The sequence below is a fragment of the Littorina saxatilis genome, linkage group LG17 (genome assembly GCF_037325665.1).
Source record: "Littorina saxatilis isolate snail1 linkage group LG17, US_GU_Lsax_2.0, whole genome shotgun sequence".
NCBI classification, from domain to species: Eukaryota; Metazoa; Mollusca; class Gastropoda; order Littorinimorpha; family Littorinidae; genus Littorina; species Littorina saxatilis.
Window position 1 is genome coordinate 60,871,355 of NC_090261.1, and position 72,089 is coordinate 60,943,443.

The window sequence follows — 72,089 nt, forward strand, 5'->3', positions numbered from 1 at the left end:
AAACAAACTTCAGATAAAAAGATGTACCGCAAGTAATAGAATATCAGTCACAAAGAAAAAGCCAAGATCCTCTTTTGACAGAACAGCTCAAGGGATGGGAAAAATTACCTCAACTGCATTTTGACACAAGCACTGAAATACACTATATGGCCCAAAGTCAGAATAGGTGTCCATTTTTGTGACATACAAAATCAATTTTAAAAATGAACATTTTCTTTGTTTTGAAAATAGAGATGTATTTTAGAGCATAAATACGCAAGGAACAGCTATGATTTAAGAAAACTCATGTTTGATCACTTCACAGATTCAGGTTTAAAAGTTTGCAGGAGTTCATAACTTCACACCGTCACAAAATTTAGACTTGTTAAATCATTGTTGCTACATGTATTGGGTCTGTTTTAGACATCTGAGCAAATTGCTACAGCAAATTACTTTGCATTTCAAGCAAGTTAAACTTGTTTTGGCCACGCATGATGCAGATGTGAACTCCATTAATGGGAAGTTCATAACTTCACATAATTTACTTTTATTGGTGTAATAAATTTAATTTATACAGGCAGGAAACAATTTGTTTTGTTTTTTAATCTGAAAAAGGTGAGCTGGAACATGAAGGTAATTTTTGAAGATGAAGTGTGGAGAAGATTTTTTGGTTATCTGTATTATTTATAGAAATTGATATTGTCACAATTTTTTCACAGCAAATATTGGCATAAGTTATCATTAAATCTACAATTTTGCTGTTTTTGTGCAAAATGTGCTTGAAAAGTACCATCAAAAGGATTTCAATACACCAAAATGTTTGTCTGACTCAAAGAGTTGGCAGAAACTGAAAGTTTTTTTAGAATGTCCTAGGAGTTCATAACTTCACACCGTGACATCACAAACTATGGCTAATTCAAACCAAAGTAAGAAAGTGCATATGTCATCTTATTTTCTCTCCAGCTACTCTTTGTAATCAACATACAACTAAGTAATAAAAGTAAAACATTTGTGAAAACAAACGATAACAAAAATCATAAAATGTGAGCGTGCGCATAACTTCACAAGAATTTTTGTTATGTTGGTCTCTAGTACAGTTACTGTATAATATATTTGCAAAACAATGACAAACTGAGAACACAGAGTTATAGTATAGGCTAAAGCTGCACTTATATTACAAAATCAGATTTTAATTGTCAAAATAAAACAAATTGTTTGAAACTTGTGAAAGTTCATAACTTCACATCAATCACACATTTATACTAAAATAACTAACTAAAGTCTCTTGCAAATAATTCTAAACAACTTAATGATTTACTTAACCAAACTCAGTCATGAAAACTGTTACCGAAATCATTATTTAGTTAGTGTTTATGTCAGCTGACTGTGTGTTCATAACTTCACATCATTTATTTAACTGAAAAGCTACGTACTAAAATCTGCTGGTAAATTAAAATAAAAATGACATCAAACTGTAACAGCCTACTCTGGAGAAGAGCAGCACATCATTTGAGGTAGTGATTTAGTGTAGTAAATTAATTATTGTGTATAAATCATACTCATGGCATGTGTTCATAACTTCACACCGTGGGGCTGAGGGTCAGTTGATGTGAAGTTATGTACACCGTGCAGTCAACCCAGATTCATGCTGGAATTATCAAAATGTAATTTTGAGGGTTGATATTCAGAAAACTTCTTACAAAATGTCCAGATAAAGTCAAATGTACTCTTTTGCTATTAACAAGGCATTATTTTAAACACGCCCTTGAAAAATGAGCTTGAGTTATGTGAAGTTATGAACTTCATGACAAAACGGCTAAGTACTTCAGAAAGAAACAGTCAGCAGCCAGTTGATTCTTTTTGTGATGAAAATCATGGTACAGTGTAATTTGGAAACTTAAAATAGTCATTTTACATATATTTTGGGTTTTGACATGAGTTAGTAACTCTCACATAAAAATAGTGCGCATAAAAATAGTGCGCAAGACACAGAGAAAATGGCTAACTAAAGCATACTGCTTGACTTTAGTGACAAAAATTGCTTAGTATCTAAATCTAATGTACTTTTATATGCAAAATTGCTGTTCCACTACAACCTTAACTTTCATGGCTAGCATTTAAGGACAAAAAACACTCTCAGTGGAGATAGTAGGAAAGTTCATAACTTTCTCACAAGAATTCTTTATTTCTCAATTACTCAAACACCAATGAATGAACTTGATGCAAACTTTCAGTGTGACTGCTGCTAGTGGATCCAAATGCATTACAAAGCTAGGTGTTCCCCAACCAGTCAATTTACTCATTTTATAAGGCAAAAGGTTGGAAAGTTCATAACTCTTTTTTCACAAGAAAATCTGCACGTAAACTTCAAACTACTTTTGAACATGCAAAAACAAGTCAAACAACCCTTTTTATGTTTTATACCTCTGCAAAACATACTGTAAAATACTTTTTTACAAAAATATATCAGGTTTCAATCTTTAATTATTATTTAGAGCTGATCAGTGAACATAAATGAAGTCTTACGGAAATAGTTATGAACTTTCTGTGAAATTTTGTCTCCCCATTTTCTGCAGGCTCACTGACAAAATTCAAAAACTTTGCTTTGTCAAAGGTACATTTGAGTTTTACTGGCTCAGTGAAAAGTCATTCATGACATTCTGTCCCATAAATATGACAGAGTAGACCATGTTTCAATATGCTGTAAGGTCATGTCACAAAAAATGGCCAAAATGTAGTGCTGCTGACTTCAGATAATGGCGACATTTTCATTAAAAACAACAACTGAGCACACAATGTTTCTCTAGGTGTGTACTTCATACTTTTTTTTACAAGTCTCATTAATCTTTACAAGGATTTTATTTTTCTTTGATGTACAAATCAGGTTAGAGCCAAGGTTGCACAGCTATTTCAGCTGTGGACACCATTTCAGACTTAAGGCCATATGTATCACTAAATAAACAGGCACCGAAATCGACTATCACTACATCAAAGAAAATGTCATTTCAAAGTGGCCCACTCCTTCCCAAGGGGAAAATACTACAATACATTCACTCCAAATGCATCTTGTATTATTAGAGATAAGTTAATGGCTCTAGCCAGAATTTTTTTGAGTTTACGTCAACCAATGGCTATATTGTTTTTCTTCTCTCTTTTTTTTTTTTGCATGCACAATCAACACTCATCAAGAAGTCAACAAAAATTCATTCTTTATCGATGTTAATAAGCCAATGGCTTACCCAAAACCCACCCTACCTTCCCCATTATTATTATTAATTTTGTTTAACAATGAAGATACTCAAGAACACCGAACTGTCAATTAAAACATTAAATTTACCAAGCAACAAGAAGACTTGTACGTCAATCAGTAAAAACCCTTAAACTTTTTAAACCAGTAATTAAATTAAAAATTGAAACGAAACAACATTTAAATGAACTCCACTACACATTCACACAATGAACACATTCAAATTAAACAATTGCAACATGTTAAAACGATAAGTAGGACCAACATTGCAGTGCCGCTTTCCTGCATAATGCTGATAAAGCTTCAAATGTATTTTGTTTGGTTGAGCGCTTTCTCTGCGTAAGTGTCGTCGGTGATTCGGTCCCAGTCGCTCTGAGTCTGGCCGACCACAAAGCCCAGCTCACGACGTCGACTCTGCTCCTTCTTCTCTTCCAGGTCGGCCCAGCGCACCTGTAGGTAAAACAAAGTTTATCAGTGAATATTGAGCATACCTGGATGTGTTTAGAGCAGATTAGTGCTCAATGCTTTGAGAAATGACTTTTTTTCTTCTTCTTCCTTCGTATAAGCATTGTTTGAGCAGAGCAACTTCCACGTTTTTGTTTGTTCCAGTCTTTTCCAAATATTGGCGCCTTTGAAATTGAGTTGAACGCCTGTCTGGCTTCAATTTTCAGTTCCCAAGCTAAAGGTATGGTATGGATGCTGTAGTTCCATTTTTCGCTTTTATGGAGAATATAAGAAGTGCTGTTATTCCTGACTTCATACACATCTCATGTGTGTACAGCACTTGGGTAGGTGTGTTTTTCTTCACATGTCCGATCCTTGCGTTTGGTACCAACAAACCATCTGGTCAATTCTTAAGCATAAGACTATTAAGAGGAAGAGCTCCAAGGCCCCCCCCCCCCCCCCCCCAGAAAAAAACTAAAAACAAACTAAGAGTGTAAAATAACAACAACACAAACAACAGAAATAAATACCAAGGTATGAATAATAACAAAACTTACTATTTTCTTGCCCGGGGTTTGTTTACGTTTTGAAGTGTCAGAAAGCTGAAAATATTCTTCCATGGAGAGGCTAATTTCTTTTTCTCGCTTGTGCATACCATGGGACAGTCCATCCAGTTTGTCTGCAATTAACAAAACAAAACGGTTAACATTTTCCCTTGAAGTTGTGAGGGAACAGCAGCTAGGACTTCACTTACCCAGAATCTGAACTACATGCATTGACTGTTTGATATGCAGAAAAAAACATTTTCCCCACAAGATCAATGTTGACATTTTCAGACCATTGAAATAAAGAGGAAAACCAAAGAACAGATGCCCACAAAAATGTCACAACATTAGTCTTAAAACCACTTTTATGCCGTAGAAACTACCAGCCATATGCCACTGACAATTATTTGATCTCATGCGAACCAAAACGTCAATTGCTTTTAACTTTTATACAGGGATCGCGCTAGGATTTTTCAAATTGCGTACGGCTTACGCAATGTCGGCCAAAAAAACGCGTAAAGCAGAACTGATTTTGCGTCACACTATAACACAGTGCGAAAAAACGAGGACAACTTTCCCTGCATGCCGTTTGGAACGAATCAAAGACAGGCTTGAACTGAAAGCGTCTCTCGGCCTAGATTTGGCGCCACATGCCCAGTGCATTTTGGGTGTATGTTCTGTTTCAGAAAACCGACCGGCGTTGCTTTGCGTTGCTTGCGACACTCTTATGCCGAGAGCACGTCACCTCATTTTGCTTTATTCAAAACAGACTTTAGATTTGAACTCGCGCGCTTGTGCTATGTTTGATTCAGAACAGACTAGAGATTCTAAACTCGCGCGCGTGTGCTATAGTCTGATTCAGTATTGGGATGTGCTGCTGAGCATGCCGTTTTGAATAAAAGTTGTTTTGTGTACGCGTTACGCATAAGCGCCGGGAAAATGCGTGGGCAGATTTTAAAACGCGTCAAATACGCAAAAAACATGTGTTAACGCGATCCCTGCTTATACCTTTGTTATGAGAATAATTGAACTCTAAATGCCAACGGTTACACCTTTGATGAGTCTTCAAATGGTTAATGAATAGATTAAAAATAAATTGATGATGAAACACTCATACTATTTTATGAGTTTACTTGATAACTTGCACTTCAGCACTCACTGTGAAAAACTAAAAACTGGTTTCTCCTCATCATATTTCCCTCAAGTATACAGATACAAAACTGTGAACCAATAGATACAAAATTTTGAGCCAATGGATAAAAAACCTGTGTGTCTTTACTCCGCTCTAATAAATCTCTACCCAATCAGTCCTTTTCTTACTGCAGCAGTAATTGTATTCCTCATTCGTATTCCTTTATAATGCTACAAAAGTAACTCACCGAGTTTGACCTCAGACGGGTCAAGCTCCCACTTGGACTTCTTGTAGACCTGTTCAACAGAGCAGCTTACATGTATGAGAGGCTGCAAGAGACGATCTGATTAGTTTCAGGTTAGGGGCAATGGGGTGGGGGGGGGGGGGGGGGGGACGCGGTACAATCAGTGGAATAAGTAAGACGATCAACAAAATATTAGCCACAAGGCTGCCGAAGACATGTACCCACAGAAAAGTGTAAAGCATAGGTACATGAAATGATTTATGACATACCACAGATAGACAAGTCAGGCAGACAGGCCAGCAGATAGACAGAGGAAGCACTTGCATGGTGTGTGTGTGTGTGTGTGTGTGTGTGTGTGTGTGTGTGTGTGTGTGTGTGTGTGTGTGTGTGTGTGTGTGTGTGTAGTGTTTGTGTGCATGCGCATGTGTGTGTGTGTGTGTGTGTGTGTGTGTGTGTGTGTGTGTGTGTTTGAGTCTGTGCATGAGTGAGAGAAAAAGAGTTGCATGATGTGGATGTGTTTCATTCCCGATTAACCATGGGAAACATAGGACAGCGATGATTGCAGCAACAAAACCTGGTAAGAAAAAATATAAGATCATCAGATATCAACAAAGCAAGCAAACAAACAATGACTTCCACATGATTTTTCTCTCTCTCTCAGTGTTTGGTTTTTAACAGTTTGAACGACTTTTAAATGATGAATTTGTTGCAACTTAAGCATCATAAAAATAAATTAACAGATAGCCAATGACATCCTTGTTGAGTTATTTTTATCTTGAAAAAAAAAAGTTATCAATGCATTTTATGCAGGGACTTCTAACCTCTGTGAACGCCAAGAAGAAGAAGAAGATGCAGGGACTTCAATGAATTGAGGAGAGACATGTGCTGTGGTAAACACCAGCTGCTTGTCAAAGGTGTATGCGGTTGGTTTTTTAATGACATGTTTACTGTTTTCAGTCATGAAATCTGCAGTAAATCATTGTGCAAGTTTAGGGAGGATTTTGAGTACGCAAAGACTTTATAGCTACTTCAAATAAACGACATAGTCTGTTGTTTGAAGATCTACGAAGTCTTGACAAAATGTGGTGGTCGACATAATAGTCAAATGAATTTCTCAGTAAAGAAAACCTGAAATCAAGTATGGACAGTACTCATTAGTTACAATTTCATGTGACAGAAAAGTCTCTCAATATACCCCACAAGACCCTTTCATACCAGGAATGGCGAAATGACCTGGAAAGTTTAAACCGGATCAGTCTATGGTGACATATTATTACAAACCCTGGAGTCTATGAAGACAAGTCACAAAAGCAAACAGAGTTCATCTGAATGCATGTAGCAAGGATACCCTGGTTATATCTTCTGTGGGGTTGTTCATTTAGTAAAGAAAACACCTCTTCTGTGGGGTTGTTTATTTAGTAAAGAAAACACCAAGTCACAGCTGTATATACAGAATGTGGGTTATTTATCTGGTACAGATTAATTTGTTACTTTACCCATATAAAACTGGTAAAGTGATACAGCTGGGATTTTTCCAAGTTGTGGATTGGGCTGCTCCCATAAATCATCAAGCGATGCACTTTATTATTAGCCAAGGACCGTACTACAGTTCATCAGCAGTAGGATTCACTGCAGTCTTTAAGGGCCCCTGATCGCCTCTGATAGTCTTGTAACAGAGGGGGGAGCAAGCATTTGGTATCAATTGCCAGTATACAGTGAAGTCCGGCTGTAGTGATAGACCCATATAGTGATAGTCCGGCTGTAGTAATAGAATTTCTGGGTCCCGGTCCCAGTTGTTCATGTTCTTTGTTAACTTAGTCCGGTTGTAGTGATATTTTTCAGTCCGGATATAGTGATAGTCCGCTTGTAGTGATACTATTTTCAAGTCCCGGGGAAGCTATAGTCCGGCTGTAGTGATAATGTTCGAGAGTAATCTCCCTTTACCAAAATGGCGAGCAAAAGCCAGCCACGCACTGTGCTTACCCTGAAGCGGAAAATTGATGTGACAATTCGAAAATTTTATTGTAAATTTTCATTTAATAAATATACCTACCCGAATCACATGTAGCATTGACACAATCGGAGATGCTAGGTTCTGAAAAGGCTAACCGTCTAAGGGAAGCAACCCCAACCACAAAAAGTGTAAACGTAGCCATGGTAATGACCATACACCCGGGGAGTTACCTCCCATCGTGCATGCCATGTCACTACTGCTACTGAACACGTGGTTCATATCATTCGACCTAAAGAATAAATTCTCCAAATCAAAAGCGGGGTTGGCGGGAGGGAATATACTATGTGATTCGGGTAGGTATATTTATTAAATGAAAATTTACAATAAAATTTTCGATTAAATTACATATTCCTACTCCGAATCACATGTAGCAGATTACAACAACAAGGCGGTGGGAAAGAAAAATCTAACTCACTCAAAAAACCTTGCCAAAAACCTGGACCGCTGCCAAAGAATCAGGGCGGTCCCAGTGGGAAAGAAAATCTAACCCACTCAAAAGCCCTTGCCAGGGCTGGCCCACTGCCAACAGGCAGTGAGGGAACCAAGGAAAGTCCTGATTGACAGCCGAGAAGTATCTCAGGCAAAGCGAAAGAGACAACCTCAGAGATCCAGAAAGCTGTGCTCAGCACTTCTTCCAATCTCCTAGCCGTAAAAAACAGCACAGGAATAGACCCAAGCCTTGGATTAATAACCCTGGCGAGCCAAGGGAAAGACAAGCTTCCCCCCCCCCCTTTTATTGGAAGGAAATGCTAATGTCCTGAGAAGATCCGTGCGTAAGGTTGTCCCCTCAACTGAGAAGGACAAACCCCCGCGGTGACCCTAAGACAACCATGCCAAAGTCTGCAAACCTTGGGATGTAGTAAAGCCCAAAAGGCTTGTGAGAAAGAAGTCAGCTCAAAATAAGAGTGACCAATCCCCACGAAAGAGCGAGAGAGAGACATCCAAGCACTAAGTACCAGAGTCCACCTCGAAGAGAAAACTCACAAATAGAAGGTCGCCAGTTATCCCCTACCAGTCCCTGCGAACGCAGGGAGAGAGGTAGCACCCGACAGCGGCCACTTACGACTGTGCGTAAGCTACCGGAAGTGAGGACCCACGGTGGTCAAAAACCGATGTGACTGGCAACCATAAACAAAATGGCTAAAAGCCAGAATGTTCCCAAAACAGTCTGCTTGAAGGTAATCGAGAGTGAATCAAAAACCGAAAGCAGAAAACCAAGACTGGTAAACGTAAACCGTGAAGCCAGCCAGCCATAAGACTCCCGAAACCAGAGTTCTCAGGGAAAAAACAGGCAGTTAACTTCCTAGCCAAATCAAGAGCCTACCTGAGTTTGGCCAGAAACCCAGAGCGCGTCTGTCCCTGTCTCAAGACAGAGTCCAACGCGGAGAAAAACGGACAACCGTCCTAGACAAAGTTGCCTTTTGTAGCCGGGCGACTGTAAGGAAACCCGACCCAACAGACGTCATCCGGACTCGCCTCATACTAAGATGAGGAAGAAGAGAGGAAAGGCCCAAGACTGAAGTCACAGGAACCGAACCTTAACTAAACCTCTGCCCGAAGGAGAAGAGTAGCCAAAACCTGAGAGAGAGGAGGAAAGCCACAAAGAACTACTCCTCAAACATCCATTGTCCAAGACAATGCCCCCTCAGGAAAACCTGAATGTAACTTCCGAGGCCAACTCAAGTGAACCTTAAGTTTGGACGAAACACCAGAACGCGTCTGATCACTAGAGAAAGACAGAGTCCGACTCGATGAAAGACAACAAGGACCAAAGTCCGAACGTTTGTGGCCAAACAGGGGTACCTGAAGCCAGAGAACCCCACAAGCCACAAGAAACGGGAAGGCAACAACCACCATCGCCGCAACGTGGAATGGCTGTTGCCCGGCCAAGGCTGCCTATTGGCTGCCAGCTTAGCTTAACCAGAGGAATGAGCATGCTTCTGCTAAGCATGGTTCTGAGTATGCTAGCCCTACCTTCCTTCAACCTTTGTAAAGCAGTCAGAGACCTGGTGATCTCTACTCGACTGAATCTCTACTGCAGGCAAAGTTTAAGCGACTCTCTTTGACTGTTCAGGGAACTGAGAATGCGAAAGAAACGAGTCCCTCCGACACCCGCCGTACGAGCGTAGAGAAGGAAGGGCAGCCTCATCTGCTCCATGCTCACCCTAGCAAGGGCTGGCCAACAGAGTAGAGAAAGGAGGCAAGTTCCAAAGGCTGAATAAGCAAGAAGGAACAAAAGGTGAAGCCCGTGTAGCCGAAGCCAGCCAAGGCTGAGCATGTTCCGGAACTGAACCATAGTAGAAACAGCGGCAGAACCAAAACACTAGAGATACCACCTTCGGGAGGAGATGGCCTAGCCAAAACCTGCAACCGTGGTACCTACAAAAGGTGACTAAGGAACCGGAAGTAGAAAAACATCCTATCTTCACGGAACGGAAGTCCGACATCGACAACAAGGAAGCCACCAATGTCGATGCACCCAAGGGAAATCCTGAGCCGAAGCTTGAGCTGCGACGGAAATCCAGAACGTGTTCGATTGCTGACTAAAGACTGAGAACCAGAATAGCTCAGCTACGAACGCAAACCGAAGTCACAGTTGCTGGTGGTAAACTGATGAATGAGATGACCGGAAACCGGAAAACCATCCAACCGGAAAAAGACCTGACTTATCCCCCTACTGACGGTCGTGAATAGGGGAAACGTCCAGGGCCACCCGAACTGACTAGGCAGTAAACGCAACACCCAACAGGTAAAGTGAAGACTGCCCCGGCTGAGGCTAAAAGCCTAAATGCCCGTAGGCCAGCCGCTGTTCCTCACCCACCGACCTCCGAAGGAGTGTCAGGAAGAGGAGAAGTGTATCCGAACAGAGCCGGAAATGCAGCAGACAAAACCGCAAAAAACGGAAGCGAAAGATGCATAGAGTAGACTGAGGCCGGAAGCCCAAACGCCCGTAGGCCAGTCCTCTGTCAACTCCAGTCAAAACCGCAACGTGTACTTGAAATGGAGGACTTATGCTTCCAGTAAAACCGGAAACACCACGCCGACAACGGCTGCCGCACTGGTGAAACACAAATGCCCACGACGGAACAAGAGTGAGACAGAACATAAGAGGACTGGGGCCGGAACCCGAACGCCCGTAGGCCAGTCCTCGATCAACCCCAGACAAGCCACTACGTGCGCTTGTGATGGAGAACCTATGCTTCCAGACAGGAAGTGTAGGAGGCCGAAGCCCCGCCCGGGAAAACCTTCGACGTGACCTCTGCCGCAGCTTAGAGGACAGCGTTAAGCCTTTTTCCCAATAACCAGCACGTGTGGAATCGCTGACAACAGACTGAATGTCCGCACAACCGGCGAAAAAACCGAAGTCCACGTACTGGTGGAAGGCCGGTGAAACGGCATAACCGGAAAACCGGAAATCCGTCCCCCCCGACGTCGTCCTAACTCATGCCTCGACCAGGCTAAGAGAGAGAAGACGGCAAGTCTGCAGCCGCAGGAACCGGAACGGCAGTCGACGCGACAACCGAAGGTTGAAACACTGACTACATCGGCCAGAGCTGAGACACCACCTGCCCGAAGGGCTGGCGTTGCTCCTCAGCTACCGACATCCGGGAGGAAGTGGAAGCGAAAGGAGCAGTAAATCCGGGCGGAGCCGGAAAGCACCAGACGAGACCGCGAAAAGCGGAAGCGCCGAATGCGAGGACGGAGGCCGGAAGCCCGAATGCCCTAAAGGCAACGTCCGGTCAACCCCGGAAACGACCACAGCGGGTGCGTACGTCAGAGGACCTATGCTTCCAGCGAGTGCCGGAAGCGCAGCGCCAGAAACGGCTACCGCCATTGCTCCGCCACACAATGGTCTTCGAGGAAGCCAGGGTGTGACTGAACAGAGGACGAATGCCCGGGGGGCAACGTCCGGTCAACCCCGGAAACGACCACAGCGGGTGCGTACGTCAGAGGACCTATGCTTCCAGCGAGTGCCGGAAGCGCAGCGCCGGAAACGGCTACCGCCACTGCTCCGCCACACAATGGTCTTCGAGGAAACCAGGGTGCGACTGAACAGAGGACGAATGCCCGGGGGGCAACGTCCGGTCAACCCCGGAAACGACCACAGCGGGTGCGCACATCGGGGGACCTGGTCAACCCCGGAAACGACCACAGCGGGTGCGTACATCGGGGGACCTATGCTTCCGGCGAGTGCCGGAAGCGCAGCAGTCGGAAACGGCTAGGCAACTCCGGAAACGACCCCAGCGGGTGCGTACGTCGGAGAAGTAGCCGGAACCAACTGCCGCCATTGCTCAGCCACACAATGGTCTTCAGTGAAGCCAGGGTGCGACTGAACAGGGGTTTGCGGGTCGTGAACCCGCCGAAAAGAGCTGTGTCCCAGCAGGGACTGTCCGACGGCCTCACGAGGGCCTGTGGACCAGCTCGACTTACTTGAATCGCCAACCACAGCGGTAGAAGACGAAGAAGCAAAACATCCGCCCTAGACAACGTCTCGGCCGGAAGCGTCAAAGAAGCCAACAAGGTGACGTCGCCCACAGACAGCGGGACCAACGGAAGACGCAGGCTTGGAACGCGAAAATTTCTTCACAAAGATAACGCAGACACCTGCAACACCTGATCTGCTAACGGCAGAGAAGGCGAGGAGAAGAAACAGGACGTACAACAGTATATGACTGCCCCACAAAGTGTTTGTTCGAGGCAGAAAGAGTAACGAACAAAACATAACAAACATGTTAAATCCGAAACCACGACCAGTCCTACGGACTGGTAGATACCTGCTAAAGCCTAGCCAAGTAAACCACTGTCAGCAACGCTGATACACAAAATGGCGGCCAAGCGATAAGTTACTGGACAAAATTTTGAAGTCCAAAACGGACGAAAATTAAGCAATAACAAAAATTCCTGTCAAAGTAATGACGAAATATGAAATGGCTTACCAACTAACAAAGCAGAAGGCAAAAACGCAGGTAAAGTAAGGAGAACCTCACCATAACATAGGCCTAGCCACATAAATAAGCTGTCAGGAAAGCTGAGCAACCGAAAGTGGCGGCCTCAAGATAAGTTACTGAAACGCATTTAGGAGTCCAAACGGACAAAAAGTCAGCAACTATAGATAAATTCCTGTCAAACTAAAGACAAGAAGGAACAAGCTTACCAACTAAACAAAGCAGCAAGCAAGTAAGAAGGTAAAATTACGTTTACCTCCAAAATACATCGGCCTAGCCACAAAAATCTGTCAACTCATGCTGACAACAAAAATGGCGGCCAACAGTAGTCACTGAAATATCACAGGTCCAAACACGGACGAAAATCAGCAACTACAACAAATTTCCTGTCAAAATAATGACCAAAATGGAAAGAGCTCACCAACTACGAAGCAGGAGGCAAGATAGACGGTAACGTGGCCGGTGGGTGTCAAAACAACACCAAACAGCGCAGCCACAGGGGAGCCCAAAAATCAACAACCTGCTCCCTCGAAAGCTGTAAGGTCGAATGATATGAACCACGTGTTCAGTAGCAGTAGTGACATGGCATGCACGATGGGAGGTAACTCCCCGGGTGTATGGTCATTACCATGGCTACGTTTACACTTTTTGTGGTTGGGGTTGCTTCCCTTAGACGGTTAGCCTTTTCAGAACCTAGCATCTCCGATTGTGTCAATGCTACATGTGATTCGGAGTAGGAATATGTAATTTAATTCTCATTTAACCCTTATTTCTAAGTGGCCCTTCTCTCTCTCTCTCTCTAAAACACACACACACACACACACACACACACACACACACACACACACACACACACACACACACACACACACACGCACACACACACACCGGCTGTTGAACTGCCAGGACGGGGGTAGGTTAACACAGGACATTTGCAAGCCTGACAAAGACGACAGAAGAAACGTCACAAAACGAAATCAATAGTGGTTCCAAAATCACTTTGTTACTGCCTTGAGGCTAGTTTACCAAATGTGCCGCCGCATGTAGCAATGAAAGCTTTGAAGATAATTATCACTACAACTACAAGCGATTGGCCGGATGTAGTAATAAAACCTACAAAAATAGAACAATAACCGGACGTCCGGATGTAGTGATAAAACCTACAAAAATATCACTATAACCGGACGTCCGGATGTAGTGATAAAACCTACAAAAATATCACTATAACCGGACGTCCTGGTGTAATGATAGTCCGGATGTAGTGATAAAAAAAATTTGGTCCCGAGGGCTATCACTACATCCGGACTTCACTGTATTTTGTTTGAAATAACTACGTCAGTAATAAGTATGTGTACACTTTAACTATTTTCTTGCAAGAGCAATCTTGCATGTCAGAACTGCACTGATTATATTCTGGTGCACACAAATATATCTGGAAGGTAAACAATGACAGACTATACTGATAGACAGACTGTGACAGACGTACTGAGGACAAAGGTTCAACATACACACACCAAAAAGCGTACAATTCCCGTCCTTAAAGGCAGAATCTAAGACATACACCGCATGCATAGATTGGTGTAAACACACACATTTTAGCAGTTGAGTAATCAGTGATGAAAAACTTGTATAAAATTCTTTAGTATGGTCTGGTTGGTAATAAATACTAACATCCCTGAACAGTGTTTGCATTGTGTCAGCCAAATTTTAGCTTCTACAGTGACAAACCTGTATTTCAGTTGTCAAGTAATAAATACTTGTAAGTACAATATAAAATAAACGTAACAATAAGCATTTGTAGTGGTCACAGGTCCCGAAACTCTGGCAAAATCTTGCAGCTGGTGGAAAGACTCTTCACCGATGAGGAACCAAACAGTGCCAAACACTGTGACTGCATTAGGTTAACTAGGTTTAGACAGTTTGCCTCTTTATGTTTTACAATAAGCATTCTAGTAAAGCTCCACACAAATGACATAAGACTAATACATTGTACTGTCTGACGCAAACATAACAATCTAATAAAGTCTCAGTATGCGTAAACTGCTTCTCCAACATCTTCAAACATCTACAGTGATGCAGAACCACAATAACTTGCATTTAATCTTTTGTGTCTAATGTTCACTATGTATTTTATATTTTGTAAGCGCCTAGGGCTATATTTAGATTAGGCGCACAAATGTTCATAATAATAATAATAATAATAATAATAATAATTGGAGTCGCATTCATGCAAAGGGAACTAACCTTGTTTTTGCTATACAACTGCAAGTCAGTCTTCAGTAAACATAAACCTGTTGTCCCACAAAGAACAGACTACAGAAGGAAATACAGTACTCACACATGTACATCATAATGCTATGTACATGTGCACTGAAGTACGGTATTAATGGTAAGGTATGGCCGAGGAATACTTTGTATCCTGTGGTAGTCACATTGGTAAATCTAGGGAAACCTTGTTTGGGGTTTTCATGCAACCATGTTTGGTAGGGATAATTCAATCTAGACACAGCCACCGTCAAACGCTGAAGAAGATAGGGATAATTCTCATTTGAGAAAACATGAGAAGTTTGAAGTAAGGACTGTATTTCTCAACCATGCTTTTGTGGAGGGGTACCCTGTATTAGGCAAGAATTGAATGATCAGACAAGCAGTGAAGGTCAAGCAGTCTATGCCTGTATTGCTTTTTTGCTGTTTCTCAAAAAAACACTTTCCTTTTTTCCTCTATCTCTATCACTCACACACATGAAATCATGCATGCAAGCACACACACACACACACACACACAGATATATATAGATCGGACACACAATAGACATCAGTACTAATATAAGCCCTTCAGCAAACACACAGGTTCCTTGGTACCCCCAGAGAGACCAGCTGCAATGGATTTCTTTTCCAGCAACTGATTTTGAGCAACAGCTTTTTCTGGTTTCACAAATAAAAAAAATCTGTTTTGTTTGTTTGCTGCTGTCCCAACTCTTGTTCAGAGTTGAAAGTCTTTTTGTTTAATTACTGTTAATGATTGATGAGATGGGGATGATGATAATAATAATGCTATGGATATTCATTTCTATACTATGTGACAGGGGAGCACTCTACGATTACTGTCCTAATATCTCCTGGTGTTAACCAGGCCCAATAACTGCTACACCTGCGGTGTTGGTCATGTGGTTAACACAACCTGGGCACTCTAAAAGTCGCATTCATGAAGTGAATAACACTCGGCTGTGTGGTCCCAGCCCTCCCATAGCACTTCCACTCTGGGTAGAAGCCGGCCAGAAAAAACAAAAAAAACATTTGACTGATGGGATTCGAACCCACAAGCCCGATACGCCAAACACTGCGCCAGATATATTATTAACATTCTACATTTGAAGACCTTTGTGGTCTTGGAGTATACATAAAGTGTGGGCGTGGGGGGCAGGATGTGTGCAGTAGCAGAAGGGTCAACATGCAACACATGCCTCCTTCCGCAAAATTTGAAGCGAGGCTGAGCTGCAGAATACGGACAGTAGAGATGAGAGCTATCCGAGGGCAGGGGGTCACTGACTGGCAAGTCTGGACTTAAAGGCTTAATAAACTTGAATTTACGTTCCATTAAAATGATGGGAAGTAGCTCGCTGGAGTACCAAGCAGGTAAGTGCAAACCTTTTCTGTCAGGTGTAACTGGTGGTGATTTTATATAACAGACCTTTTCTGTCAGGTGTAACTGGTGGTGATTTTATATAACAAACCTTTTCTGCCAGGTGTAACTAGTGGTGATTTTATATAACAAACCTTTTCTGTCAGGTGTAACTGGTGGTGATTTTATATAACAAACCTTTTCTGTCAGGTGTAACTGGTGGTGATTTTATATAACAAATCTTTTCTGTCAGGTGTAACTGGTGGTGATTTTATATAACAAACCTTTTCTGTCAGGTGTAACTGGTGGTGATTTTATATAACCAACCTTTTCTGTCAGGTGTAACTGGTGGTGATTTTATATAACAAACCTTTTCTGTCAGGTGTAACTGGTGGTGATTTTATATAACAAACCTTTTCTGTCAGGTGTAACTGGTGGTGATTTTATATAACAAACCTTTTCTGTCAGGTGTAACTGGTGGTGATTTTATATAACAAATCTTTTCTGTCAGGTGTAACTGGTGGTGATTTTATATAACAAATCTTTTCTGTCAGGTGTAACTGGTGGTGATTTTATATAACAATTCTTTTCCTGGAAAAGTTGCAGTCCAAGTGCAATGCATGCAGTTGATAATTTCAGAAACATCACCTTCAAACTCTGGCTGTACTGATATACATGTAACTTGGCTTATGTTTCCAATGTTGAAAAATGATTTTATTATTTTTAAAGTGACGCGGGCACTCAGAAAACAGAACAAGGCAGTGTGTCACAGAGTTCACATCAAGTCTGCTAATACTAATAGGCAGTACAACAAAATAAACAATGCACATCACAACAAAGAAGGCCAAGTATGTCTCAACGTTGGGTATGAGGCTGGGTTGGGGTGACGGGAGTCATAATTCATTGTACCTTCCACTCTTTTTTTTCTCTCCCTCTCCGCTGCTACTCAGTTTACTACACCTTTGGTAACTCCAGCATCTATTTTGATCTGATCCTTGCTCAAAGGTGCAATTAATTACAAATGTTAATCATTTGTAGTCAAGCTAATGTTTTGCAAGATAACTATTGGCACCAACACTACAGTCATACAGTTTACATACTGTAAAGGTGTTTATTTTTACCATACATATGTGTGTGATTGAGTGTGTGTGTGTGTGATTGTGATTGTGTGTGTGTGTGTGTGTGTGTGTGTGTGTGTGTGTGTGTGTGTGTGTGTGTGTGTGTGTGTGTGTGAGCATGCAAGCATCTGTGTGTGTGCGAGCATGGGTGTGTGCATGTTCATGGATGCACATACACATTGATTTTGATAAAGACTTTGCAACTCTAGACGGTCAAACTGAACTTGACATACATTGAACTTGAACCTGCCCTGGTGACCACCTCACAATCATGACCACCAACCTATAACGCCCACCCCAAAGGATCCCCAACAAAATATTTTCCCCTTCATAATTCACTTTCCAAAGCGACCACCTTTCTAGAACTACTTTTGGACCGTCCCATTTGCGGGCCGTTATGGACAGGTCCGACTGTACATGCATGAACACACCATCAGCAGTATCATCTCAAACTGTTAAAACAGTCCCTTCATCCAACAGCAACACCATCCCCACAGATTAACATTACTCACCACCTCTGTGGGTATGCAGCTAGACAACCAGTTCAAGGGTGAATCAACACTTTCGCCACCTGCTTTGTAGAAAATCTCGTCACACAAACACGTGTCAACATTCAACTCAAAACAAACATTTACCCCTGAATCCTCCTCCTCTTCCTCCTCGTCATCCTCTCTCTTCCTCTTTTCCTCGCCGGTTCCTTTTTCTTCCTCTTTCTTCTCCTCTTTCGGCGCATCCTCCATCTCCACCTGAGCAGAATTGTTTTTTTAAAGCATCAATGTGAGCGATACAAACAACGCACACAAAAACATGCGCACAGTCAAAAAAAAAAAAAAAAAAAAAAAAAATGGTTGCCTCCGAAAGCGGCGTATGGCTGCCTAAATGGCGGGGTAAAAACGGTCATACACGTAAAATTCCACTCGTGCAAAAACACAAGTGTACGTGGGAGCCTACGCCCATGAACGAAGAAGAAGAAGTCAAAAAAATGTACATGGAGAAACAACTTGCTGGACAAAGACAGAGAGGATAGACAGAAGATGGAAATCCATTATTTTGTTGTTGAGAAATCACTTACTGGCAAGAACATGCAGCGCAAAAATAGAATGATGGGAATGAATATCCTCTGAGCTACGGATGAATGAACATACAAAAGCGCATCAAGTCAAAGCACAATAGCCTTCAACCAATTCATGGTGGATTGCACACAAATAACACAGAATAAAGCAAAACTGATCATGACATCATGCACTTTTCTAACAGCACACACCAATGATGTATTCTTACATGCTTGAAACAAAATAATAAAATCTTTGAACACAAAAAAAAAGAAGACAAATTCAAACAAATGAAAAATCCCTAGGCACACAGAAACAACAAACGACATCCTTCCCAAACATATAGCAAAACCCAAACTCTCTTTCACATTCTCAAACACAAACCTCTGTAATGGAATCCTCCTGCAGCAGCCAGCGGATGTCCAGACGCAGGAAGTGTGGCGGTGTTGGCTCCCATCTCCCCTTCACCTGATTCACAGTCACACAAGTCATAACAGTCATTGAAATTGATGAAAACCCTAAAATTCTTAATTAGTTTGGCTGACAAAGAAAATAGAAGGTACACATGGAGAGAAACACACATAAATATGCTCTACAACACACATAACGACACACACTCACAAAAACAGACAGACAGTGACACACACACACCGCCACCACCACAACCACCCCTCCCACACAGATTCTTCAACACTTATAAAATGACAGAAGAATGATGCGTTATAGAACAGCGTGTACGGCACCTTGTAAATGTCATACTCTGTCCACTCGTGTATGTTTCTGCCTAACACACACACACACACACACACACACACCACCACCCCTCCCACACACATTCCACAGCATTTTTAAAGTGACAGCAAAATGATGTATTATAGAGCAGAGTGTACGGCACCTTTTTAATGTCATACTCTGTCCACTCGTGTATATTCTGCCTAACACACACACACACCACTACCTCCCCTCCCACAGAGATTACACAGCATTTACAAAGTGACTGAAGAATGATGTATTATAGAGCAGAGTGTACGGCACCTTTTTAATGTCATACTCTGTCCACTCGTGTATATTCTGCCTAACACACACACACACACCACTACCTCCCCTCCCACAGAGATTCCACAGCATTTACAAAGTGACTGAAGAATGGTGCGTTATAGAGCAGAGTGTACGGCACCTTTTCAATGTCATACTCTGTCCACTTGTGTATGTTTCTGCCGATGCATGTGGAAACATCTGCCTCCATTTCTGCCACGTACACCTGCAATCAACATGAGAAATATCAGTGGAAAGGGACACTTGCATTCACTCCACAATTTAAAATGCTGCAGCCACTCAAAACTTCACGTAAGATAAGGGGCCAAAACTAAGCAACCTGTTCCATCAAAACTTATCCAACTACAGTTACCTCTGACAGACTCTGCTGAAAATGCAAACGAAATATTTGCAACTGAGCTGAGAAATGAACTTGAGTGCAGGAGTGTCTGTAACATAATGCAGGAGTTCCGTCTGAGGAGGAAGGTAGCTTGTTCCTTTCAATGCTTGTTATTCTCTCAGGTGCCAGGAGATTGGTTCCGTATAACTCTCACTCTATTGCACGTGTCATAGCATTTAGAGCGTTTACTTCCCTTTGTGTATCAGACAGTTCCATCAACTTCTTGTTTCACAGAAGACACACTGACCTGGAATCCTTTAGACTTTGCATAGCTCCAGCAGGGTTCAAAACTCTTGACCTTCTCGTTGATAGCGTCCACGATGATGAACGGGAAGAAGCCATCGTCCACAGTCTTCTTGAAGGACTTGAAGAGACTCTGCAGATAGGCCTCCTCCATGTCCTGCTCATACTCGTACTCCATCACCTAGGCAACACATGCAAGGAGGGCATTATAATGGGACTGTACATGTACAACTGAAATTCCATGAAAAGGTTTGATTTCTTTTTGTTACCAGCATTCAGCCAAAGGCATTGGATTTTTATCAGTTGCCTGTCAGAATAATCAACAAGACAATTTTGAGCGCCAAATGAAGGAAGACGTAATGTCTTGACATGTATTTCTCTCTCTCTCGACTGTATACAGAGATAAGAACAGCCTCGCTTTCACCTAGATCCTGCCTAAAAACAATGTTCAGACCTCATGTTCAGACTCGGCGTAATGATTCCGAAAGGACTACTTTTTAGCGGTCAAGTTCAGTCGTCCGCATACTCGAAAGTGAAAACAAGATAAAACGTTTTGCTACAGTATCGGAGGATGAACTGTCGAAGAAGAAAAAGAATCTCGTGCCAACCACTACGCAGAAGACCATCCGAGTTGTCCAGAAGAAGTTCTGAAACACGTCACGTTCCAAATAAAGCGCTTTGAACTTCGGATAAGGCGCTATATAAATAAAGAGAATAATAAAAATAAATAAAATCAAAAGACGACATTCTATTCTCTTACGTCACTATTCTTGGTTTACGGTACCGTTCGGCGGCTTTGCTACGAGTATGCCATAGTCTTGGTTGGCCGAGACCTTGAGGTGGAATGCGAGTAATTAGGTTTGTTGATTTTGCTCGGAGAAGTGGTCCGTGTTCAAGTAAGTTTCTTTCTTCTTTGAAAACAAAAACCCTAAGACTAGTGAATGTCGAGATATATATGTTAATTGGATCTGTGATCCAAACATGTCTTTTGGTCAATCTCGATGGCAGTTTATTCCACTCGGGCGAGTGGAATAAACTGCCATCTCGATTGACCAAAAGCCATGTTTGGATCACAGATCCAATTAACGTATAATGTTTTCCTGAAAATGTTTATTTCAACGCTTCAACACTATTGTCTGGGTTTCTTCTAAAGAACTTGCACAAAATCGAAAATTTCAAGAGTAAATTTTCACTTGATTAATATACTTACCCAATTCTCATAAATGCATTGACTTTGATCTCACATGCTAGATGTCGAAAAACTACTCAAATTACCTGCCCTTGTAGGGTGGTAACCAAGCTAAAAAAGACACCATAGCCGTTGCTATGGCCTGACCCAGTCTGGTTACCCACAATACCCCGCTCGCCACGTGGGCGGCAGCATCCTGAAGAATCATTCGAGACTCTCAAAAAAAAAACAGACAATTAAGTAGCGGGGATGGATGGGAGGGTATTAACTATGAGAATTAGGTAAGTATATTAATCCAATGAAAATTTACTCTTGAAATTTTCGATTAAATTACATATTCTTTACCCAATTCTCATAAATGCAGATTCCCCCTAAAGGTGGAGGGAACTTACCTATGTCCCAGAAAGAACTTGTCCTGCCGCGACTAAAGACGGCAATGCGTTAGCACCATCCAGCCGCGTGCAGGCAATATCCCGGAGGTAAAAATTGATGAACACGTCATCCGACCTCCAATAGGCAGTTTGCATGACTTCATCAAGATGACCTGAACGCAACACCGCCAAGGACGACGCCCAGGCTCTGGATTCATGAACCCGTGCCGAAGCCAGAGGGAGGACTGACCCCCCCCCCCCCCCCCTTCTCACCAAGCCACCACTCATAGGCCTGCCTTATGAGAGTCGCTATCCATCTTGAAAGGGTCAATTTGGAAATGGCTTTACCACGTTTCGTGTTAAGAGATATGAAAAGGAGCTTCTGGCTCTTAGCTCTAACAGGCTTAGTGCGAGTCAAGTAGGCGTTCAAGGCTCGAACCGGACAATTAGACAAATCCGGATCGTCCGGAGCGAGAATAGTCCCCAGAGGAAGAACATGAATAACCGGGGGAGCCTGGCCCGGCTTCTGGTTCTTTGCCAAAAAATATGGCCAAAAATGCAGAGAAACGGAACCGTTACGCTCAAACGACACGTCCTCCGGTAACCCAGAAAGCGCATTTATCTCACTGCCCCTGCGGGCTGTGGCCAGGAGCAAGAGGAACAAAGCCTTACGAGTAAGGTTAAGCAAACTGGAAGTCTGTTAAGGCTCAAACGCAGAGGACCGCAAGAACTCCAAGACCAAAAATAAATCCCAAGCAGGAACAGGGGTCCGCCGTTTGGATTCCTTCAAAGAGGCCCCTCTGATGACACCAGCGATCACACCATGAAGGCTAATGGAGCGACCAATCTGATTCAGGGTAGCTGAGATAGCCGAACGCCTGACCCTCAGAGAAGAGGCCGAGCTGCCCTTAGACGACAAAGACGAGAGGTGATTAGCCACCTGTATAGAGCGAGGCGCTACCGCGTTGACCCCGTGCTCAATACACCACTTTGACCAGGCCGACCAATGCGACGCATAAACCGAAGAAGTAGAGGACCTGTGTGCCTTCTGCACCAAATCCAGTGTCAGATCAGAAGCACCTGATTTCTGTAATGCTGCCCTCACAACCTCCAGCCGTGTAGGCAAAGGGCCTGTTCTTGGTTGAACCAGATCTCCCCGAACCAGATTTAAAGGAATGGGAGGTCCTTTGGCCAGAGCCAACAGATCGGGGAACCAATGCTGTACTGGCCACATGGGAGCTATCAGCAGAAGAGCAGGGCGCTCCATCTCGGTTTTCCGCACCACTCTGCCGAGCAAAGGAAAGGGGGGGAACGCATAGGCCTGAAGGCCTGTCCACGAGATCTCCAGGGCGTTGACTTGCCAAGCCTGAGTGTCCGGAAAAGGGGACACAAAGATCGGCAGCCTTTTGAAAAATCTCGTGGCAAAGAGATCTATCAATGGTTTGTCCACCTGCATCCACAAACGCCGAAGAGCATTGTGGGTGATGGTCCACTCTGTATGCAACACCTGAGAGGTTCTGCTGAGCGAGTCGGCCAAGGTATTGAGCTTGCCGGGGAGATATTTCGCCGAGATGTTGATTTGATGTGAGTGGCACCAAATCAGAATCTCGCAAGCTCTGTCTGACAAGGGGCGCGAACGTGCTCCCCCCTGTTTGTTGATATAGGCTGCCACTGTGGGATAGTCGGTATGCAACCTGACATGCCTGCCAACAAGAAGATGGTGAAAAGCCTGCAGACTGAGAGCCATCGCTTCCAACTCCAGGCGATTGATGTGCCAAAGAAGTTGTGTTCCAGTCCAGAGCCTCGAGATTGTATGATCTCCGATGTGGGCCCCCCATCCGGAGAGAGAGGCGTCCGTGAAAAGATCTAAGTCCGGGGAAGGAAGAGCGATGGGAACCCCCTGAGCAATCCAATCCGAATCCAGCCAACGACTCGTTGTCTGACTAAACCAACCTTGGAGAGAGACAATCTTGTCCCAATCCTGAGAAGATGGTTCCCAAAGGGACTTGAGGGAAGACTGAAACGGTCTCTTGAAAACCCTCCCCAAAGGAACCAACGTGGCCATTGATTCCATTTGGCCCAGGACAGAGGTCAAGACCCTCACCGAGGCGTGCTCTCCTGCCGCCAAGGCCGAAATGAGAGCCTGAAGACGCTCTCTCCCGAGTAGGCCGAACCGTCCACGAGACCGTGTCGAACAACATGCCTAGGTAAACAAACCTCTGGGATGGGGTGAGTTCCGATTTTGCCTGATTGACTGAGAACCCCAGAAAAGAAGCCTGGTTCAACACGATCTGAGTGTGCAACTTGCACACTGCCTGACTCTGATTCAACACCAACCAGTCGTCGAGGTACGTCCTGAGACGAATACCTCTCTGTCTCATCAGCACACACAGCTGCCTGATCACCATAGTAAACACCCAAGGTGCCAGCGATAGGCCAAAGGGCAGAGCCCTGAACTGAACAAGAAGGGCAAAGCCCATACGACTCGCATGCTTGACCTTGACCTTCAGCTAAACCTAGCAATGACATCATACACTAAGAACTGCTTTACACATTTTTCCTACCAAAATACATGTGACCTTGACCCAAGGTCAAGGTCATCCAAGGTCATGCAACACAAAGCTGTTAATTCAAGACATAGGAAGTACAATGGTGCTTATTGGCTCTTTCTACCATGAGATATGGTCACTTTAAGTGGTTCACTACCTTATTTTGGTCACATTTCATAAGGGTCAAAGTGACCTTGACCTTGATCATATGTGACCAAATGTGTCTCATGATGAAAGCATAACATGTGCCCCACATAATTTTTAAGTTTGAAACAGTTATCTTCCATAGTTCAGGGTCAAGGTCACTTCAAAATATGTATACAATCCAACTTTGAAGAGCTCCTGTGACCTTGACCTTGAAGCAAGGTAAACCAAACTGGTATCAAAAGATGTATCATATATAGGTGAGGTATTGAATCTCAAAAACTTCAGAGAAAATGGGAAAAATGGGAAAAATAGCTGTTTTTTAGACAACATTTATGGCCCCTGCGACCTTGACCTTGAAGCAAGGTCAAGATGCTATGTATGTTTTTTGGGGCCTTGTCATCATACACCATCTTGCCAAATTTGGTACTGATAGACTGAATAGTGTCCAAGAAATATCCAACATTAAAGTTTTCCGGCCGGACGGCCGGGGGGGACGGACGGACGGACGACTCGGGTGAGTACATAGACTCACTTTTGCTTCGCATGTGAGTCAAAAATCTGATGAACCCAGCGAAAGCAAAGCCACTTTCTGTCGGTGGGGTGCATGAGGACGTGAAAGTAGGTGTCCGTCAAATCCACCGAGGTGGCCCAGTCGCCCGGGCGAAGGGCTTCCCTGACTGAGGCCGGGGTTTCCATACGGAATTTGATCTTTCTGAGGAACGTGTTGAGCAGGGAAAGATCCAGAACAGGCCTCCACCTGCCCGAAGCCTTGGGAACTACGAACAGCCGTCCATAGAACCCTGGGGAGGTGTGAATGACAATCTCCTCCACAGCAGCTTTTGCCAGCAGCGAATCGATCTCCGCCTGTAAGACAGACTTGGCCTCCGGACTGGCCGGGAAACGAAAGGGAGGAGGCTCCCTGGTTAAGGGGGCCTTGTCTTCCTCCCACAAAAGCCTGAAGCCCGACCGCACCACCCCTACTATCCACTGGCTGTGCACTGACGCCTGCCAATGGGATAGAGCCCTGGAGGGGCCCCCTGCCACAACAAGTGTGGGGGGTGAGGGGGTGGTGCGACTGGGAGCGCATCATTGGGGGTTGGGCTTACGAGCCCCCCCCCTGCCCTTTCCGAACGACGGCTTTTTCGGATAAGGGGCCCCCCGAGAGGGTGCCGCCGTGTTAGCCTGCTCTTTCGGGCGTTGGGAATTGTGTTGCTTCTTGTTTTTGGACGAAGAATAAAACTGAGACTTCTGGGGGGGCTTTGCCGAAAACCCCGCCAAATGCCTTGCCTCCTGCAGCTTCTTCTGCCGGGCATCCAGGGCCACCCTCCCCAGGAGGGAGCCTTCAACAAACGGGGACGACCGCAGAGAATCTACGGTCGACTGCTGAGAAAACCCCGGTAGAAGGTAGAAGGGGTCGGACCGAGATGGCCAGGAGCACTCGAGCAGTGCGAAGAAGAAGCAGAAAGGCCTTCCGCGGCTGCCGAAGAGGCCGGTACCAAACGTGCCAGAGAGGAAGAATCCCTAACAGACGGGGGCAGTGCAAGCCCCGCCTCCTGTGACGCCAGCTGCTTAGTGATAAAAACACAAAGTTCATCTTTAAGCGAGTCTAGGGCCGAAGGCCCAGGCAAATTATCTTTAAGAGGAGATGCGTGCTGAGGGGGAATGGGAACCAGAAAAGTAGTACTGTTAGCCGGGTCTTCAACCCGCATAGCGGGTAGGTCAAACTCTTTCTTTTCTTTTGACTTTCCTTTACCTTTACCCTTTCTAACAGGGCGAAGAGCCAAGTCGCCTTCCTGCCTCGCACTGATCGAGCTTGCTATCGGCCATAATGGCTTGACTAAGTCAACAAACAGTCACACAGAAAAAATATCTGCACGTGTCTGTTAAAGCAAGCACAAAATACAATTACAACCAAAAAAGGAAAGGTCTCACCAAAACAGCGAACAGGTAAAGCCCCCAAGACACCAGCTAGTCCAACAGACAGGCCAGTAAAAGAAGGCCGCGAGAGTAGTAAATCCAAACACGTCCGACCGTGAGTAGTCGAAAGTCGAGAATGATTCTTCAGGATGCTGCCGCCCACGTGGCGCGCGGGGTATTGTGAGTAACCAGGCTGGGTCAGGCCATGGCAACGGCTATGGCGTCTTTTTTAGCTTGGTTACCACCCTACAAGGGCAGGTAATTTGAGTAGTTTTTCGACATCTAGCATGTGAGATCAAAGTCAATGCATTTATGAGAATTGGGTAAAGAATATGTAATTTAATCAAGGCATTAGGATTGTTTTAACTTTCGCTGATTTCTGTGAAATCGTGGTGTACCATGCCTAAATGGTGTAAGTGCAGTTTACTTGTCTTTCAAAGGTAAGCAACAGTGGTAAAAAATACCTTCAAGCAATAAACTCAACGCCCTTTTTCAAGTTAAAGATACATTTTCATAGAGTGGGAGACCATGGGCTGATAAGAGTACAAATACCCTGTGTGCTTACCTTCTTAGTGACTTTCTTGCCAGTGTCTGGGTCGGTCTCTTTCTTCTCCACCTCTACCATGAAGTAGTCGTCCAGTGACAGCATGCGGGGAGTGCTCCCTCCGTTGGAAATTTCTTTCTCCTGAAAACACGCTTCAAATAAAAACTGCTCTGCACACAAATACCTTTTAAGCTAAGTGGTTGCTACAATTCAGCAATTAGGAACCCTCCGAAAGCCGACTATGACTGCATGACTACCAAATTCGTGGAGGAAAAAACCCACTATACACATAGAAGTCTACTTGTGTAAAAATATGACCGCATAATGGAATTGCAGCCCCAAAATGCAGAAGAAAGAGCAATTAAAACTATGCATACAATTTTTGTTAACCCATGTTTTGCTTCATGAGAACATACCTCACAGAATCACAGACACACACACGCATGCACAAACACATACACAGACACACACACAAATCCACTGAACAACCTTGGACACAGTGAAACGTTCTTCTCAAAACTCTCACCCTCAGTAGCTTGCTGACGTAGGTTTTCCCGCTGCCTGGTAAACCCCGCACGATGACAACTAGATGGGGAGGGCGGGTCTTACGGCCAGGATTACAGATCAGGTCCTCCACTTTCTCCCTCTCAGTCCCCGTGGGAGCAACAGGTGGCGTGTGGAAATCGCGAGGAGATCGGTTGAAGTCACGTGGAGACCTAAAGTAAAAATTCAGATTATTTTTAATACAGTGGAACCCCCCTTTTATTGTTTTAAGACCCTGCAATTTAAGGTATCTTCCGTTTCAAGACCCTCCTGCTTTATTCATAACCACTGGTAAATAGACCTCCTTTTTAAGACTCCCTCCTTTTTAGGCCAAAACAAAAAAATAGGTCTGTTTACGGTAACATAGGCCAAAAAATAGGGTCGGTAGGTCGGGAAATTTTTTTTTTTTTCTTTCAAAAAACCCCATATTTTTACGTTATTTTGCATTTTTTTCTCTCTTTTTTTTCCCCCCCAAATGCCAAAAAAAAGTCTAGGGTCGCGCGAAAAAAATAGGGTCGGTCGGGTTATCGTAAACAGACAATTTTTTTTGTTTGGCCTTAAGACCCGATTATCTCAGATTTCTCAAGGTCTTAAAAGGTGGGTTACACTGTACAAGGATTCATGTAATGTGAGGTTTTTTCTGCAGCAGGACACCCCCAAATAATAGAAACTATCTGTTGTCCCTTTGTCTATAAATTTGACCAAAATATGCCTGTTACGAATGACACATGCAACATAGGGTCACTTGTGGCTGGTTCCATGCTTGTCTCACAGATGCTAGTGTACGGCGAGGCTCTACCTTTGTACTGCCACCATCCCTTTTAAGTAAGTTTTACATTTCAGCCTGCACCCCCTATTTTTTTTTGTTGTTTTTTTTGTTTAGATCGGTAGTGATTTACTCTTCAAATGTGTGCATATTTCCTTTTTCCAACCTTGGGAGTCTTTACCCTGTTTTCTAAAAACCTAATCACGCTATCCAAAACAAAACTGTGATTGTGAAACAATGGAGAGACCACTTGGACATCCAATGGAAAAGCAGACTTATCTTACACATATTTCACACGAACACCACATAAACTTAAAGGCATATGTACGCGCTCCCGTGTTTACAAAGTGTAGTTTGCCCATAATCGATGTCAAACGCACCATAAGACCATATAATGACGATATGTCACCATGCGCGGACCATAATACATGCATTACAGCTTGTTCTAGCCTCTGAAAAAGTGAGGATGTCAACAAAGCCGCGGTGTTAGCTCCCTTGCATCAACGTTACATGTGTTGCCAAATCTATAAATAGGACGATCAAGATCAAAATGAAAATTAACATATCTCAACATTGAAGGGGTCCTAGACCACAATATTTTGCAGGGAACTTAATTTAGCATGTCTCCAGCTGTTGGTAAAGCAATTAGCGTGTATAGTCATCGAGTACATATGCCTTTAAAAATAACACTTCACTCATTCAGAAAAAAATAAAGCACAAACCTATCCTTTGATCCACCGCGTTCAGGATCTCGTAGGCGATCGACCTCACGTGGACGACCCAGACCACGATCCGGGAAATCAGGTCTCAAATCTGGTGGAGGTCGGTCTAAGACTGCTTTTACTGGAACGTCCGGTCTACTACTTCTGTCGGGTCTGGGAGTAGACTCAGATCTGGCAACAGAATCCCTATCTCTTCCCACAGGATCTCTAACACTTTCTTTGGGCTGAGGACCTTGCTCTCTCCCTGGCTGGTCTCCGTCTCTTCCAAACTGATCACGACCTCTTCCAACAATTTCCGGTTCTCGTTCTGCAGGGTTTGATTTTCCAAAGGGTTCTCTTTCCTTCCCGGCAGAGTCTCTTTCCCTTGCTGATGAATCTCTATCTCTATCTCTTCCAAGAGGCTCTCTGACTCTTCCAAATGGATCCCTATCTCTGCCGAAAGAATCTTTGTCCCTTCCAGGAGGCTCTCTGTCTCTACCAAATGGATCTTTGTCTCTTCCAAGAGGTTCTCTGTCTCTACCAAACGGATCTTTGTCCCTTCCAGGAGGTTCTCTGTCCCTACCGAATGGATCTTTGTCCCTAGCAAGAGGTTCTCTGTCTCTACCAAATGGATCTTTGTCCCTTCCAAGAGGTTCTCTGTCCCTACCAAAGGGATCTCTGTCCCTCCCAAGAGGTTCTCTGTCCCTACCAAACGGATCTCTGTCCCTCCCAAGAGGTTCTCTGTCCCTACCGAAAGGATCTCTATCCCTTCCAAGAGGTTCTCTGTCCCTACCGAAGGGATCTCTGTCCCTTCCAAGAGGTTCCCTGTCTCTTCCATGAAGGTCTCGGTCCCTTCTGTATCGATCATCCCTTCGATCTCGGTCCTGCCTATCTCTGTCAAACCTGCCTCTGCCTCCATCAGATCTATCTCTGTCTCTCTCACCAAACCCTGCATCTTCAGGCCTGTTTAACCTGTCATAAGAGCTCGAGCGGTCTGACCCTCTCTCAGATCTATCAGGACGCTCATCTCTGGTTGAACGGTTATCTCTGTCACTGAACGGATTTAACCTATCCTCTTCACCTCGATCTGTTCTTTCAGGAAACGGGGGTCTGTCAAAGCGATCTCTAAAGCCTCTATCAAGTTCAAAGCGTGATCGAGATTCAAAGCTGCTTCTGTCGCCAAGCACGTTCTTGTCATCTGGATATTGTGACGTTCCTTCCCCTCTCAGGTCTGAGAATCTTGAGCTTGTGTCATTCCGTGGATAACGTGAGTCCAGATCTGGTTGATCCGATTGCCGATCTCGACTACGTTCAAATTTATCTGCTTCCCTGTCGAGGTCTGCAAGTGGGTCGTCCGTCTTGGTGCCGTGGCCATAATCGATCACCTCCAGCTTGACTGCACGACAAATACACACACGTTAAAAAAGTCAACATGAAATTAAAAGAAAGAAATATGAAGAGTAGGTAGTTTAAAAGCAAACTTTCATACCCTTGTTTTGTAAGCACTAAAAGATATACAATACTGATACACACAGCCTAGCGGCTATCTCACCAGTAATATTCTACCACTGATATGACAAAGTAAGGAAGGCAAACTTCAAAATTCTTTTTCAGTTCCTGGGATACATGCAGAAGAAGTGACAGAATGTTTACGTGACACCATTATTTGTATTATGACGTCTTCACAAACTAAGTTCTGCTTTTGAAGTCAGAGATTTCACTTCACAAGAGAGGGCCAAGATGAGACGTCTTGGCTTGTTTAGTCGGTGTGGTTTGTCCTTCAGCAAAGCAATAGCTATTCAGTCATTAAAGCCGTGTCTCAGGAGCAAATCTTGCTATATCAGAAAGTCAGAAAGTCACATCTTTGTATTAATCCCAAACTGGGACATCCTTTATGTTTGAGCTGCAAACTGTGAACGACCAGGAATGCATCCAGCACAAGAACAAGTCAAAGACACACAATAAATCAATAAAAAATAAAATCAATAAAATAATAAATAAATCAATAAAATAATAAATAAATATACTGTTCAAAAAAAGAAACGCATAGCTTGTAATATTTGGTTAATTTAGTTATATGGCTACAAGGATATCCACCAAACTGCGGAAAATGTTTATCTGGTCGTAGACCTTTCGTCCATTGCCACAAGTGAGCTCTGCACGTGACGCATGCGTTATCAGTGGCTACAATGTCAAAATTGCTCATTTGGCATGACCACTCGTCATGCTTCAGTGTAATCTCGTGAAACTCGGGGAATATTGAGCTCTCACCATGTCTTCCAAAACCCATAAAAGCGGATTGTTCGCCACAAAGAAATCAGACGACAATTCAGCGACGAAAGATGGCCCGATTGAGCAGAGAAGACCGCCAAATTGCATTGGGTCGTTTACAAGCAGGCCAAAGTCAAAGTGCAATCGCCAGGCACTTCCACGTGTCCCAGAGCACCATCAGTAGACTGTGGGTCAGGTTTCAAGCCACTGGCTCCGTTGCTGACTTGCCACGAGCGGGAAGACCAAGGGCGACAACTGCTGCTCACGACCGCTTCATACGGCTCCGCCACCTCCGGAATCGTTTCCTGTCGGCCTCATCTTCTGTCCAGGCTCTCCCCGGGCCACACCGATTATCGGACCAGACCGTGCGGAACCGCCTGCATGAAGCTGGTTTGAGAGCTCGCAGACCTCACAGAGGAGCTGTCCTCACCCGCCGCCATCGCCAGAACCGAGTGCAGTGGGGCAACCAGCACCTTCGCTGGACCGTCCGGAATCACTGGAGACACGTGTGGTTCAGCGACGAGTCCTACTTCCTGCTCCAGCGACATGATGGTCGGAGGAGGGTCTACCGGAGAGTAAACGAACGTTACGCGCCCAACTGTGTGGATGAGGCACCCGTTCATGGTGGTGGAGGCGTCATGGTGTAGGGGAGCGATCAATACCGCTGGAAGGAGCACCCTGGTGCACGTCCAAGGGCGCATAACTGCCCAGCGATACGTGGAGGAAATTCTGCGCCCACACGCCCTTTCTCTTCTGGCTGACCAGGATGCCATATTCCAGCAGGACAACGCTCGCCCGCACACAGCACGACTCACCACCCAGTTCCTCACCGACCACCATGTCCAGGTGCTTCCCTGGCCATCCATGTCGCCAGACATGAACCCGATAGAACACCTCTGGGATGAATTGGACAGACGTGTGCGCAGGCGAGAAGAAGCGCCGGCAAATCACCGCGATCTATTGCAGGCACTTCAGGAGGAGTGGGACACCATCCCACAGCAAGATATCCGGCATCTGATCCAGTCCATGCCCAGAAGGTGCCGGGCAGTTGTTGCTGCTCAAGGCAGTCACACCCCCTACTGACTTGACAGCCTCGGCACCCAATCGTATTGATTGACTGATTGATTTGAAGATGCAAATGAACTGTGTGTGCATTCAACTGTGTCCATACCAAATTTCAAACAAATAATCTAAATATTGGATTTTCTGTTAATGTTTTCGAAAAATAAAACAAATTTGGCAAGTAGCAGCTATGCGTTTCTTTTTTTGAACAGTATAGATAAAGTAATAAAAAAAAATTGTTTAAAATTAAATACTGGAAAAAAAAAAGAAAAAAAAGTGAAAGAACAAACCTGCGGGAGTAGCATCTTCAGTAGCAGCTTTACCAGCAGGGCCGTGACCGTAGTCAATACTTTCTGCTGGAACAAATAACCGTGGTTCCGGCTCTGCAGGAGGAGGGGGAGCGAGAGGGAGGCCTTCTCGTTCTCGACCCCAAGGGAGCCGGTCATATGGGTCACTGTAGGGGTCTTCTCGCAACCGCCTTTCTCTCAGGAGAAGTTCGCGCTCAAGGTATGGGTCGTAATCTGGAGCGTAGGGGTCTCTCAAGCGGGCATAAGGGTCCAATGGATCTAAAGGATCCACAGGCTGCGAGAAGATACAAAATAACCATATTAATTGTTATGAGGAGCATGTCTTAGTCTTCATAAACAATTGAATTTATACACTAACATTTTCCAATTCAATTTTTCAAATACCGAATTTACATCAGGTCAGAGAAATTTTACAGATCATGTCTCAAGACACCCTAATTTGTAAAGTTTCTAGTTTTCATGCTTTCTTGCCTTCATAATTATATCAAGTTACAACATGTTGAAAGAATTATACCGATTTTTAAGTCTCACACAACCATGTCTGTTGCCAAGAGCAAACAAGAATTCAATAAGCGTGTCGAGAAGTGAACGGATGATGATTTTAGTTTCTGTCATCCTTGAAAATCAATGCACAGAGCCTTTAATACTGAACGAATGATGATTTCAGTTTCTGTCATCTCTGAAAAACCAATGCAGAGAGCCTTTTATCGTTATCTGATTCTTATTCAATGCAAAGAGGTTTTGAACCATGAAACAAAAGCAACTCACCGGTCGGCGATAGGGGTCGACGGGGTACGCTGGATCCCTCAGCCTGTCAGCCAGGGGTGGAGGCCAGTCCCCTGGGATTGGAGGTCTTCGCGGTAGATCTGGATCAGCCTCTAGCAGCTCAGAACCACCCCAAGGGTCTTGTCCGCCGGGCCCCATCTCTGTCTCTCTGTCCATCGGGAACTGTCCCATGCCTCTCCCTAGCCCAGGAGGGCCTCCTCTGCCTCGCCCAAACGGCCCACCCATTTCTTCCTCGTCAAAACCTGGCCCTTCTGCACCAAACCCTCTGCCTCTACCCCCTCTGCCCATCCCTCCATCGTCAAAAGGTCCCCCCCTTCCTCTGCCGCGGTCGCCGAAAGGTCCTCCCCTACCACGCCCGCCATCAAAAGGACCTCCTCTCCCTCGGCCACCGTCATCAAAAGGACCTCCTCTCCCTCGGCCACCATCATCAAAAGGACCTCCTCTCCCTCGGCCACCGTCATCAAAAGGACCTCCTCTCCCTCGGCCACCATCATCAAAAGGACCTCCTCTCCCTCGGCCACCGTCATCAAAAGGACCTCCTCTCCCTCGGCCACCGTCATCAAAAGGACCTCCTCTCCCTCGGCCACCGTCATCAAAAGGACCTCCTCTTCCTCGGCCACCGTCATCAAAAGGACCTCCTCTCCCTCGGCCACCGTCATCAAAAGGACCTCCTCTCCCTCGGCCACCGCCATCAAAAGCACCGCCTCTACCCCTGCCGCGGTCGCCGAATGGGCCTCCTCTCCCGCGGCCACCATCGTCGAATGGACCGCCTCTCCCTCTGCCAGGGTCACCGAATCCTCGGCCTCTTCCACGCCGGTTGTCGCCCATCTGTTAAAACATAATGAAAAAAATCAGTATGAGTTGAGAATACCACAGTCATTATTAGACTGATGAACATGAAGATCTCTCTAACCATTTCTTACTGTCAAATCTCCAGAGCCCAAACCCCTGCTTCCTCATAAACTTGCTCTTGTCTGTAAAACCTTAAGCTCATAAACTTTCTTGTGCTCCTTTTTGTAAAACCTGATGATCAATAATCAATCTCAATTTGAGGCATAATCTAAAGCACTGTTTTCTTGATTAAAGCCATGTCAGGATTTTTCTCTTGGCATTGTTGTTGTCCAATCAGCCCTTCTTTTCTTATACACAAAACAAATATTGATTCTTAGAAATTTAGGACTGTAAATTGAAAAGCTAATTCTGGTGTTTCAGTTTCACTGTAAGCTCCATCCCAAAACACCCACCCATTCGCCTTGACGAGCATCAAAGTCTTGGCTTTCATCCTCTGCTTGGTGAAAACCTCCACGGCCTCTGCCTCGGCCACGATCAAAGCCCTGACCCCTTCCTCTACCCTGTCCAAAGCTCCATCCCTGTGGTTCCTCCTCCTCCTCTTCTTCCTCCTCCTCTTCATAGCCTCCCCCTCTGCCAAAGGACAACGGCAGCTTGTCCCCCAGGCCCAGCTCCTTTCCACTCAGAGGAATGGCCTTGGGAACATCCACAGGAGCTTCTTGTCCCAAGCCCCGGCCCTCCTGAAACCAAAGCAGATTTTGTTAGGTTTCAAATGCACAGACTATCTCTATCAGCTATCTTGCTACAAGAATCCATCAGTGTTGAACTTTTCCCAGACACAGAAGACAAAAAATCAGTTCGACCTGGATTCAAAATATATTGGTCAAAATGTCCTGGCCAGAAACATATCCCATGTGTCAAAGCTATCCGACATTCAACCGGCATGGGGTCAGAACAATGTGTCAGATCAAAACAGTATGCGTAAATGTCTGAAGACCCGATGCCTGGGAACAACCTTGATCCATACAAGCTCAGGGTTCCACATCACGTAGAATCGAAAATTTTAAAAGTAAATTTTCATTTGATTAATATACTTACCCGAATCACATAAAGCATTGACGTAGTCTGAGATGCTAAGGTCTGAAAGGGCTACCCGTCTTAAACAATTTAAAGGGAAGCAACCCAACCACAAAAAAGGTTAAGGTAGCCATGGTAATGACCACAGACCGGGGGAGTTACCTCCCACTGGTGTGTATTACGTCACTACCGCTCCTCAACACGTGGTCAAGATCATACGGCTTTAAAGAAAACTAGAAAACCATAAGCGGGGTCGGCGGGAGGGCATAAACTATGTCATTCGGGTAAGTATATTAATCAAATGAAAATTTACTTTTAAAATGTTCGATTAAATTCATATTCTTACTCCAAATCACATAAAGCAGATAGCTTCAACAAGGCGGTGGGAATCTAAAAAATACCCTGAAGAGGACTTGACCCGCTTCTGCTTGCCGCAAGCCGGGCGTAGAAAGGGAAATGTCCTGTCGAGTCCCGACGACGTTTCTCAAAATTGATGAAACATCGTCTGCCTTCAAAAAAGCTGTTCGTAGAACATCATAGCATCCTCCTGAACTGAGGACTGCTAAAGTCGATGCCCGAGTACTAGAATAGTGCACTCTACCTGGTGCTGGAGGAAGGGCTGCCACAGCTTCAAGCACAACCTTGAGCTTAGACGGAAATCCAGAACGTGTCTGCTCGCTAGCCAGAGACTGTGCATCAGAATCATCAAGCGACGGACTGATGAACTGGATGACCGGAAACCCATACACCCGGAAGCCGTCCTAACTCACACCCTGACTGGAATGAGGGGGAAAGTAAGACGAGGCAAAACCCGAAGCAACCGGAACTGAATAGGCAGTAGCCCCAACACCCAACGGGTGGAGTGACATTTGCCCTGGCCGAGGCTGAAAGCCTGTATGCCCGTAGGCCAGCCGCTGTTCCTCACTCACCGACATCCGAGAGGAAGCGTCAGGAAGAGGAACAGTGTATACGGACAGAGCCGGAAAAGCAACAGACGAAGCCGCACAATGCGGAAGCGAAGGTTGCGTGGACTGGGGCCGGAAGCCCGAACGCCTGTAGGCCAGTCCTCGGTCAACTCCAGTCAAGACCTCTACGTGTGTTTGAGATGGAGGACCTATGCTTCCGGTAAAAACCGGAAGCGCAGCTCAGAAAACGGATGCTGCCTTTGCTCTGAAACGGCCGTGCACGCAATGTGAATTGGGTGAGTCAGAACAGAAGTTTGCGGGTTGTGATCCTGCACCAAGGAACTGTCTCCCAGAAGGGAGCATCCGTTAGCCTCACGAGGGCTGGTGGACCAGTTTGACTTACTGCAGCGTCAACCACGGAGGCAGAAGACGAAGAAGCGGTAGCCTTTTCAGACCTTAGCATCTCAGACTAAGTCAATGCTTTATATGATTCGGAGTAAGAATATGTAATTTAATTAAGGGTATAATACCCTTTGACCCTCCAAATCACGTACGAGATGCTCTCTGAAGAGGTATAAATACGTAACTGTTTTCTTCTAAAGAGGTAAACAAACGTACGAGTCAAACGCTGAAAGGGGTATAGCCTTTGCTAGTTTACAAGCAACAGCACGCAGGCCGCCTGCTCTACCGAGACCACTAAAGTACACGCCGTGTTCGTACCACTCCTCTGTCGACACTGACACGCCGTGAAGCAGAGGTTGCCTCCCTTGTCCTCAAACTGAGCGATATCTTTAAAATCATCTCGATGGCACTGTTCGCTTTAGCCTATCCGGTGCTGTCGCCTGCTCAAAAAAATGCCTCGCAAAACGAAAGAACCGACCTCACTCATACCCAGTGAAAAATCTGGAAGGGGTATAAAAACCCTTTACTTTTTTCCTGAAAGAATATGAATACCCTTGACTTTTAGGTTTGTGTGGAACCCTGCAAGCTTTATTATTACTGAGAACTACAAAGTACACACACAAACACACATTACAGTAAAAATAGAAATTCAAGTCTAGAACACAATTGTTTGTTCGTTCATGGGCTGAAACTCCCACGGCTTTTACGTGTATGACCGCTTTTAACCGCCATTTAGGCAGCCATACGCCGTTTTCGGAGGAAGCATGCTGGGTATTTTCGTGTTTCTATATCCCACCGAACTCTGACATGGATTACAGGATCTTTTTCGTGCGCACTTGGTCTTGTGCTTGCGTGTACACACGGGGGTGTTCGGACACCGAGGAGAGTCTGCACACAAAGTTGACTCTGAGAAATAAATCTCTCGCCGAACGTGGGGACGAACTCATGCTGACAGCGGCCAACTGGATACAAATCCAGCGCGCTACCGACTGAGCTACATCCCCGCCCCGTCTAGAACACAATGAAAACAATAGTTGTATTTTGCTCCCCCGAAAGCAGCGTATAGGCTAAATGGCGGGGTAAAAACCGTCATACACATAAAAACCCACTCAGGCAAAAGACACGAGTTTCAGCCCATGAACGCAGAAAAAGAAGAAATATTTTGTATTTGTTTAAGTTCTCACTGTCTGAGGCTTGACAAAAAGTATTTGGGACCACCAAACGTGTACAAGTACCTGCTCAAGAGAGTCCTCCTCAACCTCAGGTTTCCTGTAAACATAAAAAATACTCAAATGAAAAGAATGTAGACAAATAAATGAAATACAGTATCGAATTATGCAAACGTTCTGGCATATTAGCCTAAATGTAAATACAACAGTCAAAAATCCATGTTAATTTTAAAACTACAACTGTCTCTAGGATGTTGCTCGCTTTCCAATCCCATCCCCTCCCCTTCCCCACATCCCTTATAAAACCGATTACCTTAGTAGTACATATACTGGCAAACCTGAATAAGGTCTCCCCCGGAAATATACATAAAAGTTTACTTGTGCAAACACACGAGTGTATGCGAGTTCCAGCTCATGAATGCAGAAGAACAAGAAGAATCAAGTCTGATAAAGTAAACATTAAAACACTTACTCAGAATCATCGTCTTTGCCAAGCCGCTGTTTTATGATATCCTCATCAAATTGCATGGACAGCAGAGACACAGGACCTCCACCTCGTCCACGACCTCCAGGACCAGGAAAGCCTTGACCCCTTCCCCTAGGACCCGGCGGCCCCTGGAATCCCCCGCGGCCTCTGGAAGAGTCGAATCCCTGAGGTCCTCCTCTGGGTGGTCCCCCTCTTGGTGGCCCGCCTCGACCACGGGCTGAAAACTGGTCGCCATAACCACCCACGTCAAAAGGTCCCTGATCTTCGGTCCCTTGACCATCACCCCACTCGTCCTCATGGAAGCTTCCAGATCCTTGGTTAAAGCCTTGGTTAGGACCTTGCCAAGGACCTCCTCTCCCTCTCTGTCCCGGTCCACCTCTGCCTGGGAACTGGCCTGGACCGCCACGCCCTTGGTTACCTGGCCCACCCCTTCCTCCCATCCCCGGCCCCTGAAATGACTGTGGCCCCCCAAACCTCGACTGCTGCCCCGGGAAGCTTTGATTTTCTCCATACTGATCCATGTTTTGATTTTCACCATTGTCATCGTAATCTCCCTGTGGGTAATCATCACCAAAGTTTCCACCAGGACCTCCGAAGCCCTGAGGCCCACCTCTTGCTCTGCCTCGCATGGGTGGTCCACCACGGCCATTGAATCCATCTGGTCCCATGCCCCTGCCTCTGAATCCGCCGCGATTCATGCCGCCTGGGCCACCACGGTCCATTCCGCCGCGCCCGCCAAACCCACCTCGGCCCATTTCTCCAGGCCCCCTTTGGTCCATGTCACCAAACCCTCCCTGGTCCATCCCAGGGCCCATGTTATCGCGACCGCCAGGGCCCATGTCTTTGTAACCACCTTGGTTCATGTCTTCCTGGCCACCGTAGCCTTCCTGACCCATGCCTCGTCCACGACCACCCATGTTGTCAAAGCCTCCCCGCCCCTGGTTGGGGAGCATTCCCCTGCCGCCCCTGTTGCCGTGGAAGGGCCCTCCTTGACCCCCTTGCCAGGGCCGATTCTGATCCTGCCAGCCCCCATCATCACCGTACTGGTTGCTGTCCTCCTGGCCGTACTGTCCTTGGTTATCGTAGTTCTGCCACCCCGGACCGCCCTGGTAATTCGGTTCTCCTTGGTAGTTGTGTGGACCACCTCCTTGTAAGTTTGGAGGGCCACCTCCTCTGCCGCGAAAGTTCCCCGGTCCTCCTCCTCCTCTTCCACCAGGGAAGTTTGGCGGTCCTTGGCCTCCGTAGTTGGGTCCCTGAAATCCTTGTGGATCTTGGTACTGGTTTGGGAAGTCCTGAACGTTGGGGTTGCTGTCATCTGGTCCATTTTCGTCAAGTTCCATGTCATCTTCCCCAGCCTCACCAAAATCTGAGGGCTTGCCTGGCTTGGGGCCCTGAAATCACAGAGCAGATTGTCAACTGGTGGGGACAGGTTAATTGATGTCTGGAGTAGGATGACGCACAAAGCTTCTGCACCTAATGATGAAACTACTCATTATAAAGTCTGAAACTCTAAAACATACAATTTCTCATTTGCAAGAGAAGTTTTCAAACAAACAGGTATCCTTGAAAAAAAAAAAAAAACCACAACCACAAAAACAAAATAATTGTAAGGTCCTGAACAAACACAAAAACTCTCAAGCAATAAGGTTGGACCACACACACACACACAGAGACTGAAGAAGTAACTGAGCCTGTGACAAAAGGTCGTTCGGTATACCCTTGTGCATTTGCAAAGAAAATAAAATGTTTTCACAAAAGCTTTACTATTTTTGTGTTGGTTTGTTGTTTTGAATATACCCATGAGAGATACATATGACAACATGTTGATGTCTGTGAATCTGGATGTTATTAAAAAAATAAAAAAAAGTATAAATATGTTCTTTGTTTCCCTCCTGAGAACGTGTCCGGTGTGTTCACCACCTACTTTGTTGATAAAAAAAAAAAATCCAAAATCATAAGCACTAATTTTTAGCAAGTAACCACACAACTGAGGTTTGAAAAATACACCCCAGTCAACATTATGGTTAAAGCTGTTGTAAATTCGGATGATTTTGACCCAAAAGAATCAGTCAGTCGGTTGTGACTCGCGTATGTCCCACTGATGTGTTTCCCATTTATCTTTTTTTGTTTTCACCTGATCGCTTCCTGAACAAGTTTAAACATGTTTTCCTTTATAAACAACAGTAATAACGATAAAACCATATACTGCATATAGGAAAGTTTGAACATCACCGGTATTTTGAAAAAATGTGTGCCGTGGCTGATAGTTTGTCCGAACGTCACGACCAAAGATTCACCGATTTTTCCACTACACAATGCGTAGCTGGTCCGATCTTAGCTTTTGCATAAACCAGAACATGCCGGATGTAAGGAGAGCCTCGCTTTCAGTTTCAAAAATGGCCACACGAAAACGTGAAGGTAAGAGACTGTAGTATGTCCGTTTGATTCTAGTTTGTTAATAACACCACGACCGACAGAATCGTCACAACCAACTACTGCTTTGACTATTGTTCACATTTAAAAGTATGTCCATTGCAGGGTGGTGACAACCAACAGCGGAAATGATGTTTTTGTAACTAATATCAAAAGACATGTTCCTTTTTATACTTTAATTCTAGAAAAACAACATTGCCATGTGTGTTAGCTGCTACAGAGATATATATCTGATGTTTTATATCCAAATCTTGCACATTTCATTTATCCGAATATGTCCATTCCTGTTTAGCGACAACCAACAGCACAAATGTGTACCCATGTTCATGCTGTCATGTTATGACAATTATTTTGTGTGTTGATTGAAGGAAATAAAGGTATTTGACGGCCGGCCGGCCGGCCGGCCAGCCAGCCGGCCGGCCGAACGGACGGACGGACGGACGACTCGGGTGAGTACATAGACTCACTTTTGCTTCGCATGTGAGTCAAAAAACTGAGGTCAGTTTTGGTGGTTCTATTTGATGCGAGTGGAAATAATCAAGATGTGTGAGTGTTGGTAGTCACAGTGGACATATTATTACATCATATAAACACAATATATTTCGACAATCTTGGATGAATTTTAACAGGGATAGTTATATACCTTTGTTTCAGTAAGTTTTAACTGTTGTTTTAAACTTTGGAGATGTTTTTGCCTTTATTTTTTGTGAACTAGTTTGTCTTGTGTCACAACCAACAATCTCAAATTATTCGACTAACAACTGATAAAATCATGTCAAGTGTTGCTCAAAGTATCTTTTAACACGTTTCCAGATAGCCAAAGGACACAACTTAAAACATGCACAAACTGAACACTTTAAATCCATTTTGGAAATTGTCACTTTCAGTCCCGATTGTCAACGACCTTTTGTCACAGGCTCAAATACAATGACAACAGAAACGCAGTCACCGCACTAGTCAGTGTCAGCACACTGACGAAACTGTTTTTGCACAAACACAAACAGACCCTCACCTCTTGTCCAGCAACAGCAGGACCTCCTGGAATAAGAGGTGGTCGGCCTCCCCCGTCTCCCCTCCCACCTTGGCCAGACGGCCCAGCTGAAGATTCCCCTGGCAGTGGTCTGTACTGACCCTGTCCCTGGCTGTTAAAACCCCCAGCAGAGAACGGTTGGTTGGGTCCTGGTCCACCTGGCCCCTGCTGCCTGGGGCCTCCTGGACCCGCCGGCCCTTTGGGTCCTTGGAACTGACCGGGGCCCGGTGCATGAGGACCTTGAAACTGGTTTGGACCAGGAGGCCTGGGACCTTGACCCGGTGCTCCCGGACCTTGAGCGCCTGCAGCCTGAGGCCCTTGGAATTGACCAGCACCTGGTGGCTGAGGACCGATGAAGGAGGTTGCACCAGGAGGCCTAGGACCTTGGGGGCCTGCTGCCAAGGGTCCACTGACAGGCGGAGCAGCTGAAGAATGTCCAGGTCCCTTGACAGCATCATGGATGACTTTCTTGCGAGACTCCAGGTCCGCACGCCGATCTTCCATCTGCTGCTCGTACTCTTTCCACTGCGCTAGGTACTGCCCAAACTGCTCCTGGTTGGGGTGATCTGCCGAGGTGAATAAAACGTCTGTTAGCAAATCACTTCAACGTGGGAAGCAAACCAAAACATGTCCCATTTCTGTATTCACTTATCTTTAAAATTTGAAATCCCTTTATTATCATTTTTTGAACCAACTGCTTCTGTGTCAGGTTACAAACTTTAAATTCTTCTCACATGTCAACATTATGATCACTTACTTATTGACTTTATCTTTACCTTTTGAAATCACTTCCTTATTATCTTTTGAACCAACTACTTCTGTGTCATATATATTCAAAATATTAAATTCTTCTCTCATCACTTACTTTTGTTTTGATTTTTCCAGTCATAATACTGCTGCTTCCACTGGTCGTACTGCACGTTAAACTCTGCCTCTTCCTGAAACAGCTCATCCATCTGAGCTTTCAGAACAGGATCCACTGCAAAGTTCATGTGACAGTTGATCATATTTTTCCCCACATTAAAAAATCAAACTAATACATAATCACACACCTTCATGGTTGCCACCCCCAAAAAATAAAAAGTATGTATAAAAAATGAAAGTATGTGGGGTGCAGGGGCAGCACCCCTGCTGGGGGGTACGGGGGGCAACCGTTGAAAAATCTTAAGATCTGAGAGCCATTATTTGGCCTTCCCTGCAAATTATTTACAAAATAATATCCTCCTTCAAAGCAATTGATAACAGCACAACAAAGACTTAATCAATCAACAGACAAATGCCTCATGAACAGTTCAGTTTACGCTGAACAAAAAGTCCTACCTGAAGTCCAAGGAAATTGTTTCCAATCAAAAAGTTTTCAGTTCTGGGATGTTGGGTCTACCTCACTCAGCTCGAGAAACAAAAACTCGTTGCATGAATCCAATGTGAACTTTAACTACCTACCCTTGTCACCACACACACACACCATGACATATTAATTCCGAACCACAGTTTTGAAGTTGGTAAACAGAACAGATTTAAAGTCCAAAAACTAAGCCATATGTAGTTGGTGATAGTCCTCCAAAATGACACTGACAGAAAAAGTGTAGATCTTGAACAATGCAGAACTTCAGAAGTCCAGGAAAAATGTATCAAAAAATGTATCAAAAAGCTTTCAGTTCTGGGATGTCACTCATCATTGATCAAGAAAACAAAAAATCGAGAGTTGCTTGTGTCCTTTTTTTGGGTACAACAGTCTTCTTTTTGCTGAGAGAAGAACTTTGATAGATTTGGAGCAAATGATGCAGAACCCCGTACCAGTCAAATCAATCTTCTTCAGCCAAGTTTGATGCTCTGTGTTTGTGTCATTCTTCTCTGCTAGCCATTCCCACTTCCACTTGTTTTTTATACCCGCCTCCAGTTTCTCAAGCTTAGAGTGATCGTCATCTTCACTGATGTACGGCATGTTGAAGCAAAATTTGCAACGGTTTTCACAACAAACTTTCTCGCATCGACAAATCGCATACACCTAGAAAAATGGCGGCTTTAGCAATGCCCAGATTCTCTCCTCCCGCCAAAAGAGCTTCAAAACTCGAATCGGAATCTCTGGTCAAAATTCAACCAAGCGAAACACGATTTTTTTTCTCTGATTTTTTTTTTCCGCAACAAAATTGAAAACCCGGAATTTCCGGCTGTGGACATTTTTAAAAACCGGAATTCCGGCACCTTGCCGGAAGAGTGGCAACCATGCACCTTGCAGTCACAAACTTTCAATTTGTATGCACCTTTCTCATGACTGTGTGTGCTTGTTTTATAAATGTAATTAGAGGCCAATCCTATATTCTGTCACAATAGTGTGCCGTTAACTGTGTTAATAATTGTGTAAATAATTCAGCAGTCACAATGGCTGTGTGGAACCCCTTCTCAGAGACTGAACTACATGCAGTTTGATTCGCTACAAGTACAACATGTATCAAAATTCTGTCAACTTTGCAGTCTTTTAATTCAACAAAACTCAACTTTCAAGAATGCACAATAGTAACTGCATACATATTTCAAACACAGAACTTCAGCATGGGTGCATGTGGGATTCTTCTCTTCTTCTTCTGCGTTCATGGGCTGAAACTCCCATGTACACTTGTGTTTTTGCACAAGTGGATTTTTACGTGTATGACCGTTTTTACCTTGTCATTTAGGCAAGCATATGCCGCTTTCGGAGGAAGCATGCTGGGTATTTTTGTGTTTCTATAACACACCGAACTCTGACATGGATTACAGGATCTTTTCCGTGCGTACTTGATCTTGTGGGGTTCGACACTAGCGGGGGCGGGGGACGGAACGCCCCAGAGTTTTGTGTTCCACCCCAACCATTGCCGAAGCTTGGGGTCCACTCCGCCCCAGGATAAATTCCAACAATGACAAACCGAAAATTCTAATGCCAGAGCCAATCACTAAAAATCGCCAGTCAAAGTCGTCACTGAAATTTGCGTTACGATCAATGCCGCAGTCAAGAAAAAAAACCATTGAAATCGTCGAAGGACAATGCCGCAAGGGAAATAACTCCCAGATTTCGCTCTTTAGCGTGAGAGATAATTATCGCCTTCAAATGCCAAACGCAAAATGTGGCGACACATCCCTGGTGTAAAAAGACATGGAAATGAAGATGAAGAACAGGGTGGAGAGAAACGAAAAAAGGAGACCGATGCAGCCAAAAGTGAGAAGCGCTGTCGTAATTTCAATGTCAAATGGTTGAAAGAATTTCCCTGGCTTCAGTACGATGAAGAAAAACAGACAATGCATTGCCGCCCGTGCAGATCTTATGGCGGAGAACCACTTGGAAAAGTGGGGATTCTGAAGGTAATGTTATACCTTCTTCATCAATATGGCCCCAGATTTTTGTTTTCCGCCCTAGCAATTTCCATCTCTAGGGCCACACTGGCCCCAGGCCAAATAAGTTAGTGTCGACCCCTGGCTTGCGTGTACACACGAAGGGGGATAAGGCACTAGCAAGTCTGCACATAAGTTGACCTGGGAGATTGGAAAAATCTCCACCTTAACCCACCAGGCGCAGCCGGGATTCGAACCCATGTGGGGTTCAAAACCTCTGCCTGAAATGTCCTGGACTCTTCTTTCACATCTGTATTTTTTTCCCCATACATTTCTACAGGTACATCTATCAAAAAAGCAGAATTACGGCTTCCGTCATAGCCGCATGCACCCCTAGGTTTGTAATGGAAGACGACCCATCAACTAACTGATCAACAACTTACACAGTGGAACCCGCCTTTAAAGATCCCCAATGCCCCAGACTCCCTCCCTTTCAACCATGTTTTCTCAGATTGTCTGTTCATGACTTCTGTAAATTTGACTCCCTTTTAAGACCTGATTTCTTAGATGTTTGAAGGTCTTATATTGTTATAAGGGGACCGCACCACGTTGGCCTAGTGGTAAGGCGTCCGCCCAGTGAGCGGGAGGTCGTGGGTTCGAACCCCGGCCGGGTCATACCTAAGACTTTAAAATTGGCAATCTAGTGGCTGCTCCGCCTGGCGTCTGGCATTATGGGGTTAGTGCTAGGACTGGTTGGTCCGGTGTCAGAATAATGTGACTGGGTGAGACATGAAGCCTGTGCTGCGACTTCTGTCTTGTGTGTGGCGCACGTTAAATGTCAAAGCAGCACCGCCCTGATATCACCCTTTGTGGTGGACTGGGCGTTAAGCAAACAAACAAAAATTGTTATTTGGGGGGTTCCACTGTGCAGGCTAATCTTCTTCTTCTTCTTCTGCGTTCGTGGGCTGAAACTCCCACGTACACTCGTGTTTTTTGCACGAGTGGAATTTTACGTGTATGACCGTTTTTTACCCCGCCATTTAGGCAGCCATACGCCGTTTTCGGAGGAAGCATGCTGGGTATTTTCGTGTTTCTATAACCCACCGAACTCTGACATGGATTACAGGATCTTTTTCGTGCGCACTTGGTCTTGTGCTTGCGTGTACACACGGGGGTGTTCGGACACCGAGGAGAGTCTGCACACAAAGTTGACTCTGAGAAATAAATCTCTCGCCGAACGTGGGGACGAACTCACGCTGACAGCGGCCAACTGGATACAAATCCAGCGCGCTACCAACTGAGCTACATCCTCGCCCCGGCTAATCTGACATAGGACCCCAAATGCCTACCCAACTGACCTGTATGTAATGAGCGGTGCATACCTTCAGCAGCAGGAGGTGCAGGGGGTGGAGGTTGTTTAGCCGGCTCCTCAGGAGGGGGTGGGGGTTGCTGCCACTGCTGCATCGGTGGAGGAGGCTGTGGCTGTCGTGGAAAAAACTGACATCAGAGATTATGAAAAAACTGCATGCACAGAGATCATGAAAGTGATCAATTTTCATACACACATGACACTAGGCAGAAATTGGGAAGGGGTTGGAGAGTTGGGGGAGGAGAAAAAAGAAGTCAATACTCAAAGAACAGAAAGCAGACAAGGGATTCTGATATCTCCTTTTCAACTGAAATTACTATTACTCAGCAAAGCTGTGGTTCATACCCTCTTTTTAGTGCTGATTTTCACTATTAAAAATACAAAACCGCTACTGCTGGGGTTTTAACAATCAGTAATTTACCCAAAAATGTTAAATTCATATAAACCTTATGTCTAACTCTAAGAAACCCAGGTAACACTAATCACCTGTTTCTCCTTAGCCTTCTCTGCCTCCTCTGGTGGAGGTTCTGGTGGCAGAGGAGGCTTAGCGTCTGTCGGAGGTTCAACAGGAGGGGCGGGATTCACCGCCTGTTCTGTTGGCAGAGGGGGATACTGCTGCTGCTGCCCCTGGGGACCGAAATCGCATGAACATGTGAAAATAGGCGCTGTGACTTCCGAAAACAGAATGATGCAGGAAAGTCAGCATCTTTAGCATTTTACTGTATCAAATATATACCAGAATCAACTCTCCACAGAAAGATGGAAGACTCTAACGAGTCTGTTGCCCCGCCTTATGCTCCCCCGGGAATCCAGAGGCACAAGTCAACCAGACTGTTCTATTCATGACAAAGAAGAGATTTATGTTGGTCACTGCCACTATAAAATTGGCCCAATTAAAGAGCAACAATGAAAACCAAAGCTTAAATAAGTAATTAAGTATGGACAATGTCTTATTTCTAGCCCAAGATCACCACTATGACAATACAAAAACTTGCAGGCTGTTTTTCTTTCTCCTGATCATCTACACTTACAGCTCTCTTACAAAAAGTAAAACAGATATGATACACTCAACAATTTCCAGGTCAAAATTTATTAACTTACATAAGCTTGCTGCATCACGCCAGACTGCTGTTGAGGTTGTTGCTGCTGCCAGTTGTTGTAATACCACTGATACATCTGCTGCTGCTGCATTCCCCCATCCATCCCCACGGCCCCCATCCCTGGCATAACACCTGGGGCAGCCTGAACACCCGGGGCAGCCTGAACACCTGGGGCAGCCTGAACACCTGGGACAGCCTGCTGAACCTGAGCCTGCTGCATCTGGGCCTGCTGAGCCTGAGCCTGATGCTGAGCATAGAGATTTGTTGCCTGAGCCTGTGCCTGTGCTGCCGCCGCAGCATAGTTGCCTAACGCCTGCCAGTTGTTGAACATTCTGCTGGTGGCGGTTTTGCTTTGACACTTGCCTGAAGTGCACAAAAGCTTTTTCACGCTGCAAAAAATGCAACAGACAATCAAATCAATGAGAGATACTTGTTCTTCCTTTCTTGTCTTATGTTTTTTATAATAACTTTATAAGTCAATGCAGAGGGTTTGAATTCAGTGAGTACCAATGTTCAAAAGCACGCAACTCTTCCAACTTGCATGCTTTATCACGACCAGCACTTAATTTTTCTGTCCACTACTTCATCCTCACTAAAAAATCCTCCCACTCAGTAACTTTGAACTCCTGACTTATTCTCATTAACCACCATAAAGAAAAATGTCTAAGCTGAAGTTACTTTCTGTCTTGCAAAACTCTTTTATAAAATAAATACACAAAATAATCTCAGGACAACATCGTACAGAAAAGGCCGTGGAGCATCAGATAGTTTTTGTTTTTGCACAACTGCTCTGCGTTCCTACCGCAAAGTGGCTTTGGATTGCGAATTTGCTTCGCATCCGGAAGTTAACATAGGAGTGTATGCAGGGGCTGAATCGTGTATACACTCGGAGTGCGTATAGCCAGTGTGTTACAAGAAATTTCTCTACCTGTGCCAAAAGGTGATCCTTGAAATGGGACATTCACATGCAAAATTCAGAATGCAAACAGAGCTTTGCAAATTTAATATAGTCATTTTGACTGTTTTAGAATTCTGTTTTTGACAGTTAAAAGATAACTGGTAGCATACCTTTTTGATAATGCCCGGACAAAGCTTGATATCTATGTGTGTCAACTGTAATGCAGGACACAGTAATATGCTTAATATTTTGTTCATAACAAGAAGAGCAAACGCTCGATCGAGTCACTTTCGCAGTTCTGAATATTATATGAGGCATCAGATGGACAGGAAGAAATTGCTATTCACAACACAATGAGTCACGTTCACATAAAATTTGAGCCCGGTCACTTTTATAGTTTCCGAGAAAAGCCCAACGTTAAGTTGTGTGTTGCCGAACAGAAAAGGCTAGTTATCTCCCTTGTTTTTCTGATAACGTTCGTAAAAGGCTACAGATGTAAATACTTTGATGTAAAGAATAATCCTACAAAGTTTCAATCACATCCGATGAACTTTGTCAAAGATATAAAATGTCTAATTTTTCCTTTGACGCTGACCTGTGACCTTGAAAAAGGTCAAAGGTCAACGAAACCATCGTTAAAGTGTAGAGGTCATTGGAGGTCACGACTAAACAAAATATGAGCCCGATCGCTTTGATAGTTTCCGAGAAAAGTCCAACATTAAGGTGGTGTGTACGGCCGGCCGTCCGGCCGGCCGGCCGGACAGACTAACACTGACCGATTACATAGTCACTTTTTCTCAAGTGACTCAAAAAGTGTTAAATGGCTCAAAATCAATTTTTTACATACATGCATTGTAAGCTAAGGATATATTGCTATTGCTCACATAGCTGAGACTGCTGGACTAAAAAAACAAGTCGCGTAAGGCGAAATTACTACATTTAGTCAAGCTGTGGAACTCACAGAATGAAACTGAACGTAGTCCGCCGCTAGTGCAAAAGGCAGTGAAAGTGACGAGCCTGTTTGGCGCGGTAGCGGTTGCGCTGTGCTTCATAGCAAGCTTTACTGTACCTCTCTTCGTTTTAACTTTCTGAGCGTGTTTTTAATCCAAACATATCATATCTATATGTTTTTGGAATCAGGAACCGACAAGGAATAAGATGAAAGTGTTTTTAAATTGATTTCGAAAATTATTTTGATCATAATTTTTATATTTTTAATTCTCAGAGCTTGTTTTTAATCCAAATATAACATATTTATATGTTTTTGGAATCAGGAAATGAGGAAGAATAAGATAAACGTAAATTTGGATCGTTTTATAATTTTTTTTTTTTACAATTTTCAGATTTTTAATGACCAAAGTCATTAATTAATTTTTAAGCCACCAAGCTGAAATGCAATACCGAAGTCCGGCCTTTGTCGAAGATTGCTTGGCCAAAATTTTAATCAATTTTATTGAAAAATGAGGGTGTGACAGTGCCGCCTCAACTTTTACAAAAAGCCGGGTATGACGTCATCAGGGTTCCTGCAGGGCAGAGCTGATACAATTCAATGAGTTTTCAAGGACATTTCCAGGACCAAAAAATGCTTTTCAAGGACATGATTTTCCCCAAATTAATGCAAAGCACCAAGCTTACCTTCAGTTTTTCAAGTCTGCAAACTATTAGTCATTCCGTAGTTGTTTCCCTTGCCAACTTCCGGGAAGGGAAGCAACTACGGGTGACTAGTAATAGTTAGTTCGTCTGCTTTCGTTTTCACTCGATCTTTTATTCTCCCAAAATGTGTGTACTGTATTTGAAGGAAAAAAAGGGGGTTGCATTTTGTTTTAAATAAGACAAGCTGCTGACGAAATGTATAGGCAACAATTTGGAAAAATCAAGTACTTTTCAATGACTATTTAACAAAACTCTATTTTCAAGCACTTTTCAAGGCCTGGAAAAGGTTTTCCAATTTTCAAGGAGTTTTCCAGGGTTCAAGGACTCTGTACGAACCCTGCGTCATCAAAGACATTTATCGAAAAAAAGAAAAACACTTCCGGGGATACCATTCCCAGGAACTCTCATGTAAAATGTCATAAAGATCGGTCCAGTAGTTTACTCTGAATCGCTCTACACACACACACGCACAGACAGACAGACAGACACACACACATACACCACGACCCTCGTCTCGATTCCCCCTCTACGTTAACATTTAGTCAAAACTTGACTAAATGTAATGACGTAACCACTGTGTCTTCCGTTACGATTGACACATAACAAGTCAAAATTTTCTTCTCACAAACGCAAAAATAGTTTCAGAGCAAAAGTTTAAGAAGCTATGTTGTATTTATGGCATTGTAAATGTTTTGGTATCCAAACTTAGTTGGATTTCTATTCTGATTACTAAGATACTCATATTTGTGTGTCACTCGTAACGAGACATGAAATTTTGTTTCAAAGCATATTGTTCACTTATTTTTAAAAAAAGATGTAATTTTGGACAAAATTAGTAATAAGTAACTCATACTTATTGTTTGAATACAAAATGAGCCAGGAGAAACATACACAGGATGAGTTTTCAAATTTTGTGTGTCAACTGTAACATGTCCCGAAGACATTAAAAATGTCCCGAACAATGAATAACTGCTGTGAAAAGACACCACATTGAAATCTTTCTCAATTATCATTAAGAATACCAACCACCGGAACTGTGCAAAAGGGGAAGCAAGACACATGCTGCTTTGGGTAATTTTTAGACTTTTGTGTGTCAATCGTAACGGCCTGCTGAAGACACAGTATGTCAATCGTAACCGTTCTGTAAAGAGGACACAGTACAAATATTTTATTTTATAGCCTAAAATAACTACATATGCCCTTCAACTAAGTTTTGTTCAGGCAGGTGTGAATAAAAGCTATCATTTTAAACTGAAATTCAAAAGAGAGGAAACAAATAGACCCTATCAGTATTCCAAGCTCTCATAATCTCTCGCAAGCTTCAGAGCATAGCAAAGCATGCGGTACAGCGATCTCGTGCGAGCTGCACAAGCGAAGGTTCGAAGTTCTCGCGATGTTCAAAGCATAACAAAGAGCGTGTCTCGCGAGAGCTGCTCAGATACCGAAAAGGTCTATTGTGAATTATATAAGGAAATGGTCAATCGTAACGAAAAGACACAGTAATCATAAAATATTTGAAATTTCCAAAAATAAGAGTGTAAAAATGACATCTGAGTTTTTCTTTTATCATGAGGCTTAAATGTAAAGGCTCTTTTCTTGATGTTAATGTACTGAAAGCTATCAAATATATAATTAAATAAGAAAATTGCAGTCTTAAATTTTGAGAAATTTGGGACATGAACCGTTACAGTTGACACGCCACTTTTAAAACTCAAATTTTTCATAAATATTCAAACATGTTTTAGGTGCAAACTCATTTGAGCAAATCCTCATTATACACTCATAGAAATACAATCAAGAAATTTAATTTCCAATGAGCATACATGCTCTTACAAAACAATGATGTAGCTATGTGTCAAATGTCCCACTTTGAAAGTGTCGGATTTTGTCATTTTGGGGCATTCTAATAACCTTTTCAAGACCTTCCAATTGATAAAAACTGATGAAATTATCTGTACTATCTCTCTGAAGGGTTTACTTAAAGAAGGAGTGGTGCTATTAGTAACTTGCTGCTTTCATACAGAGAAATTATTCTTGAAAGGTAGGTATCTTCTTGCTGACCACGTTTTGGCACAGGCTCAACTCCCTTGTTGTAATTTGTAGTAGTTTGTTAAGTGCATCCCAGTTGTATAGCAAAGGTCGAACTACAATACATCTACAGGTCTTATTATGCATACAAAATAATCTGTTGATTTTTCTGAATACAAATGAAACAAAGAAACCATAAAGATTGACTGCGTTTGATCATGGCCATTTTTTAATGTTTGCGAACATAGTTACTCATCTACTGCATTTTAAATCACAATGGAAGAACCAGAATGTGCAGTGTAAACACATCAAAGCTAACACACATAGGCAACAGGAATCACTTTTTCAACTACAACAAAAACTGTAGGGAACAGAGGAAAGCTACAGTACAATCATGACGTCTGGATTCTGTTGGCATAATTTGTCTTTCACTCGTCAGCCGAACTAATAGTAATACAGGACGCAGTACTAGCTAATTGTTTTGATATGGGAGAAAATGGCCATACGTAAAACAAATTAAAAAGAGATGTACGTACTTTTCTGTATCATTTGATTTTCATAGTGTTTTTAATCGTCTTTCAACGTTTAATGCTCTCGCCGACAGTACACGCTTCGGCGAACGGAAGTAGGTTGCGCACGAAGCAAGAGAGACAACTCCGGCTGCGCATGTGCAAAGCTTCTCGAGAGATGGTAATATGCAAATTCAGAGGCGTAGATTGCGGCAGAAAAACGTTGAATTTACAACGCTATAGTTCAACATAACCCATATAATATAAATGTAAACAACATACGAACTAGAGCAGTTTTTGTGTGTGATAAGTTTGCAGTCATCATGGGTCTTCTCATGACCCGTCTCGGTGTTCGGGGAAGTTTAGCCGAGCCGAGATCTTTGAATATTGCTATTTCATATGTTACGTGGATTTCCATTGGTCAATTGGGCAAAACTGAGCTCATTGTAAAAGTGATATCGACGACATTTCCGTCGATAAACTGGTATCGACGACCTCTTTATTGCTTCCCCACTTCAAAAACAATAACACATGAATTTAAAAACAAACAAATATATATGAAAATGTAATGATCCCAGAATTTAGTTGAGCAAGTGACTAAAGACTTTTTGAAAGAAAAGACATTTTTAAATACTGAAAAGTACAAGAAAAGAGTGAACAACAAGTCGCGTACGGCAAAAATACAACATTTAGTCAAGCTGTCGAACTCACAGAATGAAATTGAACGCAATGCAATTTTTCAGCAAGACCGAATACTCGTAGCATCGTCAGTCCACCACTCGTGGAAAAGGCAGTGAAATTGACAAGAAGAGCGGGGTAGTAGTTGCGCGGGAGAAGGATAGCACGTACCTCTGTACCTCTCTTCGTTCAGTTTTAACTTTCTGAGCGTGTTTTTAATCCAAACATATCATATCTATATGTTTTTGGAATCAGGAACCGACAAGGAATAAGACTGAAAGTGTTTTTAAATTGATTTCGAAAATTTAAGTTTGATCATAGTTTTTATATTTTTAATTTTCAGAGCTTGTTTTTAATCCAAATATAACATATTTATATGTTTTTGGAATCAGAAAATGATGAAGAATAAGATGAACGTAAATTTGGATCGTTTTATAAAAATTTTTTTTTTACAATTTTCAGATTTTTAATGACCAAAGTCATTAATTAATTTTTAAGCCACCAAGCTGAAATGCAATACCAAAGTCCGGCCTTCGTCGAAGATTGCTTGGCCAAAATGTCAATCAATTTGATTGAAAAATGAGGGTGTGACAGTGCTGCCTCAACTTTTACAAAATCCGGATATGACGTCATCAAAGGTATTATCGATAAAAAGAAAAAAAAACGTCCAAGGATATCATTCCAAGGAACTCTCATGTCAAATTTCATAAAGATCGGTGCAGTAGTTTGGTCTGAATCGCTCTACACACACACACGCACAGACTGACACACACACACACACACACACACACACACACACACACACACACACACACGCACAGACACACACACACACACACACATACACCACGACCCTCGTCTCGATTCCCCCTCTATGTTAAAACATTTAGTCAAAACTTGACTAAATGTAAAAAGAAATAATAATCAGAGGGAGGGATATGGAACAGCCACAACTGAGACAAATACTTTTGTAATTTCTTTACAGTAAATACAAAATGTCCAGAGAATTAGCAATATATCTAACATTGACTGACTGTGTGATGATATCTTCTGCTATTGGTCTGTTTCGACAGTGATATCAAAATCTCGACCTCCTGTCTCGATTTTGATATCACTGTCTCAACAGACCATAGCAGAAGATATCATCACACAGTCCGTCAATATTGGGTAATGTCTTCACAGATTCATGAAATATGACGCTCCTGCACCACTTTAAATCACATCATCTGACCCAGATGTCAAGAAATGACCATAGATCACATTACAATCGCGTGTAGCCTTTCTCATGTGCTTGAATTTCCCTAATAACTGCGGAAAGTCCAAATTTGCACATGATGCGCTTGAAATGTGTAAATACTTGAAGGCCAACGTTCACAAACACATTGAAGCAATGAAACACATCGATGATATGATGCAATGACACCTTAGGCCAAAGTACAAACGGTACTTTTGTGATGATATGTCATTTGTGAGGAATTACAGGTGATTTTGTGCAGACTGAATTTACGTCGCGTGAGAATATTATGAGATGTTACCTTTTTTTGTTTACAAGATTAGCTCATTGAGTCTGACAAGAACATAATTGTGGAATGCACATAATTTCTTGGCCAGTTTAAAAAAAACCCCGTGAAATGAAGTTAACCCAGGTTAGACATGAGCATGTCTTAATTGGGACAATGCATTTAGCAGTAATTACAACGAGAGACTTACTTAGAAAAACTGAAGTCATTCATAAATCATAGACAATAATTATGATTGCAATCTCAAACAGAGTAAACGGAAACCATGTCATTTGGTCTGGATCAGCAGCTGTTATGGTCTACTTGTCAAACCTGTCTGAATGTGCTTCTTCAGGGTTAGTGTGTGTGTGTGTGTGGGGGGGGGGGGGGGGGGGGGGCGGCGGCGGGATGATAGCGGGCGGGGGGTAACCCTTGAGAATGACACGGTACCAAAACCAGTATTTGATGAGAGTTACCTCCCTTCCGTGGGTGACAAACCATGACTTACCTCCCTTGCACTATATAGACTGTATTGATAGATGGGGAGGGTAATTATCCGAGGAAGGAAACAATGTCTGGAGAAACTAAAACCCAGGTGCACATTTGTGGGTCCAGGGCAGTGTGCATGCAAAATATCTTGTGCTTATCTTTTGCCATCTCTGAGGTATGGCGACCACAGACAGACACACACACACACACACACACAGACAGACACTCTCTTTTTATATTTAGTCAAGTTTTGACTAAATATTTTAACATCGAGGGGGAATCGAAACGAGGGTCGTGGTGTATGTGCGTGCGTGCGTGTGTGCGTGCGTGTGTGTGTGTGTGTGTGTAGAGCGATTCAGACTAAACTACTGGACCGATCTTTATGAAATTTGACATGAGAGTTCCTGGGTATGAAATCCCCGAACGTTTTTTTCATTTTTTTGATAAATGTGTTTGATGACGTCATATCCGGCTTTTCGTGAAAGTTGAGGCGGCACTGTCACGCCCTCATTTTTCAACCAAATTGGTTCAAATTTTGGTCAAGTAATCTTCGACGAAGCCCGGGATTCGGTATTGCATTTCAGCTTGGTGGCTTAAAAATTAATTAATGACTTTGGTCATTAAAAATCTGAAAATTGTAAAAAAAAATAAAAATTTATAAAACGATCCACATTTACGGTTATCTTATTTTCCATCATTTGCTGATTCCAAAAACATATAAATATGTTATATTTGGATTAAAAACAAGCTCTGAAAATTAAATATATACAAATTATTATCAAAATTAAATTGTCCAAATCAATTTAAAAACACTTTCATCTTATTCCTTGTCGGTTCCTGATTCCAAAAACATATAGATATCATATGTTTGGATTAAAAACACGCTCAGAAAGTTAAAACAAAGAGAGGTACAGAAAAGCGTGCTATCCTTCTTAGCGCAACTACTACCCCGCTCTTCTTGTCAATTTCACTGCCTTTGCCATGAGCGGTGGCCTGACGATGCTACGAGTAAAATGGCATTGCGTTCAGTTTCATTCTGTGAGTTCGACAGCTACTTGACTAAATATTGTATTTTCGCCTTACGCGACTTGTATTTATATGTATAGATAGCTAGTGTGAACGACGTTTAGGCATTTTCAGACTAATTATCGTATTGCTGTTGTTTGTTTGTGAGTTATATTTTGGTGGGACCTAAATTGTTCGGAATTTGTCGAGTTGTGTATGTTCTAATTTGTAATTTGTTTCTCCATAACCCCAGAGGAACAGACTTCATATTAAAACCTTGCGATCCTGAAAATACTTGCATAGTTCATGTTTTTGTTTTGTTTTTATTGGGGATTGGCAAGCTCTTGAATTGTGCAAGCCTTGATATGCTAGAAAAAAGCGTGATCCTAACATGTTAATAAGATGAACACTTGATTAAATATGTGCAGGACCTACTTCGGCAGACCCATATGGCCAGTCTCACAATGCAGGGAAGGTGAGTTCATTGAGTTATGTTTTTCCCACCTTTTCTGTGTTTGATGTCAGCCGTGATTACCCAATGAGAACTTCAAAACATGTTGCTGACTTGCTAAAACCCAACCATGAAATTTGATGTAGTTGTGTAGCCCATCTAGAGGATAGAACGTCTAATGCCGTGATAGCACAGCAATTTTGTGTACCTGACTAAATCTCTGCATATCACAATGAAGTCTTACTTTATGATCAGATGATTGAATACCCCCCCCCCCCCCACCCCCAATCCCCTCCACTCCCTCCGACTCAACAAAGAAGAGCAGGCACTACACACTCACATAGCTACCAACTCCACAATGTCATTACAGAATCAAGCAATCAGGAGAATCAAAGGATTCAGCAGTGCTCGGCCATTCGGTTGGATAGCCATCACTAGGCACAACAAAATCATTTATTGAGATTTTCTTGGACGTTTCTGAAGCTAGGGCTTAGAAGCTTCACACACAAATATTCCTAAGAAAACTCCTTGTCCTTTAGATGAGTAAGATTCCCAGTTAATGGGGGCAAAAACGACAAAAATGGATAATAATATTTATATGGATAATACTATTTTTTTCTTTCAAAACATTGTTAAAACTTTTGAGGAATGGTCTTACTCCATGTGGAAGCCTGACCAAATCTGTGACATTGAGGCAAACAAGTTGGGGTGGGCCTCTAACCAAATACTCTGAAACCAGCAGCTACTTTAAGTAATTCTATTTGTTATGTCATTATGTACTGCTTGCACTAAATGCATTTTCTTTATCTCCTCAGAATCGAGTCACCAAGAGAAAAACCCTTGACATGCAGAGTGCACAGTAAAACATATATATGGCGTGCAAGTCGGGCAACAGGTGCCATTATCATAATTACAAGAGATGCAGATCATAGTTTCTTATGTTTTATGTTGGGTGCGACTTTCGTGTTCAAGCCTATCAGCTTGTGCATAAGTTCTTAGATCTGCTTTAATTTTAATGTAGAAATTCATTATAAGATAAACCGGCACGGTTGGCCTAGTGGTAAGGCGTCCGCCCCGTGATCGGGAGGTCGTGGGTTCGAACCCCGGCCGGGTCATACCTAAGACTTTAAAATTGGCAATCTAGTGGCTGCTCCGCCTGGAGTCTGGCATTATGGGGTTAGTGCTAGGACTGGTTGGTCCGGTGTCAGAATAATGTGACTGGGTGAGACATGAAGCCTGTGCTGCGACTTCTGTCTTGTGTGTGGCGCACGTTATATGTCAAAGCAGCACCGCCCTGATATGGCACTTCGTGGTCGGCTGGGCGCAAACAAACAAAACAAATTATAAGATAATTTGAAACATTTTGTTTAATTACGTCAGTTTTCAGCATTTTTACATTTAGTAAGGTTTTGACTAAATGTTTTAACATAGAGGGGGAATCGAGACGAGGGTCGTGGTGTGTGTGTGTGTGTGTGTGAGTGTGTGTGTGTGTGTGTGTGTGTAGAGCGATTCAGAGTAAACTACTGGACCGATCTTTATGAAATTTTACATGAGAGTTCCTGGGTATGATATCCCCAGACTTTGTTTCTCATTTTTTCGATAAATGTTTTTTATGACGTCATATCCGGCTTTTTGTAAAAGTTGAGGCGGCACTGTCAGACCCTCAATTTTCAATCAAATTGATTGAAATTTTGGCCAAGCAATTTTCTACGAAGGCCGGACTTCGGTATTGCATTTCAGCATGGAGGCTTACAAATTTGGTCATTAAAAATCTGAAAATTGTAATTAAACATTGTTTTTTTATAAAACGATCCAAAATTACTTTTATTTTATTTTTCATCATGTTCTGATTCCAAAAACATATAAATATGTTATATTCGGATTAAAAACAAGCTCTGAAAATTAAAAATATAAAAATTATGATTAAAATTAAATTTCCGAAATAGTTTTAAAAACTATTTCATCTTATTCCTTGTCGGTTCCTGATTCCAAAAACATATAGATATGATATGTTTGGATTAAAAACACGCTCAGAAAGTTAAAACGAAGAGAGGTACAGTAAAGCGTGCTATGAAGCACAGCGCAACCGCTACCGCGCCAAACAGGCTCGTCACTTTCACTGCCTTTTGCACTAGCGGCGGACTACGTTCAGTTTCATTCTGTGCGTTCCACAGCTTGACTAAATGTAGTAATTTCGCCTTACGCGACTTGTTTCCTTATTTTTCTTCGATATACCCTTAAAACTAACACATAGTAAAAACAAATTGTAACAAGAAGTCGGTTTGTTCAAGGGAGATCATTTGAAGCTTTTTTTTTAAATCTGTAAAATTGCATAGTGACATCCTCCAAAAATAAAATGTCTTAAGAATAAAGGTATCTACACGGGTTGTCTACCTATTTCTTGATAGCATTCCTTTGAAAAATAACTTTTTTTTTCAGAATATTTTCTTATCAATTTTATTCAAGGGAGGCAATAAAAAATGTTTACAAAAATGTGTCCATTTGTGTTTAGAAAAAAAAATCTGGTATTTGAGAGCTTAAGCATTGAATGCTTAGCATCCTGGTGTGAATAGCATTGTAAAGCTTGCCTCTTGCTATTTTAGAGCAGTAGGATAGAAACCAACCTACTCCACAATCTTCTCTCCTATTTTGTGCCTTGACAAGAGAACTACGATATTTTTGTTTTTATTCAGATGTTGTCTTTTCTATACAATTTAACATTTAAATCCTACGTGCAGCACAAAGCTTTTTTGTGTTGGTTTATTTGTTTTTGTTCATTACATTTAGTCAAGTTTTGACTAAATGCTTTAACATAGAGGGGGAATCGAGACGAGGGTCGTGGTGTATGTGTGTGTGTGTGTCTGTCTGTCTGTGCGTGTGTGTAGAGCGATTCAGACCAAACTACTAGACCGATCTTTATGAAATTTGACATGAGAGTTCCTGGGAATGATATCCTCGGACTTTTTTTTCATTTTTTCGATAAATACTTTTGATGACGTCATATCCGGATTTTTGTAAAAGTTGAGGCGGCACTGTCACACCCTCATTTTTTAATCAAATTGATTGAAATTTGTGTAAAGCAATCTTCGACGAAGGCCGGACTTCGGTATTGCATTTCAGCTTGGTGGCTTAAAAATTAATTGATGACTTTGGTCATTAAAAATCTGAAAATTGTAATAATTTTTTTTATATAAAACGATCCAAATTTACGTTCATCTTGTTCTTCCTCATTTCCTGATTCCAAAAACATATAAATATGTTATATTTGGATTAAAAACAAGCTCTGAAAATTAAAAATAAACAAATTATGATCAAAATTAAATTTCCGAAATCGATTTAAAAACAATTTCATCTTATTCCTTGTCGGTTCCTGATTCCAAAATATAGATATGATATGTTTGGATTAAAAACACGCTCAGAAAGTTAAAACGAAGAGAGGTACAGAAAAGCGTGCTATGCAGCACAGCGAAACCACTACCGCGCTGAACAGGAGGCTCGTCAGTTTCACTCCGTTTTGCACAAGCGGCGGACTACGGTCATTGTGAAAAAATGCAGTGCGTTCAGTTTCATTCTGTGAGTTCCACAGCTTGACTAAATGTAGTAATTTCGCCTTGCGCGACTTGTTTTTATATTTCATATGTAGTGACCGTACTAGAGACCACAGTATTTCATGACAGTATAATTGATCTGAAAATCTCTGCTAAGCAGTTCAATAAAATTATGTGCCTACGAGCACATGGCTTAACCATTTCTGCTACTCCACTCAAAATATGTCTAACTACGCACTTATACGCTCTCCCTAATATAATAAATGTTCATAAAATATTGTTTGTGGATTAGCAAAATTTGCGTGAAATATGGAATTACGATTTGTTTGTTTTTTGGGAAAATTATGCAATCTTCAAAATAGATGAGTGTTTACTGAAGAGATCAACTAATCATAAAAGGTAATAAGAATGGTTTGTAAGATCAAATACAAACCAGCAAAAAATCTGCTGACGGCAGATTACCCCCCTTGACTTCTCTGTCTGTTGGGTGAAACTACGCCATAGACATTTCTCTTCTATAGTGGCTTAAGTTCTGGTGTATTGGCGATCGAGAAGTTTACGAGTTAGTTGCAGAATCGATGTTTGTACCTTTCTGGTCAGTTATCAGAAGATAAAGACTGGACATGTCAAATTATCGGCCATTCATCGCGACATAAAAACAAATGACATGTATGCAACATAATGGCTTGATAAAAGCGGCATATGAAACTTGATGCCTCACCTGTCTCGGTTGCTATTCTTCATCGTTCATAGCATAATAGCAATAACAATTGTTGTGTAGATTCGATTTGTTATTTTTTTCTGAAATAAAATATTCATGAAGAGGGTTCTGATCGAGTGAATATATTTGTGGAAAGCTGAATAAAGCAATGCGTATTCTTTGTACACATGTGTCTTTGACTAGTGAAGTAGAGCTTTATGTGCTGGTTATTATTGGTTTTATCACACACACACACACACACACACACACACACACACACACACACACACACACACAAAACCCTGATGTTTGTCAAAACATGTTGCATGTTCCTGCTTCCCAAACAAATGCCTGCACAAAAGCACACAAGTGTACACCCCAGCCCTACACATTTACCCAAAAGGTGTCTGAATATTGATAGTGGCAATCGTGGTACTGAACGGGAAACTCTACTTTTATTGTCTGGTGCATGTGGTCTAGGTTTCATTTCACACATGCATTTCAACCACCCTTCTATATATATATACGACTTGTGTCTGTGTGTGTGTGTGTGTGTGTGTGTGTGTGTGATTGATCGCCATGCACGGCCAAAGTTCTCGATGGATCTGCTTCAAATTTGGTGGGCTTATTGACAGAGACCCCGGACACAACCTGATCGATGAGATATTTCAACACGTGCTCTCAGCGCGCAGCGCTGAACCGATTTTCGTTTTTCACTGCACGTTACTATTTTTAGATCTCCCTTCCTTCGTGCGCTGGCGTCAATCGATATTCCCGTTTGTACGTTTATATTTAGAAGGTCACTGCACGTTACTATTTTTAGATCTCCCTTCCTTCGTGCGCCGGCGATGCCGGCGTACACCCGGCAAAGCCGGGTCCCCGGCGACGGCCGGGTATTCGGCTCTACTTCTTCCCGGCGAAGCGGGTAATCATCTAGTACAATATAAAAAGCCACACATCGTGTAAGCTAATTGACTAAAAACACAGACACGCAAACAAACAAAAAACAAACACTTTGATTTTTAACAAACTTGATAACAGATTTAGGTAAATGTCATGCAAGGAACATTTTTATTGATTTGGGTCGATGCTTAGATCTGGAAAAGCACTGGTCAGCTCACTCCATGGGGAAATTGTGAGCATGTTGAGCAACACAAACCCCCATTAGAATGCAAATCGAGTTCGAAGCATGCCTTTTTTACACACCTGTGTGGAAAAGCATGTAGATGAATATTTTTAATAGAGGCAAGCGTTTGTATTGACTGACACTGGGTACCGACGCTTCAAAAGTAGGTCACACGGTATGCCCTCGACAGTCTCCAGACACTCGGTGAAAACATTTATACAGATCAATAAATGAATTTTTGTTGCAGGGATATAATTTAAAACAATCGATCACATAATGTCCTGTATTAATCTGCAAGCTTTTCAAAACACTTGATCGATTGATATGTGTGATGACCTACATTAGATTAAAAATAGGTCATAGCTGCCCGGAACCCCATTGTAGCATTGTGTGGCGCCTGAACATTAATTCAAAGCGTGCATTTTCAAACAAAAGAATAAAAAGCATGTAGATTAATATATTTCATTAGAGGTAAGCGTATTCATTGACAACACAGGGTACTGACCCTTCAAAAGTAGGTCACACGGTGTGCCCTCGACAGTCTCCAACCATTCTGTCACAGTCACAGGGTGAGGGATTAATAAATGCTTTTTTTCTGGTCACGAGGTAATATCTATTACAGTTAACCAAATGAATTCCTGCAATAGTCTGTAACCTTTTGATTATCTTTGACAAGTTCATATATCTCATATGACCTAATTTTGCTGAAATATAGGTCATCACTACCGGGAGCGAAAGACGTTTGCCTCTTACAACAAAATATCAACCCCTCATTTCGTCCTTCACAAGTACAAATGTAAAAGGATGGTTAAAGCTAAGCAAAACTTTACATGTACATTTCAAAATCCAAATCACATTTTTCTGTGTGTGTGTTTGTGTGTGTGTGTGTGTGTGTGTGTGTGTGTGTGTGCGTGCGCGCGTGTGTGTGTGTGTGTGTGTGTGCGTGTGTGTGTGTGTGTGTGACTGTGTGTGTGTGTCACTGTGTGTGTGTGTGTGTGTGTGTGTGTATGTGTGTGAGTGTGTGTTATAGAAAACTATTCCTGCAAAAAGATATTATATTTCCATAAGCACACACACACAAAAGTATCTTTTTATTAGTACATGTATGCAAAACCAGTTTTTTTGAAAAAATCCCGATCAACATCCAAAATATACAAAATCATGAATTAATGTATTTTGTAAGTGTCAAAAAGGATTAAAAAAAAACCACCGTTTTCCAACAAACACCTGAACATAACACTATTTGAATCGTCAGTGTACCAAAGAAATGTTTGACAACTCACAGAACTTGCAGCTGACGCTTGGAGCTGTTACTTTTCCCCTCTGTCCCCGCCACAGTTGCAAAGGGCGGTGCAATGAAGACCTGCAGCTCCACATTTGTACCTTGCCTTACAGCCTTTTTTGCATCCACAGCGAATCAGTTTGTAACAGGAATCTTCAGCCTGGCGCAAAGTGGTCCACAAGGGCTTCCACCCCTCTTTTTCTTCTTTGGTTTATTTTTATTTATTTATTTATTTATTTGGTGTTTAACGTCGTTTTCAACCACGAAGGTTATATCGCGACGAGGGAAAGGGGGGAGATGGGATAGGGGAAAGGGGGGAGATGGGATAGAGCCACTTGCCAAGTGTTTCCTGTTCACAAATGCACCAATCAAAAAATTGCTCCAGGGGCCCGCAACGTAGTACAATTCATGACCCCACTGGGAGAATGCAAGTTTCCAGTACAAAGGACCAAACATTTCTTACATACTGCTTGACCAAAATCTTTACAAACATTGACTATATTCTATACAAGAACCACTCAACAAGGGTAAAAGGAGAAACAGAATCCGTTAGTCGCCTCCTACGACATGCGGGGGGCAGAGAAATAAGGATGTGGAAAAGAAGACTTTTGGTAAGTGAAATAAAGGTGATGGATCCAGTCAGGTAGAAATAAGACAACAAGAAAAGAATTGGAAAACTGCAGGGAATAGTAGGGAGAGTTTTCTTGGAAGGAAATATAGGTGAAAGGACTGGTAAGGCAGAAATAAGACAAAAGAAGAGAAGTAAAGGGGTGGGGTAGCTCTGTGGAAACACTCCCGCCGCGTGAAGGCGACCCCATGGGAGTTCTTCTTTGGTCCAACCCCAGTCCTTTGGAGAAGGTAGAGAGGGAGCATTCTTCAGAGATTGCTCCCATACAAACCCTGCTTGGTAGGCAGCGCGGGGAACATGCTGATGCAGAGCATCGGAGTATGGAGGAATGTTCTCAATGGAACAGCACTTCTGAGAGAACAAGCGTTGCCTTGCTTCATTGACTGTTGACGATGTGCTGTTCTTCTCATACATCAAGACAACAAACTGTTCAATCTTACTGATGCAATCGCTGGAAGGTTTTCTCATTGCAGCAAGTTCAAAGAAAGCTGAAGTTACTTCTGGAAAAGCTGCCCAAGTTGTCCATGCTGTTGTCTTGCCCTTTGACGAGAAAAAAGACACGGTGTCACATCCTGTTAATGCGTGGAAAACTGACAAGGCATTCGCCTTCTCAGGCGGAAGACTACCAGCAATCTTGTGTGCAGCAATGTGGTGAAAATGCTTCCCCGAACCAAATGATACCCACAGCTCATTACCATGCCACTTTTCAGCGAAATAAATGGCAAGGACAACGACGTCAGTGTCTGCAGTTCGTATCGCGATTCTTCTGTGTCCTTGTGCAATACAGTGTGCAGCATAAAGAAACATGCGTGTGTCCGCTTCTTCTTGACTGCAACTAACAATGGTGGGCAGGATAACATCGGGGGAAGAGCAGAGAACTTTTTTTCCACATGTAGCAATGACAACTTTGTCCGTGACCTTCTGGCGGATCAGTTCTCTTGCGAGAAACTGGAACAAATCTTCTTTGTTGCCATCGTTTCGAAGGAAGCTCATCCAGTTCGATGGAATTGGGGAAGTTGGAGTCACTTTCTGTCGCTGCCCATGGCCACGTATCCGCCGTGTTGAGGACTTGAAGCTGTCAGGAAGGTATATATCCCAGACAACATATCCACTCTTGACACGTTTTCCAGCTGAGAAAGCACGTATGGTATAAAGACGAAATCTGCATACTCCTGAAACGTGCGTCATGTCTTTGGAGATAGAAGCTGAACGATGAAAGCACCATCAAATATCCTGGCATCAACTTCTGCAAATGCATTCTTTGGTCGAGTGTACGAGGGAGTTTCAGCCCACGAACGCAGAAGAAGAAGAAGAAGAAGAAGAAGAAGAAGAAGCACTGCTCATGTGCGTGGTCAAGCGCAATGGAAGAGAATGGCCGCCGGGTTTTGTTGACGACAAATGCACCCAGATAGAAGGCTTGATACACAGCTGGAATCCTTGTCAACAGCTGACACATGTCACGCAGATGCACAGAAAGCCACCGCGCATATAGTGTATGTGGTCCAGTGCGAAAAACCATGGAAATCAGAACCGCCAGTGCTTGGACAAACTGATCAAAGTTTGCAGTCCAAATTGCGTAGACAAGCTGCAGTACGTTCAGTTCAAGCTGCAAAAGCTCTTTTCATGGTTTCTGTAAAGTGACCGGTCCACGTGGCGCAGTGGTTAGCGCATCAGACTGCGGGCCGGGAGATCGTGGTTCGAATCCCATAAGGGGTGCGTGGGTTTTTCGGGCTTCGGTCGGCTCCTACCCAGAGTGGAAGTGCTAAAGTTCCAATGGGAAGGCTGGGATCACACAGCCGAGTGTCATTCACTTCACGAATGCGATTGACTCAAAAAGCGCGAAAATAAACAAACTTGTCTCGATTCTTGTGACCCTTTCTGCCCAGGGCTCTCATGGTGACCTTGGTCCCAGTGTTCCTGTTCCAGCCATCCCTGAATATTCTGCTGCCACCCTGGGATGCTCCAGGGGGGTCGACGGAAGGACGCAGTGGCGGTCTGCTCTCTGAGGAGACGCTCACTCAGTCTGGCTCCGCGACTCAACAGTCAGTGTCGTAAGTAGAGGGCTTAGTAGGTAGCGGTGCCTGTGTCCCTGGCCAGGAACAGGACCAATACTGAACACCGTCGAAGTGACTCAGCAGCAGTGCAGTGTCATCTTCCGAGGGTAGCCCAAGGCATCTTGAACACACGGCCAGTACCGTGTAACTGGCCTTAACACGGAACGATCCAAGGGGGGCAATCTCAGTCATCTGAAAGAGGGAAATCCAAACGCAATCCGCCTTGTTCGATTTTATGGGCTTGGACGATAGAGAAAAATAAGAAAAGCAAAAGCTGGAGTCCAGTCTGGACGAAACTGCTATCAAGAACGCAGAATTGATTTTTTCTGAGTTTTTTTTTTTTTTTAGCCGTACGCGCCATTTCTCATTTCGAATTTCTCATAACTGCTGTTCACAATGCGGCCGCAGTGAAACCAACAAAGAAGCCTCACTCTGGAAGAGTTTCCTGCTCCGAGTGGCGCTTACGGCTAAAAAAAACTCAGAAAAAATCAATTCTGCGTTCTTGATAAACAGACGGGGAATCGAGACGAGGGTGTGGTGCATGTATGTGTGTGTGTGTGTGTGTGTGTGTGTGTGTGTGTGTGTGTGTGTGTGTGTGTATAACGCGATTCTGAGAAACTACTGAACTGATCTTCATGAAACTTAAAATGATAGTTTCTGAGTATTATATCTCCAGACGCTTTTTTCAGTTTTTGGATAAATATCTTTGATGACGTCATATCCGGCTTTTTGTGAAAGTTGAGGCGGCACTGTCACGCTCTCATTTTTCAACCAATTTGGTTTAAATTTTGGTCAAGTAATCTTCGACGAAGCCCGGACTCTGGTATTGCATTTCAGCTTGGAGGCTTAAAAATTAAATAATTAGTTTGCTTATTAATGTTGTCATTAAAATCGATTTTTCGCAAACAGATTTAAAATTGATTGCATCGTATTCTGAATCAAATTTTGAATCTAAAAATATATACATACTAGATGATTACCCGCTTCGCCGGGTACCGGCTTCGCCGGGAAGAAGTAGAGCCGAATACCAGGCTGTGCCTGGGACCCGGGTGCGCACGAAGGAAAGGAGATAAACGCGCAAAACACTGGAGACCTTCTAAAAATAGTAACGTGCAGTGACCTTCTAAAAATAGTAACGTAGTAACGGGAATATGGATTGACGCCACACGGAGGAAGGGAGATAATCGCGGCTGAAAACACTGGAGAAGATAAGGAAGAGTTACTAGTAGTGGATCCCGACAACAACAAAAAAAAAACACAAAAAAATCGGTTCAGCGCGCACAGAGCCCGGGTTGAAATATCTCATCGATGAGGTTGTGTCCGGGGTGTAGCTGAATACGGTGTCCAAAAATTTGAAAAAATCCACCGAGAACTTTGGCCGTGCATCGCGAACAGACAGACAGACAGACAGACATACACTTGTCGTATATATATATATATATATACCGAGAGGCATAAATTCCGCAAACGGAACTTTAAAAAATCACAAAAAATCAACTCAGTGGTGAATGTTTTCAATGTTTGAATATTTTATTTATTGGCCATTTTAGTGTTTATAAACCTTCGCTTAATTGATTTTGAATAGAACATCATGAAATGACAATTTTTCAAAAAAAGTGACTGAGTCCAAGCGCAATGATTTCGGAAAACGTTCAGTGTTCATCACGTTCAATGCTTTGGCCAGCTCTAAGCATCCCAATCGCTTGCTGTCTCTCTCCTTCATCAAGTCGTGGCATGATTGCGATATCTGGATACAGCCAAACAGCCAGTTGCATTTTATAGGGCCATACACTATCTTTTTTACGTTATTGTCTCCCGTTCAGCCCATTGTCTTTATTAGCACAGTGAGCTGTGGCTGGATCAGCAATATTGCAAAGCGTACGCTGATAGCGTGAAACATTTGCTCCAACACTCAAGATGTCAACTACAAATTACAGGTTCAATCTGATTTTCGTTTGAGAGCAAAATCGTTCAATGCACTATTTGCAGAATTTATGCCTTTCAGTATAGATAGATGTCATGTTTACTCTTAGAATGTGATCACAAATAACGAAAAAAGGTTAATTAGTACTTCGAATATTATTTAAGAAATCGATCCAAAAATGATTTAATGTTATTCCTTATCATTTCCTGATTCCAAAAGTCATCTTTTTGATAAGAATAATTATGTATTTTTTTCTGTCTTTTTCTTATCTTATCTCTTTGTTTTGTCTGTGTGTTTTTTCTTTCTTTTTTAAGAGGGGTGGGGTGTGGAAGTTTTGTTTATCCGTGTTTTACGCATTAATGAGTCCAACCAGACATATTAAATGTGTGGTGTTATTTTTTAAATGATTCGTGAAAATGGTTCACTGAACACTTCATTGATTTTTGTTGTTGCTATTCTTCTTGCTCTTGCCCCTTCTTCTTCACGGTATTTCTCCGTCTGTTAGTCTCCATGCCACCCCCCCCCCCCTCTCTCTCTCTCTCTCTCTCTCAAAAATACCAAATACATACATGATAATTACAAGGTAAAAGAGACACAACATACGAAACAATCCTCATTCCATATTAATAGGTAACGACGCAATAGAGGAGGTAGAGGAGATCATAAAGTATTGAGGGTAAATAGTGATACTAATTTATCTTGGGCCCACCATGTTCGGTCGTTGTGTTAAACAATGTCGAGGAAAATATATCAGTTGAACAGAATAAAAGACTTTCTCGATCAGCGCTCAGTTATTATAGGCTTATAATGTGCTCTTTGATGAGTATTTTCCTTTTCATTTCAGACAAATTGTATTCGTTGTATATATCGTGTTGTGTTTTTGATTGAACTTGTAAATTGAACTTGTAAAGCGCTTCGAGCTGTGGAGAAGGGCTATATAAATGTCCATTATTATTATTATTATTATTATTATCATTACGTGTAACCAAGCGTTTAAAACACTCGAATTACCTTTGGCGGCAAAGCCAGTCAGATAGGAGTTAGTCTGGGCTTAAACGGATACTTAGCCCCATAAAATTTTGCCACTCAGTGATTCGCACGAGCATACCAGAAGATGATGATAAAATCGTTAATTTAACGTCACTCTGTAAAAACATTGGCGACATTTTTCCTAGATTAAAAACACACACAGGCGCGCACACAAACTTTCCCTTTATGTACAGTGGTTCACCACCCTCCCACCCCCCGCACACTCTCGCTCATCTAATTAAAAGTGGTAATAAGAGATAATTGGATATAAAAGGGTATTCTTAAAGGTTCTGATAAAAATATAAAGTAGCTATATGAGAAGCAATGGCGTTAGTTGCAGTAATGTCTCTTCATATTCAGGGACCAAGTGGGTGCGTGTGCACAAGTCTAGCGATAAGTTTGGGACCTTGCCACCGAAGGTCTTTATTAAAACTTAAAAGATAGTTTAATTTTTCATTTGGGGTATTTGGCAGGACATTTCTATTCGAGTTTATACCAGAAGACAAAAGCAGTCAGACCTTATCACGAACAGCACTCCACAACTCACAGATAGATGTCTGACCGGTGTAACGATGTCATCTTGGCCCCGTGGTCATATTACCCCCTTGATATATACTCAAGACTGAAATGTTGTTTCCTGGTAACATTAAAGAAGTGAAATTCTTTCTTTCTTTATTTGGTGTTTTACGTCGTTTTCAACCACGAAGGTTATATCGCGACGGGGGAAGGGGGGAGATATCCCTTTGTCAATTGTTTCTTGTTCACAAAAGCACTAATCAAAAATTTGCTCCAGGGGCTTGCAACGTAGTACAATATATTACCTTACTGGGAGAATGCAAGTTTCCAGTACAAAGGACTTAACATTTCTTACATACTGCTTGACTAAAATCTTTACAAAAATTTACTATATTCTATACAAGAAACACTTAACAAGGGTAAAAGGAGAAACAGAATCCGTTAGTCGCCTCTTACGACATGCTGGGGAGCATCGGGTAAATTCTTTCTCGTCCCAACCAATATGGGACTCCCCCTAACCCGCGGGGGGAAGAAGTGAAATTATTTAAGGACGAAAAGCATGTCAGTTTCTTGCATGTGAAGAAAATTGATGGTGAAATTTAAGAGATTTCACCCCAAAAATCGATTTCTTCGAAAACGTGTACCGAGTGGTAACGTCCCTTGAATGAGAAGGGAAACATTATTTTTAGGATGAAGCAAATTTTAAAGTTAAATACAAAAAATTGGTTGGACAAATTTGGCCCCATGAATGTAAGGTAGCCTACCCAAGGTCACTCATCAGTACTATCGAAGGGTGTTATTTTGTTCAGTGTGAAGTTTATACGTCAAGATCAACGAGGCTGAGAATCGTAATATGACAACGGGGCCAAGATGTCATCGTCACACCGGCAGCCACTGTGTCAGTCACACACGCGAAAGACATGGGCTTGCTGCCCAGACACTGAAAATATAAGAATCACTGCCGGAGGTATTGGTATTGGAGGCACAGACTTAACCCGACAAATGAGGCCTGTACAGTTTTTCTCCAGAACACGATCAATACCTGCCCTTGCAAAATGAACACAGACTGACAAATACTCACGCACACGTCGGCAAAAACACACACGTTCGTTGGCACACACGTAACACGCACGCACGCACACACACACGTCTGTCAACACAAAAGGTAACACACACACACACACACACACACACAAACACACACACACACACACACACACACACTCAACGTGTTAAGGAAAATGAATATGAACAAATGCTTTTCGATGAATGTTAAAAGCGTTGTTGGTTGTTTTTTTCTGTTTTTTTTTATTCTATATTTCATGTTTTTACTTGCACTTGCACTTGACTTGAATTATTTCTTTCAGTTGTGTACCTCTGCGACGATTTCACGGCAGGCATCAATGAGTAGGCTATTCTACCATACTTTAACTCATAAAAATATTATATCAACAATTACCACAACTTGTCTTTATTTGCGGATCTTTCACTGCCACGGGGGTATCCGTAGTATCAAGCATGGATACTGCACGGACATGCAATTACTATTTCTAACTGACTATTTTTTACAGCCAGACAGTGTTGTTAGCATCTCCTTCCTATATATAGGGGAAAGGCTCCTAATATGGACCGGCTCCGGCTTCTGACAAACTAACGGCGCAAGAGCGCTCAAAACATTTTCATCGCTGTATTCACCCTCTCTGGATCACTTGTACATGTCAAAACAGTTGTAGAAACACAAACCTCAAAACCGTTAGGCTTTTTCTCTTTTTTTCACTTTTGGCAGTGTTCACTCTATATTTGCCGCTTAAAACGGACTCGTTTCTGTCCAAAGCCAAAGCTTTTATCACACAAAAATTGCTATATATATATATGACAGCTAAGACCGTATTTGTTACATTTTAGCAGTGTTGACCCCGAGTTTCTACTGCAAACAAAATATAATAGCAAAATCTCAAAGTATGTGTGAGTCCCCTAATATGGACCACCTTCAACAAATCGAAGAAAATAAAAGCTAAAGGCAATTTTCATTAAGAAGCTTGTTGAAAATAACCTATAACTAGCCTTAGATTAAAAAAAATATATAACAAATAGTCTTCTTTTCGTGGAAGTTGATAATTTCACTTATTTTCACTCTGTTTTTGATAAGCTTCTTCAGTTTCCTGGTGTGCTTCAAATAATGCTCTCGTCAACCCGAAACAGATAAATCTTAAGCATATTTGAATTAGTCTGACATGCACACCAAGTTGTATCATGTTATTTTGAAGTATAGGGGTCTTTTTACAGTGATTCGTGAAGGCCGCTTTAATGGTCCATATTGGGCGCCCAGGCTCCTAATATGGACCATTTGTGATTTTTTCTGTATTTAATTTTTGCTGAATGTCTCTCAAAGCTATTTCACTCTAATTAGGCCTAACGGTTAACCTAAGAGAGAAGGACTACCAAACACAAAATGAAACTTCGCAAGAAAACAAGCTGGTTATCAGCATGAAACAAAAAGTGGTCCATATTAGGAGCCCTTCCCCTAGTATGCACTGAGCGACATTGTGATGCAATCACTATTTCTGACCGTGACCTTGACATTTTGAACATCTTCCACTGCCATAGCTTGCTTTTGACTGAGGTATCCTTTTCCACTTTGAGTACATTTAACGACAGTGCAACCAATTTTTGACTTTGGTGTGATTGCCAAAAGTATGCACTGCTAGACATGCAAGCACTTATTCTAACTGACCTTGGTCCAGTTTCCGTTAGTAGGCACTGCTAGACATGACCTCATTTATTTTGACTTCACTCCCATTCTCATGAGTATGCAGTGTGAGACATGCAG

At 43.0% G+C, this 72,089-nt stretch overlaps 2 protein-coding genes across 4 annotated transcripts in view; both read right to left on the bottom strand.

Moving 5' to 3' along the window:
• Window positions 1-1,594: 1,594 nt before the first annotated feature.
• Window positions 1,595-52,452, bottom strand: LOC138951950 (uncharacterized). Of its 2 annotated transcripts, none has more exons than XM_070323517.1 (21): window positions 52,358-52,452; window positions 47,244-47,631; window positions 46,629-46,769; window positions 46,156-46,255; window positions 42,333-42,446; window positions 41,450-42,033; window positions 37,990-39,395; window positions 37,584-37,617; window positions 34,420-34,704; window positions 33,158-34,003; window positions 32,372-32,663; window positions 28,770-30,144; window positions 27,265-27,454; window positions 26,760-26,879; window positions 20,026-20,202; window positions 19,521-19,604; window positions 18,728-18,811; window positions 17,927-18,037; window positions 5,595-5,643; window positions 4,228-4,349; window positions 1,595-3,676 (listed from the first exon to the last, which is right to left on the bottom strand). In XM_070323517.1, exons 2-21 carry the CDS (start codon window positions 47,571-47,573, stop codon window positions 3,530-3,532), a joined length of 6,591 nt encoding a protein of 2,196 aa, XP_070179618.1. In that variant the 5' UTR covers window positions 47,574-47,631; window positions 52,358-52,452; the 3' UTR covers window positions 1,595-3,529. The 2 variants fall into 2 exon arrangements, with proteins under 2 accessions (XP_070179618.1, XP_070179617.1); XM_070323516.1 differs by having other exon boundaries at window positions 46,132-46,255.
• Window positions 52,453-70,518: 18,066 nt separating this feature from the next.
• LOC138951955 (serine/threonine-protein kinase tricornered-like) overlaps window positions 70,519-72,089 on the bottom strand; it is a 30,954-nt gene continuing 29,383 nt past the window's right edge. For both annotated transcript variants that reach the window (XM_070323525.1, XM_070323524.1), the window contains one exon: window positions 70,519-72,089. This exon is cut by the window's right edge and continues 535 nt beyond it. The gene's annotated coding sequence lies outside the window, so the exon portion shown is untranslated.

Coding starts and splice junctions, on each gene's coding strand:
- LOC138951950 (XM_070323516.1), bottom strand. CDS start 47,573: ATGTTCAACAACTGGCAGGCGTTAGGCAACTATGCTGCGGCGGCAGCA. Junction 42,447..46,131: donor GCACCGCTCATTACATACAG/GTCAGTTGGGTA, acceptor TGAACTTTGCAG/TGGATCCTGTTCTGAAAGCT. Junction 42,034..42,332: donor CTGGAAAAATCAAAACAAAA/GTAAGTGATGAG, acceptor TCACCTCGGCAG/ATCACCCCAACCAGGAGCAG.